At 42.5% G+C, this 72,089-nt stretch overlaps 2 protein-coding genes across 2 annotated transcripts; both read right to left on the bottom strand.

Moving 5' to 3' along the window:
- Positions 1-30,070: 30,070 nt before the first annotated feature.
- Crhbp (corticotropin releasing hormone binding protein) lies at positions 30,071-43,941 on the bottom strand. Its single transcript, XM_090331138.1, has 7 exons — positions 43,719-43,941; positions 43,251-43,344; positions 42,796-42,953; positions 40,729-40,939; positions 38,096-38,244; positions 34,190-34,307; positions 30,071-30,766 (listed from the first exon to the last, which is right to left on the bottom strand). Exons 1-7 carry the CDS (start codon positions 43,797-43,799, stop codon positions 30,609-30,611), a joined length of 969 nt encoding a protein of 322 aa, XP_090187264.1. The 5' UTR covers positions 43,800-43,941; the 3' UTR covers positions 30,071-30,608.
- A 23,563-nt stretch (positions 43,942-67,504) lies between these two features.
- Positions 67,505-69,251, bottom strand: S100z (S100 calcium binding protein Z). Its single transcript, XM_090331137.1, has 2 exons — positions 69,105-69,251; positions 67,505-67,739 (listed from the first exon to the last, which is right to left on the bottom strand). The coding sequence occupies exons 1-2, from the start codon at positions 69,243-69,245 to the stop codon at positions 67,581-67,583; spliced, it is 300 nt and encodes a 99-aa protein (XP_090187263.1). The 5' UTR covers positions 69,246-69,251; the 3' UTR covers positions 67,505-67,580.
- Between the last annotated feature and the right edge of the window lie 2,838 nt (positions 69,252-72,089).

Raw genomic sequence — 72,089 nt, 5'->3', positions numbered from 1 at the left:
AAAAAACCCTCTTGTTTCCATTTCCCAGAGTTCATTTTAATAAATATATATGATCACATGCACAAAGGCATGTTAAGAATGTCGTCCTTTGGTCCCACTGTGTGTGAATGCCCAGAGCCCTATATAATTTATCATGTCCCAGTCTATCTCGCTTCCACACATGAAAGAAAACGTGCACCATTTGTCTCTGAACTTGGCTTACCTCAACATGATTTTTTCTCGGTCCATCCATTTCCTTGCCCTTAAGGCACTAACATTTGTTGCATAGATAATGAAAATCCATAAAAGCCTCCTAAATATTTAAGAGAAAATAGTCAGACTCTGAAGAAAATCATGTCAGGAAGTCTTTTTTCATTTTTGAGTATTTTTTAATCTGTGGTTGTTGAATCTGTAGTTATAGAAGCCTTACATTCACAGGGCTGATTGTATAATATTAATAATATTTTTCCCAGGCTCTCACATGCCAAGCTCTTTCTCAGCTCTGCAGGTACATTATTTTACTCCTATAATTCGTAATACCATCACATGGTTAGATTTGCACATATGAATTTAGGGAGATGTTAACAGTATCCCCTTAGCAGGAGCCAATGATTTCATTTGAGAGCCAGCCCTTCCTTTCTTTCTTCCTTCCTCCCTCCCTCCCTCTTTCTTTCTCTTTCTTCCTTCCTTCCTTCCTTCCTTCCTTCCTTCCTTCCTTCCTTCCTTCCTTCCTTCCTCTTTCCTTTCCTTTCCTTTCCTTTCCTTTCCCTTCTTTTCCTTTCCTTCCTTCCTTCCTTCCTTCCTTCCTTCCTTCCTTCCTTCCTTCCTTCCTTCCTTCCTCTTTCCTTTCTTTTATGTCAGGAAGTCTTACTTATGGACTTACTTTACCCCCCAGTCTTTGAAACAGCAGATTAGACCTTTTCACTCATTCGATGAGGGAAATTTTGGAGAGGTTTGAAATACTGCCTGTCATACTCCATTTTTCCAGCAGGGGACAGGCTGCCCAAACATAAATACTGGGCTACTGAGACTGTGAGGACGGTGAGATCTGACTACACTGAAGGGAATCATGGTTTCAGGGTCTCATATTCCTCCAAGAAGTATAAGAAAAATACCTGTGCCAGGTATGGATTCTGTGGCCTCCCATGCTAGGCAAGTGTTTTACCACTAACCTCTCCCGCCCCCAAACTCTATTTATTTGTTTGTTTGTTTGCCAGTCCTGGGCTTGAGCTCAGGGCCTGAGCACTGTCCTTGGACTTTCTCAAGGCTAGAGCTCTACCACTTGAGCCTCAGCACCACTTCCTGCTTTTTCTATGTAAGTGGTACAAGGAATCGAACCTGGGTCTTCATGCATGATAGGCAAGCACTCTATCACTAAGCCAAACTCCCAGCCCTCTAATTATTTTTAGAGCCTTAAAAATTCCTCACTGAATGATCACAATGACTCCTTATCATAGACCAGTCCTAGTCTCCCCTTATCTTGTATTCCCAAACACTCTGCTCTTTGCATTGGTTCAGGACCTCTTACCTTGTCCTTTTACTTCTTGGCCTTACTCTCCTAAGGAAATCTGTTTTCTGAGATAGATAGATAGATAGATAGATAGATAGATAGATAGATAGATAGATAGATAGATATTAATTCAGTACAGGTACAATTAAGATTATGATTATTGCTGAGTGTGGTGATACACGTCTGCAATCTGAGTAATTGGGAGGCAATGCAGGATTGCAGAGGAAACTTGGGTCTCCATTGCCAGTGGTTTGTTGGTGACAGAAAGGGAAAGCCTATAAAGAAATTATTTGTTAAGATTACTCTGATTTGTTTGCCAGTTGCCAATGGTTCACAAATCCAACCCAGGTGAAAAATTAGCCAAAAGCGAGGAAGTATGACTCAAGTAGTAGAGTAATCAAGTCAAGCCAATACAAGGTTCTGAGTTCAAGACCTACTTTAAAGAAAAAGGAAAAATTATGGAATGGGCTTATCAGATATTTTTCACTAATTATGAAATGGGATTACCAGTTATTTCTCATTCAGGCAAGGAAGGAACATAGTTCGAACAACTCCTTGTAATACCAGGGAGACAACTTTTAGTAACTAGATTTCCTTTAAATGAGGCTAGGATTTTCTTGAAAGGCATAGAAGACTTGCACCTGTAACCATTTTCCACAAGTGCAATTTCCACTCTTGCACATTTATTACTACTCTTTCCCATACCTCTAATTTATCCTGTCTCACTTTCCAAAAATGACTCTGGTCCCTTTATCTTAAGAGGGTTGATGGGCGAAGATCCATCTTCTGTAACTTCTTCAAGCTGACTCAGGGGTGTTGCCTCTATACTTAGCTAGGGACTCTAAAAGCTTAACCTATTTTACCAAGGGGTTGCCAGGATTACATTTCAGGAGCAATATTTTACTCCAAACTAGAGATCATATAAAACATTTAACAACTGCACAAACCTTTTCTTTGGCTACAACAGTGTAGCTTACTTAGCACCCATTTGCAAAGGCATTTTCTTGATTGTCTGGGGATTTTAATCTCTGTGACCCTAACAATGCTTCAGTTGTCAGTGTAAGCCTAAACTGATCAATAGGGACACAAGCCTAGGGTCCACAAACTTTCCTGAATTTGTGGCTGGTGTCAAATTGAAATTCGCTCAGTTAAGGCTTTGAGCAAATATGGGGTCAGGATTGTAAACTACCCACTATCACAGATGATTGACAAGTTCCTGCCCAGTTATGAAAGGCATGATTAATTTTGAATGGCCAAGTACGAGTGACTCTAGGATCTGACACCATCTGTCATCCAAGCAGAGGCTTTCTGCATCTGGATGCTTCATTTCTTTTGTCCCAGGAATGTCTCACACAGGGATTGGCTTTTCACTTCATTGTTTGCTGGACTTGAACTCAGAGCCGGGGTGCTGTCCCTCAGCTCTCCAGCTCAAGGCTAGCACTCTGCCACTTTGAGCTCCAAAGCAACTCTGCCTCCCTAGCACTCTGCTGCTAGATTGGACACCACAGTCTCACAGGGACTATGCTGTGTCTGGACTGGCTCAGAACTGCAGTTTTCAGATCAATGAGTCCTTTATAAGGCCACTTTACTCCAATTAAAGCAACAAGGTGGTCAACACAGAAGTAGTCTCTAAGCATGATCTTACCTGGAACTTGATAAGGGCCAAAATTACATCTGAATAAGGATCTGCTGTCCTCCTTCATGGGTCTGCTGGAAATTGTTATAAACTTACAGGAACAAACTGAAATAGCAATTAAGCAATCATTTTGGTAGTCCTACTTTCCCTCCTTTCTCTCTCTCTTATTTTTTATTTATTTTATTTATTTATTTATTTATTTATTTATTTATTTATTTATTATATTGGTTAGGTTACTGCTTAGAACTCCAATAATAGTTTAAACTCAAATAACAGTTTTTTTTTCCTAATGCAAGAATTACAAACATCAGTCCAGACTTAGTTTCCTTCTTTTTCTAAAATACATTTTATTGTAAAGTGGCATGAAATCCAGTCATAAGGAGATAAACCTTTAAACATTCCTTTTAAAACCCTTTTTCCAGTTTAATATATTTTAGGGGGCAGTTTAAGAAATACTAATCACATCACCCACATTTTACCATCAGATTTCCAGTGTCAGTCTGCAAGGAAAAGGAGACAGGATGAAGATGGTCCACTCTGTCCATCTGACTAGGTTTAGATGAACAGCCTTTGTACCAGCTTGTCTTCTTTCACCATTCATGGACCCTCCCTAGGGCCTGTCTCACCATGGGAACCCAGAGCCGTACCTTTGTCAGTTCACCTCTCACCCTCAAAGATGGCCACACAGGACTATGCTAAGTTTTCCCTGTCCTTTCTCTTGGCATTTGATTACCTAAACAGTTTTAAAAGACAGGCAGGCAAAGCTTCTGACACTGATAAACAAATTCACATTAAAATTTCTGATACTTGTCTTCGAACTTTAACTCAAGGTAATAAATTCCAAATTCCCTAATACCTCTGTGCTAAACAGGATACAATGTTTACAATGTAAACAGCTCTATGCATTATAATACCAGATTTTTTAATGCAGATTTCAGGATCTTTAGAAAAATCCTTTTTACCCAGTTCCTCTTTAAAACAATGCAATAATCCTTTGAGACATTGGAAATATTCAAACCCAATCATTTTCTTGAAGTTTAGACTTAGATTTACCCAATTGCCTTTGTGTTTCAAGTATAAATTCATTATTTTATACAGCATGTTGACAATATAACCTTGAACATGTTCACTCACACCCATTCAACAAACACATTCATACTCAAAGATCTTAAAAGCATGCAAAATTAATATCAGGCGTACATTTCCCGGAAGTTTGTGTCAAGATAGTTTTGCCAATCTTGCTCTTGTAGGTGACAATCAAGTTTTAAAACAAAGCTTTCTAACAAGGCAACTTAGCTGAAATTTATTTCTCCAAAGCTTGTTCCTGATGTCAGACATATTACCATATACTTTTTGCAGATGAAAGTTGGGTGGGAGTCTTAAACCTAGGGTAACTAAGACTGAAGTCTGTGTCCTGCCACCAACTGTCTCCAGACTGTCACTTCAGCAGGTTGTCAGGAAAAAAGAAAACTAGACTAAGCCTGCAGCTGCTTTGTCTGCCCTCGGCTCGCTTCAACTGCAGCCGAGTGGGAGGAGCCATACCAAGCCCAAGACCTACCCCAGGTGAGGCCAAAACTTTTACTTCCCAGAAATATTCAAATAGATAACAAAGATGCGTGTGTGAGTGCACACATACACACACACACACATACACACACACACACACACACACACACACACAAAACCACAAGGATCTATATTTAGGACTGGTACCAAGTTCAAAGACAAAACTGGATAAGAAAAAATAGCCAAGGAAAAACATGTAACAACAAGACAGAGAAGCAAAGACTTTTAAGTAACTCCTAAACTTCTGATGGCATGCCTGGCCTTAACCTATCAGAGTGACGGGAAGACCATGGGGCCCTGAACTCAGGGAGCGCCTCCCCTATGAAGATTTTCATTCCCTGGTAGGCAGAGCCCATCCTAACCTGCGGCACCCGGCACCCCTGACCAGCAGGGAAGAACGGACACCACCTGAGGATCCTTCTCGTATCACGCTTTTAATGAAGAGCCACTTGGTTAAAGGGAGAGCTGAAGCAGAGGGGCCCTGGGCCGGGAAATGCAACTGCTTATATAGGCCCAAGGAACAAGGGGCTCTCTACCATTGGCTGCTCTGTTGCTAAGGCCGTTTTGAGACTCGGGATTGGTCACGCCCTTTTTCGTCATGCACAGACTGAAGAGCAACTTGATACTTAGTAACGAGTAAAGGCCTCGCACTCATATACCAAATAAGTTACAAGGAGCGAGGCAGGAAACAGGTGCCATCCGGCTCCCCACATCTCCCCCCTTTTGTTTTATAGCAGCAAGCCAAAATGCCTGTTGTGAAGAGAGTAGAGGTGCTGTCCTCCAAAGTAAAATTCGAGGTCCTATTCTAGAGGAGTGACCCAGGAGGCCAACCCTGGATCCCTCCCCTCCAGGTTCTCTATCCCCTTTGTGGAGATGGGCTAGGGGCGCAAACCCATATGCTGACGCACATGCTCTCCCTGACCTGTTAGGGTCAGGAGTGGTACTTTGTCCAGCATTTCACAACTCTTGGCTGTCCATACTCCTATTCCTCGTGCAATAGACCGAGGTCTCGAGGGTGCAAAGGCAGTACAGGGTAGTTTCAATTGGCCTTTAAAGCTGCAAGCTATACCTGGGGAGAACATCCTTGCTCTAAAGCAGTGAGTGCATGAGCAACCAGTACTCTATCCCTTCTATTGCGAGATCTCATGCGACAGAGCAACCAGAGGCTAGAGGCACAGAATCCACAACAGGCTGCAACAAACACTCCCAGCCCAGCCCACTCCTTAACAAATGACAAGGAACTTTCAATCCAATCCAAAACTTGTCCTGCAGTTATTGTGACCCTGGTCTGATTGATCACCATAATTTCTGATCTTAGACGTTCTGTTAGGTCCTCAAACTGTTCCGTCCACTGTTCTTTTAATAACCACCTAACTTTCTAGGCAAATTTGCACATAGGAAAAATTATTATAAGGTAGGGTTGTTACACACATTCCAGAATAACTGGCTGCACATACAAGCTGAGAATACCTATACATTAAATCCATTTGTTCCTGCAATAAGTCCACCCGTTGATTGAGAATCATAAAACCATGATACAAGTGCTGATTAGTCTCCGTCCGCGTCTCCATGGCTGTTGACCCTGCGGCTGACAATTCACTAACTGTCGTTGCAGTCTGTACTGATGTGGCAAGGGCCGCCGCTGAAGTCACTGCAGTCATCGAGGCATTAGTCACGGGCATCGGTAATGGGAAGGTCTTCATTATTGCCCACATCATTTTTTCCTTGTTGCTCTTTCCCCTCTGTCTCTTCGTCCAAAGTCATGGCAGCAGAAGAATTATTAACAGGATTATTCCCAGGACTTTGTTTCGCATCATCCTCTTTGGGCGTTTGATTTTCTTCCAATATTCTTACGAGGCTCTGTGGTACCCAATGGGGGGAATCTTGTCCCTGTGGAAAAACACAAACAGCTCCCCTGGATCTCTGAATTACAGGATCCGGTCCATACCATTTATTATCAATGACATTTCTCCACATTGCTTTTTGTATAGATGGCATCGCCATTTTATTAGCATGCCGATCAGCGGCTGTTTGTCCTCTATCATCCACTGTTACATAATTTAGGGTAAACAGTGCAATGGCCAGCCTTTCTCTGGGGGAGGCATCTCGGCCTATTCCCTCCTTTTGTTTAAGAGTCCTATTGGCACGTTCCACAATTCCCTGACCCTGGGGATTATAGGGAAGGCCAGTAGAATGAACCACCTGCATTTGAGTGCAAAAGGAGCGAAATCCAGCAGAGGCATAAGCAGGGCCATTATCTGTTTTCAATTTTAATGGTTTTCCCCATGCTGCCCAGGCTTCCAAGCAATGAACTTTGACATGGGACACCCTTTCCCCAGTAAGGGCAGTGGCATGCATTATGCCAGAGAAAGTATCCACAGAAATATGAACATATTTTGTCCGGCCAAACTCAGGCACATGAGTAACATCCATTTGCCATAAGGCGCTAGAGCAAAGTCCTCTAGGATTAACCCCGATTATAAAAGAGGGGTGATATACTACACAGGATTGACAAGATTTAACAATTTCTCTAGCCTGTTGGCGTGAAATGGAAAACTTATAACGAAGGGTTTTTGCAGAAACATGATAAAGTTGATGAAAATCTCGCGCTAATTGAACAGAATTATGGGAAAGGCCCACCAGGGCTCTGGCAGTCAAATCCACTAAGGCATAGGCCTCTGACATGGGACCAGGCAAGCCAGTATGTGCCCGAATATGACCAATGAAAAAAGGATTTTTCCTTTGTAAAATTAAACTCTGAAGTTGGGATAATATATTTGAAACTGTACTGCTACCTTTTATGGAGGCTCCGACTTCCAGGGATGCCACTGCATTAACTACATATTGTGAATCAGAATATAGGTTAAAAGGCTCAGGAAATTTCCTGAATACTTCTAAAACTGTTAGACATTCAACTACTTGTGGAGTTTCTGGTTGAAAATTTAAAGTTACTGGCTCTTTTCCTTGAACTACATAGGCACCTCGGCCTGTTTTTGACCCATCTGTAAATATAATTAGGGCATTACTCAGAGGCAGTTTTTTCGTAACTTTGGGGAAATACACCCAATCTTCACGCACAAAATTCAGCAGTGGATGTTTGGGATAATGATTGTCAATTATATTTGGAAAGGAACACACCAAAACTGCCCACCAGTCAACAGAGGCAGCCAATATTTGTACTTGTTGCCGGGTATAAGGAATAATTAATTTGTCAGGAAATTTTGCAAAGTGAGTCAAACACGCCTTGCAACCTGTAAGAGCTAGCAAAGCAACTAATTCTGGAAAATACTGAATAGTTTTTAAGCCATAAGAATTTCCGTGTAACCATAACAATGGGCCTTCTTGCCATAATACTCCTGTAGGATAATTCTTTGTTTTAAATATGCACAGTAAGATTGGCGCTGATGGATTTACACGCAAGAGTTGTGCATTTTCTATGGCCTGTTCAAGACGCTGAATGGAACTCTTAGCCTGAACAGTCAATTTTCTAGGTGAGGTAACATCCGGGTCTCCCTCCAATAAGGAAAAGAGGGGCAACAATTCAGAGCGAGGGACATTAAGAAAATTTCGCACCCAATTTACGTCCCCCATTAATTTTTGAAAATCATGAAGGGTATGCAAATGCTTTGTTTTCAAGACAACCTTTTGGGGTGTCACAGCTATGGGAGAAATTATGGAACCTAAAAACTGAACCTTTTCTGAAAATTGCACCTTTTCTGGTGCCAAGTTTAAGCCTGCCTTTGCAAGGAGTTTAGATAATTTACTAAATACTTGAAAAAGGATATTCTGCTCAGGGGCAGCTATTAGAATATCATCCATATAGTGAAGAATTCTAACAATGGGAAATTGCTGTCTCACAGGGAAAAGAACTGTGTCAACATATAGTTGGCATATTGTAGGGCTATTAGCCATTCCTTGTGGAAGAACCCTCCACTGAAATCGTGCATCAGGTTGTTCATGATTAACAGAAGGCAAGGTAAAGGCAAAACGTTCTCTATCCCTGGGATGCAAAGGAATAGAAAAGAAACAGTCCTTAATATCAAGATATAATGGGCCACTTTTGAGGCAAAGCAGAAAGCAGTGGGAGGCCGCGTTGGACTGACCCTAATATTTGCATTTGAGCATTAATGGCTCTGAGATCATGTAATAGTCTCCACTTGCCTGAGGTCTTTTTAATAACAAAGATAGGAGTGTTCCACGGGGAAACAGAAGGTTCTACATGCTCCAATCGTAGTTGTTCCTGTACCAATTGAGTTATAGCCTCCAGTTTCTCTTGGGACAGGGGCCACTGAGGCACCCACACCGCTTTATTTGTTAACCAGGGTATGGGTGTTGGACCAGCGGAGGCTAAACTTTCAGTGACCCCCAAGAAAAACCCAAACCTCGTTTATCTTTGTTGGCAACTGGCTCTACAAGGGTATGTCGGCCCTGTAAATGTTTTCCTAATCCACCAGTAGGGACAAAACCCTGATTTCTCATTATAGTTTGTACCGTTGAAGAGCAATCAGTGGTTAGAATTAAACCCATTTGCTGTTGGATATCCCGGCCCCACAAATTAACTGGGACCTGGAGGACAAACGGCTGAATTTTTCCCTTTTGACCTTCCTCCGTGGACCAGGTCAGCTGTTTTGCGCCGACCCGAGGAGTATCTGCATAACCTAAGCTTTGCAGGGTTTGTGAAGAAAATTGTAGGGGCCATGTCTTTGGCCACTGAGTTATTTGGATGATACTCCGGTCAGCCCCCGTGTCCACCAGACCACTAAAGGTCCTACCTTCAATTGTTAATGTTAACATGGGACGGTTATTTAAGGCCATGGACAAGCAGAAAAGGTCTGCTCCTGAGGTACTTAAACTTCTTTCCTTTTCTTGTCTAGGGAAAATTTGATGATGGGAAGGCACCAAAATTAATTGGGCAATTCGATCTCCAGGGGCCACCGAAATGGCTCCTCGAGAGACTGAACAGAGGACTTGGATGACTCCCATGTAATTAGGGTCGACAACCCCGGGGAACACCATAAGGCCTTTCATAGTGTTAGAGGCACGTCCCAACACTATCCCCACCATTTTTTCAGGTAGGGGGCCTATTAGGTCAGTTGCTATGAGCTGAGCCCCCATGTCGCCAGTTAAGACCACTCCGGCGGTGGCACGGAGGTCCAACCCTGCAGATCCTGCGGTTGCTCTGCGGGAACAAATGGCTGTTGGAGATGAGGTGAAAGCCTCTGATAAGTTTCCTGGCACCGAATCCCCTGATTTTGCGGGCCCTGGGGCAATGGGCCCCTCTGCCCGTTTTTTGGCTCCAAGGCCTGAGGTTGCCGGATAAGCTGTCCATTCACATCTTTAACGGATCTGCACTCATTTGCCCAATGTTTTCCCTTTTTACATCGTGGACAAAGTCCCGGTTCGCGAGGGGGCCTCTGCTTTAAATATTTTAAATTGGGACACTGTCTCCTGAAATGTCCTGGCTGTTGGCAATTGAAGCATAATCCTGAATTAATTCTAGTAGTCTCAGCTACCGCAGCAATAATTTTATCCAAGCTCACAGGGGCTCCCACCTCCCGACAGGTCCTAATCCAATCTTGTAAGGGCTTATCTTTTACAGGAATTATAGCCTTTTGGCATTCAGGGAGGCTTTGTTCAAAAATAATTTGTTGAATTAAGAGCATGTGATCCTCTGGGTCCCCAAACAATTTCTCTGCAGTTTCTAGGACTCGCCCAACAAAATCTGTAAAGGGCTCGGTAGGTTTTTGAACAACTTTGGTAAGGTTACCACGGCGTTCCCCTCGACTGGCAAGAGATTTCCAAGCCGTGTAAAAAATATTATTAATCTGTTGATAAACCTCATTGGGATATCCAGTCTGGTCTGCTGCATAGGGGCCTTTTCCTAATAACATTTCGGTTGACCAATTGGGGTGGCCTGCCAGTGTATTTTCCCTATGTCGGGTAGCGGCCAAATCTGCTGCGGAAGCACAATAATCAAGGTACTGGCCATGCGTCAGGCAAGAACGTCCAATTTCGTACCAGTCTGTGGGAGTCATGCTGGTAGTCTGCAATCGACGAACCAAAGCAATGGTGTAATTTGCAGAATGACCATAATTTTGTACAGCGGCCATGAGATCCTTTAAAGCTTTATAAGAAACTGGCTCAAAAACTCTCTGTCCCGTAATGGGATTTTCAAAAACAGGAAAAGCAGAGGCCAACCGAGACCAGGTGCGGGCCTTGATAAAGGAACTTCCCTTTGGGACGTAGGGGGGTGGGGCAGAGGGGGCAGGTCGGGCCTGGCCATTGTCTGCACCAAATCCTCCCCTGGGGCTGTATCTGTCAGCCTCATACGGGGCAGCCTGTTCCTCTAGCTCCTCCTCTTCATTTGAACTTAGCTCCTCTGGGAGCCCATCCCCCTCATTTTCTGTGCTTTGATCTGACTCTCCTGCATCCTGATAGAGGGAGCTCCTTGGTCCCTCCTGTTTTTTCTTTTCTCTTCTCTCCTCCTGTTTTTTCTTTTCTCTTCTCTCCTCCTCCTGCACTGTACTTTTGTGAGAAATATAAAATCTTCCCATAATGTAATGGTAACTAATAGCAACCACTCGAAAGTACTTTCACAAAACAAACATAATCCAAAGTCTTAAAAGAATGGCCTTTAGAATAGTGCAAGTAGCTGCAGTTTATACAATGGGCTGGAAAAACAGCCAACAGGATGTGCAGTTTGAGTTGGTTCGAGTCAGTGAAACTGTATACCTTATGAACCTGAATAAGAGGGGGAAATTCCAGGAATAAAACAATAAAATATGGCCAGAAACAAGACATGCAGTCAACTGCCTGTTTAACCAAGTGGAAATTCAATAAACCCCTAGCTGAGTCTTACCTAATGTGATTATAATCAATCATTACTCTGTAACTATGCTTCTGCTTCTGTAACCTGCTTCAGCCACCCATAAATATCCCCCTCTCCCCAGCCTAGGTGCGCAAGTCTCCTAGGAGACCTTGTTGCCCCGAGTACTCGTGTTCCTGAATAAACCTCTTGCTGATTGCATCCGACTGCGTGGTCTCGCTGTTCCTTGGGAAGGGGGCTCCGTCTGGAAGACATCCCGCTGAATCGGGAGTCTAACACTTTGTGAGGGCTGCAGTCCCTCAATTCCATTCTTTTGTTTTCTCTTACATTTTACCCCACTCTTGGTGGTCCCTCCTTCCTTGTACGATGACTCCGAGAGACTATCCTGGTGCTTAATTAATACCTTCCTCCCTTCTTTAATAATCTCAGTATTTCTGTCCTCCTCCAAACAAGCGCGCACCATTCTCCATATGGGCAACGTGGCGCGGGAGACCCCTCCCTTTTCTAGAGCTCTATCCAGGTCCTCGCCTAATATATCCCAACAGGCCAGTGAGAGATCTCCAGACTCCGCAAACCATGGGGCGTGTATCTCAATATCTGTTAACACTCTATGTATTGTGCCGCGGGAAATTCTCAGCCCACGCTGTTTAAGAAGGGCCTGTAAGGGGGCACAGAAGTCCCTTATACGGCACACACTTCCTGAAGAGTTACCCATACTGATGTTTAAAGACCGAGTTAACACAAACCACAGAGGAAGAACGATAACAAGCACCCAGACAGGAACTTCTCAGAACAACATACCTAGAAGGAGTCCTCTTCACGTGTCAAGTTCTGGATCCTCTTCGGCCCCTCCGCAGGTCCCGGGTTCTCGGCACCAGTTGCGGCGCCCGGCACCCCTGACCAGCAGGGAAGAACGGACACCACCTGAGGATCCTTCTCGTATCACGCTTTTAATGAAGAGCCACTTGGTTAAAGGGAGAGCTGAAGCAGAGGGGCCCTGGGCTGGGAAATGCAACTGCTTATATAGGCCCAAGGATCAAGGGGCTCTCTACCATTGGCTGCTCTGTTGCTAAGGCCGTTTTGAGACTCGGGATTGGTCACGCCCTTTTTCGTCATGCGCAGACTGAAGAGCAACTTGATACTTAGTAACGAGTAAAGGCCTCGCACTCACATACCAAATAAGTTACAAGGAGCGAGGCAGGAAACAGGTGCCATCCGGCTCCCCACACTAACCTACCTACAAAAGGCTCTCAAACAAAACCAGACATTGACTCCTAACAAGAAAATTGGACTCAATCAGTTACATTCAACACAAAAATATGAACTCAGATGAATGTTCTCACCAAACAGCTTATTTAGATTAGACATGTCTTGCTGGTGGGACTCTCAGGCATGCCCTGTTATCGACAAGAAACCCAGAAGGGGGTCAAGGTGTCCTTTGACCACCCAGGCCTTAGAGAGCTTGCTGTATCCAGCTTTTCCTCTCTGTTTTAGGCCCACAGTGCACTTTCTAGAAACAAGAAAAAAAAACACAGACACAGGAGGTTGGCTGACTTCTACTTACCTCCGGAAGCCTTTGCTTTTCACCTGGGCATCTTTCCCAAAAAAAGTTGTTAATAGGAGGGATGGTAAAGGCAAACTACTGCTTATCCAATGGGTGAAGGAGAATAGAAAAAAAGCTTTAGGAATTGATAAAAGACTTGGGAGCTCTGGTTGGGTGGCCCCCATGGGCTGCATAAACCTATATTTGTCTGACCCTTTTTGATAACAAAAATGGGGAATTCTGAAGCTGTTTCTGTACTAATTTTAATAGCTCCAATTGTTGTTTCTGCCAATAGACCACTGCTCCACCCATACAGGGTCGTGTGATTTCCAAGTTAACTGTGGCCCCTAAAATTGAAGGGCAGTTTTATGCCAATTTTCTTATAAATAATGCAGTCATCACAGAATGCCACAACATCCATATCTTGTCTCTCCCTAGAGATTATTGGGCAGGTCCTCTTTAAGAACAGAGGCTGAACAGCTCTGGCCAGAGCAGGGGGTATGCCATTTGCCAAGAAGCTGCCTAAACCCTTGAGCTGGCACCTGCTGCTGCGTTTCTAGGAGGGGGGAACTTAAGGCCTGGGTGGAGATTTGAATTCCAGATGAGACACTGTTGTTACCCCTGACCTCAGCTTCATCATAATAGGCCGCTTTCCACTGTAAAAACTGTCTCCCCGCAAGTATTACCCATATGATTGTCTTCCAATGTTGGGGAGTATTCAAGGTAGTAGGCATCATTTCAAACATTTCTTCTACAAAAAGGGGGGGATTACTGAGGGATGGGCTCTCCATCCCAGGAGATTCCTGAGGGGGCGAGAGGCATAAGGGAAACTTCATAGAAAGCCCACCAGGATGAGGGGGAGGTCTGCTTTCATTTTGGAATTTGAGATCAATCAGTGGTGGATAAATTTGCTGGCCTGTGCCTTTATTTACAGGAGCAGCAGAGCACTCTCCCAGGGGGCCCCACATATGCTCCCCTTTCTGACACTGCCAGCCTACCCTCTCCCAGGTGGACCCATCCCATGCTGCAAAAATCCATGGGCAGAGGGACAGAACAGTTTCATAAAATTGCTCAAGCTTTTTCCCTACCGTTAGTCAGGTTTCTAAATTTAGGGTTCCCTCCTCTGGAAACCACGGGCACACTTCCTCAATAAACTGTAGGAAGCCTTCAAGCTGCCCTTGCCCTTCCGCGCTCTGCGGGCTTGGAGTGTTCCTCTCAGGGCCTGCACAGAGAGCCTGCAGCTCTTACCTCGTCCCATTATTTTTTACTCTCGACTATACTTTCTCCGCTCTCTCACTCTCTTAAGACTCATGATGGGTCACTCACCACAGCGGGGTCCTCTACCATCATCCCAGGTTTTTAGGTCCCTGTTCGGGGTGCCACTCGCTGGGGCTAGCAGTCAAGAACCGGGATTCCTGATTTAGGGGATAAAGACTTGGAAAAGAAATAGACAAGAGACAAACAGATGGGGTCGGAGGACTACAGCCCAAGTCAGCAGCCCAAGGAGGCTGTGAGCTTAAGACTGTAGCACTGTTTATTTCTAAATCCAGTCTTATGCACTTTCTTGAAACCAAGGAATGGCCAGGGGTTACATTCATACAAAGCGGTAAATCTCAGATCAGTTAAGCAGGACGAGGCCATAAAACAAGCAATACATCGATAAGGTCAGGGAGCTCACAATACAGACAATGTAACTCAAAAGTTGCTAGGCACAGTGCCATACATGACAGTTCATATCTTTGCGTGGTTATCTTACTGAGTTATGCAGATTCGTGGGTCAGTCTGACTCCACACTCCAGCTCCCAACACAACCCCATCTTCTTTAATAACAAAGAACTGGCAACATAGCCCCAGAATTCTAATTCTTTTCTGAGTAAATGAATCATGGAATTTTTTATGAAGCCTTTTCACTTCATTTAGCCATAATAACTAAATGGGTGGACCCGAGGGCTGGATTGATTGTGTACTCACATCTGATCTCAAAGTCTATAAATGTCAGAAATCCATGGCAACCAGAAACCTAGTACCTTTTCTTCTGTATATTATATACCTATAGGTTCAATACAAGTTTATGGGTCCGTGAACACTGCTCTTTTTATTTTAAGATTTTAGTAACATTGATTTTTATATCATATTTCAAATGTCATGTTTAACAAACAAGTATTCAAAAAGGTAATCTCTATATACAATCACTGGCACATAGATTTTAGAACATAATTAAAATTAAGCTAAGGGCTTTTGTGTCATCTATTCATATGAATCTATGTAATAAAACATTATGTCTATACAGTAACCCATTGTAGATTTTTATGTCTACATAGTTATATTAACACTGCTCTTCCTTAAAACCACTTTTGCTTTATTTCGCAATTCATTTCACCCTTGAGGGTTTCTTTTATTTAGTTTAGTGGGACGCACTTCCTCGGGGCTCCTGGTCACTGATGATCCCGGACTTGAGACTATGTTCTGTCTGCACGAGTGGACAGGAAGAAGCCTGGGGTGTCCTACTGGGTTCAACTTGGGCTCCCCAGGGTCCTCATTTCCTCTTGTCTACAGGCTAGACTTTTCTGTAACAGAAGGGTGAACATGAAAGTCTTTTGCTTTTGTAAGTGTGTGGGAGGGAAAGGGGGATGTGTATATTACCAGAGAAGGAGCCAGCTACACAAGCACTCCATCCTGAGATGCATTCCACATCCATGGGTGATCTATGTAAAATGCTAAACAGACCAAGTGATATTATTTTTAGAGAGAAAAATGAATGGAGAGAAAGGCTAGTACGTACACAGTGACTGTTCTGAGCAACCTAATGACCTCTGTGTAAAAAGTGTACCTTCTTTTCTCTGCCTCACAGTGACTGATTGAGATCTCATCAGTATTCCTTTCCAATGGATCTGGAATTGGAAGCTACAGCAGATTTCTTTAGACAATGAATCGTACTCAAATACCAGGTGTCTTGAAATTTATTTGGTCATTAAAAACTGTTTCAAATGTTCTCATATCTTCTTGACATTACATATCAAAAGCCTGAGATTGGCTGGGAATGCAGCTCAGGGTAGACACTTGCTTAGCATGTATAAGAACCCCAGTACCCTCCCATTGCTGTCCATTAAATGGTACTAGGTAGATTAGATGACTAACCAAAAAGCTTGATTCTAAAACACAAATAGGCAAATGTCACTTTAAGCCTGTACAGAGAAAGCTTGGCTTACTCAACAAATTTTTTAAAAAATTATTAGCTGATCATATCAAGGAAAGTTAAGTTATAGCTCATTCCTTGTAGCAAAGTAAATTTCAAAGGAACACAAAATTTTAAATATAAAATAAAGCCATGTAAGTACATGAGTGAAATTTTTGAAAATAAAATATTGTATTAGAGAAAAACATAATTTTAATATAAATTCAAAATCATTAAGAAAAATGCATAGTAAATTTTCCTACTTAAAAATATAAAACGTTGCTGGGAGTTTGGCCTAGTGGTAAGAGTGCTTGCCTAGCATGCACAAAAACCCAGGTTCAATTCCTTGGTACCACATAATAGAAAAAAGCCAGAAGTGGTGCTGAGGCTCAGTGGTAGAGCTCTATCCTTGAGAAATCCCAAGAACAGTGCTCAGGCCCTGAGCTCATTCCCAGGACTGGCAAAAATATATATATATATTATATATATAATATATATAATATATATATATATAAACATTAAGCTGGAAGTGGGTGCTGTGGCTCAAAGTGGTAGAACACTAGCCTTGAGCAAAAGAGCTTAGGGTCAGTGCCCAAGCTGTGAGTTAGAGCACCATGACCGACCAAATTTAATTAATTAAATTAAAAATAAATAAACAAGCCAGGCGAGATGGCTCACACCTGTAATCCTAGCTACTCAGGAGGCTGAGATCTGAGGATTATGGTTCAAAGACAGCCTGGACACTAAAGTCTGTGAGACTCTTATCTTTAATTAACCACTAGAAAACCAGAAATGGTGCTGTGATTCCACAGGTAGGGCGGTAGCCTTGAACTGAAGAGCTCAGGGACAGCACGCAGAATTCAAGCCCCTTGATCGACAAAAAATTAATAAAATACACATGCGCACATACAAAACATTGGCCAGTGTTGGTGACTTGCTCCTGTAATCCTAGCCACTCACACATGTTGAGATCTGAGGATCCTGGTTCAAAGCCAGTCAGGGAAGGAAAATTCAAGAGACTCTTATCTCTAATTAATCACCAAAAATCCAGAAATGAAGCTATGGCTCAAGCGGTAGAATACTAGCCTTAGATAAAAGATATAAAAGCTCAGAGATGGCACCCAGATCTGAGTTGAAGCCCCAGGACTGGCACCAAAATATTTTAAATTTAATTTAGAATAAATATACATCTGTAGGGAGGAATATTATGTTGAATATGGTAGAATTAGAGATCATCTTTTGTTGTTTTGGGGGGACCACTCCAAGAGGTTTAGTCTCAGAGCCTTGGGCTTAAGCACTCTACAGCCTGTGCCACACACCCACAACCAAAAGATAGAATCTTTTGATTTTTTTTTCTTTTTTGGCCTGGGACAGATGACAATTTTCCGACCTATGTGTCCTGTGCAGCTGACATTACAAACGTGAACTACACAGTCTGATTGGGCTATGGTTTCATACCAGCCAGTGCTGCAGTGCAAAGATAGCAGGAGAGTTTTGCTTTTATTTTTCTGTTCTTTGAGCTCACCTTACTTAGGGGAGAGTTCACGCAGACAGTTCAAAAGATAAGGTCAGCAAAATGAAGTTGGTGAGAAATTCCTTCCCACCCTAGCTACTGAGCTCCTCTTCTCTTAGGACCAGCATTCTAAGATTCCTGAATGCAAGAGACTCATATAGGCACTTGTTGCTATGATTTCAACGTGAGGATGCCACATTATTTTGGGCTCTCATTAAAAGTAATCCTTATTAAAACAGGGCATCCTAGACTATAAAAATGGACAGATCTGAACAACACAACTATGATGGTAGTGGCAGAAGGTGGATCAAAGTGACTGCCATACAGATCATTAGCTTAGAGGAAATGCCTCTGCTTCTGCCTGGGCTCCAGACAGTGATGTATAGTCAAAAACCCTTTGCCTTTCATTTTTTCAGGGAAGGAAGGATAATGAAGTATTCCTCCTGTGGACGCTGGGGTTGTTTAAATCAGTGCTTCTCTGGACCAGCTGCATCAATGCCACCATCTGAGAACTTGCTGGAATTGTAAATTCTCAGGTCCCAGCAAGATCCACTGCATTGGTGGGTGGGTGTTGAAGAAGCTTTTTATGTGTGTCCCAAGCTGAGAGAATGTCTGGCTCCAGTGAGCCATCCTGTGCCCTGCTCCGAGGATGAGCATCGCTTACAAGACATAGAAGGGTTTGGAAACTTAGGAACAAATCCATATATTCAGAATTCTGGGGCAAGGCTGAGAATCTGGCCCAAACCAGGCAAATATGTATCTTGAGACATCTGAAAAACTGGCTTAAAATGATTCTTTCTTACTACCAGTGCCTGGTGTTAGAAAAACAAATTTGTCTCACTCCCTAAACACATGAGTGTTCCCTTTCCATGATCAACTTTATAGAACTATGAGTTTGGTGGTGACATTTTCCTACTTGTATATTCTTTCAGTCATGCCACCCCATCACCCCACCACTTCTATTGCTTCCCCTCCCTGCATTTAACCCCCTTCCACATTTCACTTGCATGCCTTTTTTTTTTTCAAGTCTTCCCACTTATGAGAGAGACCACAGTATTTGTTTGTCTGACTTTGGCTCATTTTATTTAACAAGATGATCTCCAATTCAATCCATTTGCCTGCAAATGACCACATAACAAACTCACAAAATTAAATAGCCCAAAGAATAACGCAATCAATAAATGAGCAATGGAACAGACAATTCTCAAAACAAGAAGTACAAATGACAGATAAATGCATTCTAAACATTGTTCATTCTTAGTCATAAAACAAATGCAAATCAAAACACTGAGATTCCATCTCTTGGTCCCTGCCAAGAACACAGACAACAGTGAATGTCAGTGAGGATGTATTGGGGAAGCTGACACACTGTGGGTAGGAATGTTAATTAGTCCAGGGCTGCTTTTTCTTAGAAATGAACATCCATGCTGGCCGTACAGCTTAATCAAGATTCTTTCAATCTGTTTCTAAACAGCAGCCTTTCCAGGAACACATTTAGCATCTCTGATCCCAAACCCCATTATGTAGTGATCCCACTTCAGGAATCTTAATGTCAACAGTAATCAGTGTAAGAAATTACAGATCATTCGGCTAGTTTGTTGACATCTATTTGCATCCTAAATCGATAAGTAACTACGACTAGCATCCAGTGTTGTCACTATAAAGGAGGGGTTCCCTCAAGAATAGACCTGGAGACAAGGAATTTTACATGTATATAAAGGACAGGTGAAATCATACATGATGAACCAAGAGGTAAAGCACCTGCCTAGCAAGAACGAGACCCAGAGCTCAAATCCCAATACTGCTAAAAAGAAAAGGAATGTGTGAATTCCAGTCTTTCACAGCGGTTTGAGAACTTCTACTCCTGGAAAAGCCCAAAGGCTCTGAGCCCATCTAGGAATGTAGCCATGAGTCCCTGGAGACTGAAAATGGATTGCAAAACCAATTTGATGAATAATTTTAGGGTTTCGGGTATAACTTGTTGGCAGAGTGTTTGTCTAACATGAGCCACAAAATCAACAACCAAAAACTCTTACCCTTGTATTCCTCCTGTTCATTATACTTACTATTTTTGTTTGTTTGTTTTGATACAGCCTTGCTACCTAGCCCACACTGGCATGGAGTGTTACCCACCTGCCTCTTCCTCCTGAGTGCTGGGATTACAGGCATGAGCCATGGTTCCCAATTCATTAGCCATGCTATAAATAGCAAGTTTTGTCAAAATCCAGCTTTGCCTTGAAATTGAGCCTACTGGCCTGAAGCATGTAACCAGAGGTGACAAGTTTCAAAGCCATCTGAACTGTTAAGAGCATGGCAGTAGGAGAACAGGGTGTAAATGTAAACATTGGCCAGGGTTTGTGAGGAGCAATCCCATAGGGTGTTTTCTTTTCAGTGCCCTACATACCTCATTCTTCACTAACTCAAGATCCAGAGGCCAATTTACTCTTCTGCAGTTTTTCTTCATGTGACCTTACCTTAGGAAAATAAATCAAAAAACAAAAGAACTGAAAATAATAGCTCAAGTAGTACAGTGCAGGTATGAGTCCCTGACTTCAATTTCCAGATTAATATAGGCTCTTTCATAGTATATGACCTACTGACTTTACCCACGCTTACTGTTCTTCTCTGACCAAGAGTAGAGGGTAGAAAGGCTTCAGGGAGCAAAGGATCCTGGATTTGTTGTTCACTCTAAAGGTAGATTTGATCAAAGTTAACTTGGAATAATACCCTCATTTTAATCTGTCTTGTGATAGCTTGAGAATATAGGTTCAGTTTAATTAGCATTTATACTTATTACTTTTGGATGTAGATTTCATCCTGAGAATATAATGTGGGGTCTGAGCAATGAGTAATTCAATCAAACTGATATTTGGTGAACTCATCTTGAATTTGAGGCAGTTAACATGCAAGAGGTCTGAAGGAGGATGAGATGACTAAGAAGCACCATTGAGTTTAAACAAGCAAATTTGTCTTACAGATTGCTGAGTGCATCTGATGACATTCCTACGTAAAACAGGTGGGGAAGAAATCATTTATAAAGGATTTATTGTTGCCAATTCCTTCCCAGCATCTTTTATCTACTTCGCTTCTAACGTTATAACATTATCCTAAACTCTCATCTCAGAAGCTTACTTTGCTACAAATATCCCTGGGTGAACTGAGAAATCAATTACATGACCAGAGATTATTCTGAGTGTCATCTACAGAAATGCAGACTTATTTTCTGATGTCAAAATGAAGTGATATTTCCAAAAAAAATGGAATGTTTTCTTTTTCCGAGATCAGAAGTATATAAGGATATGAAAGAAGAGAAATTCCATGCTAGTCTTCTGAAGACCCCATAAGATATGTTAGATTGATTTGTTAAAAATCTTTGTACTTCAGTCTTTTTTGCCAGTCCTGAGCCTTGAACTCAGGGCCTGAGCACTGTCCTTGGGTTTTCTCAAGGCTAGAGCTCTACCACTTGAGCCACAGCACCACTTCTGGTTTTTTTCTATCTGTGTGGTACCAAGGAATCAAACCCAGGTCTTCGTGTATGCAAGGCAAGCACTCTACCACCAGGCTAAACTCCAAGCCCTGCACTTCTCGGGCCGGGAGTTTGGCCTAGTGGTAGAGTGCTTGCCTAACATGCACAAAGACCCAGGTTCAATTTCTTGGTACCACATACACAGAAAAAAAAGCTGGAAGTGGTGCTGAGGCTCAAATGGTAGAGCTCTAGTCTTAGGAAGTCCAAGGACAGTGCTCAGACCCTTAGCTCAAGCCCAGGACCAGCAAAAAAAAAAAAAAAAAACAAAAAAAACAAGGATTCTCTTCATTTCTGGAGATACACTTAGGGCCTCATAAATGCCAGGCTAGTAATCTAGAGATAGGACCAGGCTCGCCTTGAACTCGAAATGCTTCTGTCTTGGCCTCCCTAGGTGCTGAGCACACATGCATATTCTGGGAGGAAATGTCCTTGAATGAGCTTTTCAATACCTAACATTATAACTTTGCATGTGTATCCCCAGCAGACTGAACATTATATACAATGTTGAGTTTTCATATGAGCCTTCAGTTGGAAAGTAGTTGGCTGTCAGACTGGTCTTGGACTCTGAGCCTCAGCTGTCGGCCTACTAAGTAGATAGGGTTAGATAGGGTTATAGGATTAACAGGCCTGAGCCACTAGTACCCAGCTATATAGCTATTTATATATATATATATATATATATATATATATATATATATATTTTTTTTTTTTTTTTTTTTGGCCCCCTTCTCTTTCTGGCCCCGCTCTCGCTCCGGCCCCGCTCTCGCTCCGGCCCCGCTCTCGCTCCGGCCCCGCTCGCTCCGGCCCCCCTCGCTCCGGCCTCGCTGGCTCTGGCTCGGCTCGCTCCCGCTCGCTCTCCGGCCACCACTCGGTTGGGCTCCGCTTGCTTGCTTTCGCTCTCTGTCGCTTGTTGCAGTCTCGTCTCTGGCACTTCCGGCTTGGTTGTGTATGTGGGATACCGAGGAATCGAACCCGGGTCCTTGTGCATGCTAGGCAAGCACTTTAACCGCTAGGCCAAACTCCCGGGCCCCTATTTATATATTTTTTAATTCCTTTAATTTCTCTTCCATGCTGTATTAAGTGCCAGAAGTGTCATAACCATGCACCACAAATAGAAACTTCAACTGACAAAAATTTTATTCTCTCATAGATCTGCATTTCAGAAATTCAAAGTCAAGATGTCATCTTGACCTCATCTTTTGAAATATTTTTTAAATATTTTAAATTTTATTTTCTTTGGGTAGTTGTACACTGACCTCATCTTAATTAATCGATCTATAAAACACTTTTCAAATAAGATCACATTTTGAGGTACGTTTGGGGAGAATATTATTCAATCCTCTGCACTAATCAATGACATATTTAGCTGGCAAGGTGTTGTCATAGAAGGAAAAAAGAGACATAGAAGGAAAAAAGAGATGAGAGACTGTCCAGCCAGTCTCTCATCACCTGTGCAAAGGGACAGTCATCCACTAAGCCTCTAGAGGGAAAACAGAGAATAAGTCAAGATGCCTTCAAAAGGGCTTTTCACACTCTTTCTCCCTTCCCCCAAGTTGTGACCTCCTGTGGACAGAAAGCAAGGTGCTAGAATGGAAGTTATATACTCTTCTTATTCACAGCCCAAGCCCCAAGATGCATACAAAAAAGAAAATGAAGAATCTCAAACCACTCAGGGCAGCAGAAGAAGAAGCATTGTGTGGAGTGTGGGCCAAGGGCTGGTAAATTTGTGGCTGTGAGGGTGATTCTGTCTCTCTCCCAGGACAAGTATGTCAAAGGTGGGGTTATAAATGGCCAGAAAGTATACTTAGCAAGACAGAGGGTATTGATCAGGAAAGAACTGTTTGCTGGAAGCAGGCACTCTTTTCAATGGGTAATTAAGATCTTGTCACTTGATAACTAGCACAGGGAGAATCACTCTTCCAGCTCCATGTCATTAATCTGGCGTCATGGCAACAGGCTAGCCTTAGGTTCTCCCTCTGGAGCTTTCTCTTGTTAACATGCCTCCTGTTCACAAGTCACAGCTTGCTCCTTCCATTGTGTTGTTCCCAACACAAGTGACACCGTGGAAAGAAAGTGAGATCAATTTTATTATTTAACACAAGCCTTCAAGAAAAGTGAAAACAAATAATCCAAGCAGCAGTGAGCTGTAGGGAAACACCATCACCACCCTGCTCTGCCTGTCCACTGGTTTTTATGGCCTACAAATGGCACATTTGGAAACTGGGGAGAAATGCAGAATCTCAGCCCAAGGTGGTGGCTCATCCGTGTAATCCCAGCACTGAAAAGGCTGTGGTGAGAGATTGTGAATTCCAGGCCAGCGTGGACTACATAGAGAAACCTTGTCTCAAAAAACTATTGAACAAACAAACAAAAAAAAAGCCCAAAGAAAAGAGATGCAGAGTGGGCTCTCCTAGAAGAGGTTTACAATAGAACAAAACCTAGATTCATAAGGCTATATAGAATGATGCTAAATGAAAGGACCTCCAGGATATAGAAACAAAAGCCATATAATGAGTGATTGTTGTCCTTAATGTACTATGTTATCTCTTTTGCTGTCCCTTGGTTATCTCATATTGTTACAGTATTTTACCTGGTTATCTCATATATTGTATATATGTATATTTGGTTATTTGAAGTTGGACAGGGAAGGGAAGAGCAGGGATGGGGGGGAGGGAAATGGAAACCAAGACATGAGAAAGGGTATCAATGTTTGTGAAGTAATGCACCTTCTATCTGGTGAATATAATGTAACCCTTCTATTAACTACAATAAAAAAATATATGGAAAAAAAAGAAAAGAGATACAGAATGTCAGACCCCACCCTTGTATCAGAATTTGATCATTAACAGGGTCCTGCAATGAAGGAGATTCATTGCCACATAAAACTTCAAAATGTAAGCTGGGTGCTGGTGGCTCACGCCTGAAATCTTAGCTACTCAGGAGGCTGAGGGCTTAGTATTCAGTTTGGAGCCAGTTCAGGCAAGAAAGTCCATGAGACTTTTATCCCCATTAGCTACCAAAAAGCCAGAAATAGAGCTGTGGATCAAGGAGGCAGAGGGCTAGCCCTGAGACCAAAAACTCAGGGACAGTGCCCAGGCCCGGAGTTCAAGTCCCAGGACTAACAAATGAGAGAGGGGGGGAAGGAGGAAAAAAATCACCTTAGTGTTCAAAAAGCATTGCTAAATATAGTCTTCTTTTGAGTGACTCCACCAGCAGCAGCTGCCTGCAGTGGCTTCTGATCCATCCCTTTTTCCACTCCTTCTGATGCCTGTGAAGATTTCAACAGAAAGCATAGGAGAGATGCTGTTTATCCAAAAAGGAGCAGGCCTCACCAGTCACGCCAGAGACTCATCTGTGACTCATTGGCATAGTCCATGGTCACAAACAGAGAGGCTTGTCTAGATAAATCATCTATAAACTGTGCGAAACAAAGGCACAGAGCATCTTTGAGTTAAAAAAAAAAAAGGTGGGGGAGGAAGAAGAAGAAAAACAAAGAGGATAAATTGAGGTACTATATGACCTCCTCCTAGCACATTCTCTCTCGTAGCTGGGACTACAGGTATATGCCACCATTCCCAACATATATTTTAATGAGCCTTTTATTTGTCTTTATCACATTAAAAAAAAAACTTTCATTTCCTTTCCCACATAATGTTCTGCCACTGTCTTTTCAGAGCTATGTTCCAGATGTTTTTCCAGTTCTAAATAAAGCCCTACCATGGAGTTTCTGTTCATCCTAAGTGCATTTTATCAATGACTTTAGGAGACTTGCAAGTTCATTCATGCATGAGAGAGCCTTTCCAATTACAGGTAAACACTGAAAGAGACTCCCAAATTGGTTTCATTGAAGAGAATCCGGAAACTACAAGTTTTTCACTGGCGGTCTGACGATAGAAGAGCTTTGTTAAGAGAAAATGTTAACTGATAACATTTAATTAGCACAGATTCAAAATAGAATGTTGCGTAGAATTTACGCAGGCACACTCCAGTTTGTGTCACTGGTAATGGTTCTTTCTATAGTCTTCCTAAATACAGAGACAAGGGTACATCAGCCATTTTTCATGTGGATTCTCATTTCACTGATATTTTTTGTTGGTGGAGAAATAGGGTTCATTTTTGGTCCTTCCAATATGGAGAGCTGATTCTCAGGTAGGTGATGGAGGGAGGAAGGGGCCTGCTTTTCAAGTTGCCCCATGTGTTTCTGTAGGTGAGCTCAAAGGAAAGGTGGTACTGAGGAATTGTACCCAGGTCTTCATGCATGCTAGGCAAGCACTCTACCACTAGGCCATACTCCCAGCCCAGCATTTCTTAACTCTTATTGTCACTATCCTTTTCTTTTTTGTACGTCATGGGGCTTGCACTCTGGACCTGGGCACTCTCCCTGAGCTCTTCAGCTCAAGGCTAGCACTCTACCACTAGAGCCACAGTACCACTTCCAGTTTTCTGATGGTTAATTGGAGATGAGTCAGTCTCTTGGACTTTTCGTGCCTGGCTGGCTTTGAACCACGATTCTCAGATCTCAGACTCCTGAGTAGCTAGGATTACAGGTATGAGCCACTAGTGCCTAGTTTTGCATTGGTTATTTTTTTTCTTTTTCTTTTCTTTTTTTTTCTTCAGTCCTGGGCTCAAACTCAGGGCCTGGGCACTGTCCCTAACTAAAGGCTCCTTTACCACTTGAGCCACAGCACCACTTCTTGTGTTGGTTTTTTTTTGTTTTTTGCCAGTCCTCGGCTTGAGCTCAGGGCCTGAACACTGTCCTTGGACTTTCTCAAGGCTAGAGCTCTAACCACTTGAGCCTCAGCACCACTTCTGGCTTTTTTCTATGTATGTGGTACCGAGGAATCGAACCGGGTCTTCATGCATGCTAGGCAAGCACTCAACCACTAGGCCAAACTCCCGCCCCCCCCTTTTAATTCAACACTCATCCATTGCTTCTACAGCACATCATTATGATAATCCCAAGTTGCATAGCTAATCATTGACTAATGATCTCTAGGTGTTTGAATCTTTGAAACAATCAGGTGCTATCGAGTTGTGAGTATGAAAATGTCTCCCACAGGCTCACAGCTTGAGCACTTGGTCCTCTTCTGGTGTTGTTATTTGGGGAGGCTGTAGGAGATGGAGTCTAGTTGGAAGAAGCAGGTCTCTGGGACAAACCTTGGAAAGTTCTCCCTGGCCCCAGGTCTCTGTTTTCTCTCTGCTCCCTGTCCACCATGACTGGAATGGCCTCTTCCTCCACATACTCCTGCCACCATGATGTCCTGTTTCACCCCAGGCCCAGAAACAACAGGACGATGGACTGAAATCTCCCAAAGTATGAGCCAAAGTAAATTCTTTCTCGCCTAAGTTGTTTACATCAGTATTTTGTCCCAGCCATAAGAAAAGCAACTAATTATAGGTTCAAATAAAGTACTTGCTTTGTTAAATACACATTTTTAAAGAATGTAAGGAACAAAAGTCAAGGGGGGAAAAGTGCAGCAGTAGAACTCACTTAACACTGATGAAAATGAACTTTACAACTCGTCAGTGAGACAGGGAACAACAGACACTGTATAAAATGAAATGTACTCATTACCTGACTCATGTCATTATGATCCTTCTGAGCATCATCTTTATAACACTGAAGTGAAAAGGGAGGCAATTTCAGTGGAGGACAATATTTTCAGTCATGTGCGACTTTTACACACACATAGGTAGCTACATACTTTGCCTATGCACATGGCTGCCTAGACTGTACTGAACCACCAACCATCAAGGCAGGAAACTTCCTTAGAAATCTGAGGAGAAATAGCCGGTGACGCCTCCTTAGTGGGACTATCCAATATCGGATATCTCTTTTGGTGATGAGGGTTATAGTTCCATCCTGCTCAGCTGACTTTCTGTCTTAGCATCAACACTCTTTCCTCTAAAGCACAAGACACTTCCTGTTTTCTGTTGCTCAGCTGAGCAACTGGCAACACTGCTGTCACTAAGAGAAGAGCCTAGAGTCCAATTTAGAGACTGATTTTCATTATGTGTTCAAACCCTGTAATCAAGCCTTCTTTATCTCATCCAGATTTCCTGTCTCCTAGCTCTGGATCTTCTCTCTTTGTATGGTTTGTTTACACACACACACACACACACACACACACACACTACTTAGATGCAAAAAGGGAAATGGATCCCAGTCACTAAAATGACCCATTAGTACAGTGGCCCTCTATCTGTTCATTAGAAGATACAATAGTGAGTCACATCCTGCAATAGTGGCACCAAGAAGAGTATATTCAGATATAATTTCTGATGGTTACCTATAATAAAAGCTCTTTTCCACAACTTTCTTATTGGGTGGTTTCAAGCACATCAACACCCTCCTTGCAAGTAAATCCTGTCCATTTTACCTTTATCTTTAATGGACATTCTACTTTGAGGGAAAATATTGTTTTCCTATTCAAATGGCAAGAAAGGAAAAGATCTAGAAAAATCCTTTATCACTAAAGTTCATATTGAACCAAGTGAATTTCAGTCCTGAGAAAAACTACATGGCAGATAAAGATTTGTCTACAAAAAGGCAAAATTAAGTAACATGGAAGCAGAGAGGTTTCATTCACTAAAATGGACCCACTTACAAGCAAATTAATGAGTGCTTTCAACTAATGCTGACAGGAGGGCTGACAGAATTGAGCCCTCGGATAGGTTTTACATATATTTAAACATTTCATTTTGAAAAATAATCTTAAGATGGTATCTTTATTACTGTAGTTCTACATATTTAAATAAAACTCAGTGATGGAAGATGAAAAAGTGACTTACTCCAGTAAGTGGCAGTCATGCAACAGAGTGAATGATCTCCATGACTTTGTTCTATGACATTTCTCAGCAAGGCAAGTTTGAGCCAGTAGCATACACCTGTAATCCTAGATACTCAGAAGGTGGAGAGCTGAGTATCACAATTCGGAAGCCAACCCAGGCAAAAACATCATGTGATGCTTATCATCAATAAACTACTACAAAATAAAAAGTTTAGGTGGGACTATGGATCAAGTGCTACAGCACAAACCATGAGCAAAAGAAGCACAGGGAAGAGCCAGGAGTTTGGCCTCATGGTAGAGTGCTTGCCTAGCATGAACGAAGACCGAGGTTCAATTCCTCGGTACCACATACATAGAAAAAAGCCAGCAATCATGTTGAGGCTCAAGTGGTAGAGCTCTAGAATTGAGAAAGTCCAAGGACAGTGCTCAGACCCTGAGTTCAAGCCCAAGACTGGCAAAAAAAAAAAAAAGAAGCTCAGGGAAAACACCTAAGCCCACAGCTAAAGCCCCAGGACCAGCACCAAAAAAGAAAAAAGAAAGAAGAAAAGAAAAGAAAGAAAGGCAAGATTGCCCAACATTTGATTTTACTTATGCAGTGGCTGTGACAAAGCCCCAAGACTCCCCAGGATCCCACCCCCAAACATCTCACCTTTCATCTTGTTTTCAGAAACCTGCTCCATCATTTTGGAATGAAAACTCTTAAGAGTGGCTGACCTCTTGAAGCATGTAAGCTGCAGCTGGTTGCAGTGGTGCATATTCCTGGAGTCCCAGAAAGCCAGTAAGCAGATATAGGAGTGTTGTATGCTGTGTACACTTATACAAGGCCATCTTACAAACAAGGGGTATGGCTTAAATGATATTAGTGCTTGCTGAGAATATAGGTATGAGCTACTGGAACCCAGTTAATTTTTTTTTCTGTAAATTGAGGAACTCAGTATTGCAAATAGCTGGTGAAGTGTTATATAGCCACCCATCCATCCAGGAATTTATTCAGTCATTTACTAAATTATTCACACATTCTAGAATAGCTCTTGAGTTAAAACTTGTGCTAGATCCTAGATATTTTACAAAACTCTCAGTCAGTATTGGTGGGGGGGGGGGAGAGTGGTTCATACTCACGCACATGCACACTGACTGGCACACCAGCCGGGACCTGGACTCTGTCCTTGAGCTATTGTGCTTAAGGCTAGTTCTCTACAACTTGAGCCCCAGCTCTGCTTCTTCTTAGTCATTCTGTATCCTTCTGCTTGTTTGCTGGATTCTAGGATACTCTAATAAGGCTTATACTAAATAGGTTTCACCAATCACTGCATAGTTTGAAACTTCCTCTATTAACATAAAGTGAAGAATTCACTTCAGGCTATTTTTCAGAAGATGTCTCAGTTTCACATATCAAACAGACAAGGCTCAGGCAATCAAAGAAGTACTCAGATTTCTGCAAATTGTCTATAAGAGCCATGAGGTTCTTGCTGTCCTTGTTGAGAAGTATGATCACTGTGATGAAGACATGTCCTGAGTTTGTCCAGAGGTTAGCAGAAAGGAGATGCCTGCTCCCGACTGGCTTCCCCTCCACAACCAACCAAAAACTATCGTTCTTCCTGTGCTCCGCATAATTATCTCAGCAACCCAGAGTTCTACCAACTATAAGAAATCCCTAAAAATTCATTTCAGCATTTAGTTCTGAACCACATGGGAACATTGTTTTCTGAGGGTTAAAAGGGAGATGACTACTGGAGAAAACAAAGGTAGATTTAGCTCATATCTATAATCCTAGATACTCAGGAAGCTGAGATCTGAGGATCTTGGTTCAAAGCCAGCCTGGGTAGTCAAGTCCATGTGACTCTAATCTCCAATTAACCAGCAAAATAGAGCTGGAAGTAGAACTATGGTTTAAATGATAAGAGTTTCAGCTTTGAATGAAAAGGCTCAGGGAGAATGACAAGGCCCTGAGTTCAACCCCTAGTGCCAGCACCAAATAATAATAGTAATAATAATAATTACAGAGTACAATGGCAAGATGCCAACTTTCTGAACATATTTATTCATGTTTGTATTTGTGGATGGAAAGTGTTTTCCATACTACAAAGTTTGATTAAAAATCAACCAAAAATGGCTACCACTTCTATCTATTGTTAACTGAATTATAAACAGAAACAGATGCAGCTCCTTTGGTATACTCAAGCCTTTGAAGTTTTCTGTCACAAAGCTATGAATGCCATCTTTTTCCTTTCGTTGTAGTCCTTTCCAAAGACATTACTTTACATTTGTCTTGGGAGTTCCATCTTGCAACACACCTGTGAACTACAAACATTTCTACCTGAAACTTGCTTCCTATCATGCAGATAGAAAATTTGCCAAATGCCATGATTCAATGATATATTTACAAGCAGAAAGGAAGCACGGTACATAAATTTAGCATATCTGTATGTTCAAGGCCTAAGTACTGACTGGTGTGAAAGGCTTTTCACTAGCTGGTGGTCAAAATGATAGACAATAGCCATTCAGAACACACTCAGCCAGCAGGACATCAGTCATGTGGCTATTCAAAGGCTGGATGAACAGAATTCTGGGATGCTGTTTCCATTTTCATTTTCCAGTTCAGATGGTTCCAGCTGACGATAATCAAATGTCACACGATTTATGTGTTTTCCACTAGAGACCATGCGTATCACAGTGTTATCACAGCCAATCTTCATCTGGGCTGTAATTGATGGGGAAAAAAAAAACAGGAGTTTCCCAATAGGTTAGAAACCACACAAATGATTGCTGTCCATCAGATAATTTAAACACAGTGAAAAGATGGTAGACATACCCTTCCACACGTTCTCTTACGTATGTTATTGAGTGAAGCATTTTGGAGTTTAAAAAAAAAATTATAGCCGTAATTATAGAATCCATAAAATTGGGTGAAAAAGTGGGCGAGGCTACCCATGAATTCACTGTAGGTGGGGGCAACGCTGCCCCCTAGGGACAGATTGGAAATGTTCAGAGACAGTTTTGAGGGGGATCACAAAACCTGGGGTTACAAGTGGTATTTAGTGGTCAAGGGCTAAGGGAAAAAATGTACCACTGGATGTTTACATAGAACAGAAAATTTAAAATAGCCTGCTTATTATTTTCTGATCTTCATCGTAAGTGTTATGTATGTAAATCAAAGGTCATTTGCACAGTACTGATACACACGTAGTGTACTATCTCCTGTTCTAGTGCCAGGTTGTATTTTTTCTGTCTCAGGGATCTGCATGACTGTAAAATAACTTCTAATATCCGCATTTGTCTTTTCTCCAATATTTTTGTTATCCATGTGAATATCTGGCAACTTTCTCTTCTCAGGAAGGTGTGCTTGAGTAGTTGTATATTGAAAGTCACATTATTTTTTTTATTAAAAAGTCATTTTCCTTTTATCTCTCCAGCCTCAAGCTGATTCCCAGGAAAGATTTAGCTGGCCCACAATAATTCTTCCTGCTGCTTTAATTTCCTTAACCTCCCTCCATACTTTTTTTTTTTTAGTCCATTATGGGGCTTCAACTCTGGGCCTGGGTGTTGTCCTTATACTCTTCAGCTCATGGCTACTGCTCTACTACTTGAGCCTCAGCGCTACTTCCGGTTTTCTGTCGGTTAATTGAAGGTAAGAGTCTCACAGACTTTTGTTGCCAGGATGGCTTTGAACCACAATCCTCAGATCTCAGCCTCCTGAGTAGCTAGGATTACAGTCATGAGCCACTGGCATCTGGCTTTTCCTCCACACTTTTTCTCTCTATGAGGTGTTTCTAAATTCTAAGAAGATAAATTCTATTATCATTGTGTAACAAGAACTTCACAAACACACACCTGGGCTTAATTAAAATAAAATCATTCAGTAATATTTTTAAGATAAAAGTAAATTTTAAAACTTTATAAACATTAATTGTATAATTATTTAAGTTATTATAGCTAATATGAGAGAGCTTCACACTTGGTTTATAATTAGAGGGCCACATTTATCTTTCTTTAAACAATCTGAAAGGTTAGTCTTCTTCTGATTTTACTCCAAATTTCATATAATACATCTAATTTCCTTTAGCTAATAAGCCTATTGTCTATTTTAACATAGATTCTAATAAAATTCCATTTAAAACACAAAACTCAATTTATATTTTTAACAACTTGGAAAAGACTCAAGGAATTAGAATGGGTGGAAAAAATAATTAAAACTATTAAAAAGGAGCCCCAAACTGATATTGCTCACAACTTAAAATCATCTGAAAACTGACTTTAATTATATACATAACTTGGGCAAAAGAGGATTTTGGCTCTCCCCTAGCCCTTTAGCCTACTTCAAAGTCATAAAATTTAATCAGAAACTTTACCCTGGCTTTAATGGTCTGGATTTAAAGAACAAATGTTCTTCAACCTAAACTTTCCTTTTAAGCTGGCCACTAGTGGCTCACACCTGTCATTCTTGGTACTCAGGGGGCTGAGATTTTAGGATTAGGTTGGAAGGCAGCCTAGATGGGAAATTCCATGAGACTGATCTCCAATGAATCACCAAAGGCCAGAAGTGATGCTGTGGCTCAAATGGTACAGTGCTAGCTTTGAGCAAAAAAAATTCAGGGACTGTACTTAGGCCCTATATTGAAGCTTCATGACTAGTATACACACACACACACACACACACACACACACACACACACACACACTTCCCTTTTTATTCCCATCAAGTCCATGTGTCCAAAGGCCCCTCTCATTAGCATTGTGAAACATTTACCTTAGAGAATGCCTAAAAAAAAGCCTAGCAAGGCTGAGTATGGCAGCACACCATATAATTGCAGCTGAGGTAGGAAGGCCCTGAATTTGAGGCCAACCTGCACCACACAGTGAGACAGAAGGTAGGAAGGAAGGAAGGAAGGAAGGAAGGAAGGAAGGAAGGAAGGAAGGAAGGAAGGAAGGAAGGAAGGAAGGAAAACATCGGGAATGTGGCTTAGTGGTAGAGTGCTTGTCTAGCATGCATAAAGTCCTGACTTTGATTCCTCAGAACCACATAATCAGAAAAAACCAGATATGGTGCTGTGGCAGAGTGCTAGCTGTAAGCAAAAGAAGCTCCATGACAGTGCCTAGCATATCCCCCGCCCAAAAGCATATCCCCCTCCCCAAAAAGGTTGAAGTCTTCTGTGTTTAGGGAGGGTAGAGGCCACATTAGGCGATAGTGTCTATATGTAATAATTCTGTTTCAGACCTGCTTTTTCTATCAAGGCCTAAGCACCAGCTTAGAAAAAGGAAACACTGGTGAGCTGACCCGGTTTTAAAGAACTGATCAAAGTGACTGCCTGCATGGAGCTTTCTTACCTACATAGGGAGGGGTCTGTGGTGATCGGAGAGAAAGGGGCTATGATCATCTTCTCTTTTTGTTGTATTTCTCTAAAGGTACCCATAGTCTCCTGTATATGAAGCACAAATATGGAAATGCGCTCTAATCTAATTCCCCTTCTACTCCTGCCACACACATACATACACACAGACACACACACACACACAAACACTTGGTTGATTTGGTCATGAGGTCAGTAATTTCCACCCCATCCAGCCTCACTGGTCTCTGATAAAGAAGACCTGCTTCTTCTTGGCAGCTGTAATGAACACATATACCCACAATGGAAAATCTATTATATTTATTTGTTGTCATTGTTATAATATTATTACCCATCCTTGTTACATCTACCATTTGAACCATTAGTTTTTCAGTAAACATACCATTTAACCTACAGAGGACTAAGGGAGGGATTCCCTTAGTCTTCAATAAATATTAGTCTTTCAGTCAACCACTATTCTTTCAATAAATATACCCCTTAACATCCAGAAGATGAAGGGAGGGATTCCCAAGAACATGGGGGAAAAAAAGAAAGAAAGACTTTATTTTTTCACTTTTGCTTGAGGCCAGTGTTAAACATACAGCTTACTTGCTTCACAGATATACGATCTTTTAGTGGACTGTACTCCTGTGTATAAGCTCACATGTATAATTCTCGTATTGGCTCAGTAAGTGTTTTGGGTTTTTTTTGAAGCACTTGATTTCCAATGTATAAAAACAGGGGAGGGTATGTAAAGTGACCTCAATGAGCACATAATAATTAAAGAATTAGCTCACCAGGACCTTGAAAAGGGTAGCAGAGATCAGCTAAAGGCATCATCTTGGAAGGGTCTAATCCTGTTCCTCCTAGTAGCTCCACAAAGTCTCCAATCTCCCCACAGGCTGTTGGGGGTCTCTGAGAAAATAAACAACAGAGCAAGGTGTGTTTAAATCAATAATGGAAGTCAAACCAGTGTTGGATGGGTATTTAATGAGCCCTATACACCCTGAAAGGACCATTGGTATTTAATATGTGAGACTCTGGAAATTAATTATGAGAATCACCTTCCTAAAGCACTTGAGTAATCAATTTTTTAATGCAAGAACATATTTTCTCAAAAATGTTTACAAGAATCTCTAAACTCAATGAAGTGATTTGCTTTTATTTGCTTTTCTTAATACCTGGAGAGACACACGAAATTATTTGAATACTTAATGTAGGCAGGCAAAGTTAAACGAAGGCCATTATCTGTACTTTATAAACAGCATTTCTATACTTAGATCCTTTCACTCCTTTCCTTCTGTTGCAGGAGCTTTTTTTTTTTGCATGTGTGCTGGTTCTGGGGCTTGAATTTAGGGTCTGGGCATTGTCCTTGAACTTTTTTTTATAATTATTTTTATAGTCGTGGGGCTTGAAATCTACACCTTAATTGTCTTTGAGCTCTTCAGCTAGTGCCCAAGGCTAATGCTCTACCACTTGAGCCACAATGCCACTTCCAATTTTCTGGTGGTTATTTGGAAATAAGAGTCTCATGATCTTCTGTGACATGGCTCGCTTTGAATTGCAATCCTCAGATTTCAATTCCTGAATAGTTAGGATTACAGGCATAAGCCACCAGAGCCAGGCTTGTCCCTGAACTTTTGTGCTCAAGGCTGACACTCTACACCATGAGCCACAGTTCTACTTCTGGCTTTTTGGTAGTTAATTGGAGATACAAGTTTCATGGACTTTCCTGCCCAGGCTGGCTTTAAATCATGATCCTCACATCTCTTCCTGAGTAGCTAAGAGTACAGGCATGAACCACAGGCTCTTCTTCTTTATTAAGGATTTCTCTTCTGTTGGAACATATCATTTCTATTAAGGAGGAGTTAGATTCATTATGATCAGATTAAAGAGAATAAAACTGGCTTGGGGGCCCAAGTTCAGTGAACATACCATTATCTTTCTCCTTTCAATGAAAACAGATTTCGGGGAAGCTACTCAACATAAGACTTATGAGAATTGATCTGTAGCCACCTTCCCCTGCTTCCCTTCATCAATCTCATAGCCTCACCCACAGCACTTCACCAACACAAAGAAAGCAGCTACTCTTGGCCACATAGATGTGCTTTGGGTACCCTCTACCCCTGTGAGCAAGCTGCCTCCTCAGCGCCACCTGTGCAAAACACAGGGCCTGGCCTGTGTATTTGCTTTAATGCTCTGCTATCTCTGTATTGAATTAATTTAATGGTGCTGGAGATTCAACTGTAGGCTTCGTGTTTGCTAGCTGCTCCTGCCCCCAGTCTTTTTGCTGTTTGTTTTTCAGATAATATTTCACACTACTTTTCTCCGGGCTGGTCTCCAGCTGGGATTACTGTATACCTGCCTGTCAAGTGGCTAGGATTACAGGTACATGTTACCTAGCTGCCTGAAATTCTCCGTTTCATTAGGTAATGTCTGCTACAATTTGTGTAGCTCATTTTGCCCATAATCCTGTTCATTAAACTGTCCTCACTAAGAAATGTAGTAGAGTCTGATAGGTATCTGTAAGTTAAACTACACAAACCCCTAACACAAAGGAAATGTAATTGAAAGTAAAAACGTTAAACATTTAGAAGGACATTGGCCTTCTGGCAGCTCACCTCTGTAATCCTAGCTACTCAGAAGGCTGAGATCTGAGAATCATGAGTCCAAGCCAGCCTAGGCAGAAAAGTCTGATCTAGAATAAGCTGTCAAAAAGAAAAGGTAGACACAATGCTGTGGCTCAAGTAGTAGAGCACTAGCCTTGAGTAAAAGAAGCTCAGGATCAGTTCCTAGCTCCAGCCCCTGAGTTCAAGTCCCATGACTAGCACCAAAAAAAAAAAAAGACAACTGAAATTACACCATAAATTACAACATAATAAAATGAAAACTGTTAGCTGAGGAGCTACAGGGGACATCTATTTTTTTGGGGGGATGGGATGTCATGGGACTTGAACTCTGGGCTTAGGAGATGTCCCTGAGCTCTTCAGCTCAAGGCTACCACTCTACCCTTGGGCCACAGCCCCATACCTGTTGGCTGGAGATTAACTGGAGATAAAAGTGTCACCACTTTGTAGTGCTGGGCTGGCCTTTCGCCTCCATTCTCAAATCTCAGCCTCCTAAGTAGCTAGGATCACCGAGCCTGGCTTGGGACATCTATTTTTAAACAGCCTACTATGTATGGGGTTCTATGTTGAGGTACTTTACATATAATTCTGTCAAGGAATGAAATAAAGATTTAATTAACCTCTCTGTGCACAAGGCTTCATGTTTGTGAATTGAGTCAAATAAGTTATTGGGGGGGGGCGCTTAATTGTCTTTTCCGTGGGTAGAAGGTGTCCAAGGAGAATATCTCCAGACAGAAATTTCCACTGGATTCTTTAGGTTCCAAATTTCAGCAGGTGGCATTGAAGAGAAAAGGCCGGGCTGAGAGAATGAAATGGGATATAAAGACATTGGGAAGAAGTAGAAAGTAAAATGAGGGGACAAAACCAAGAAGTGCCAATGCTGCTGTCCCTTGGCGTTCAATAACCTCTCCCTCTGTGATCCTCCCCCAGTGCTCCAGGCTCAGCCTCCCAGAGCTGGAATTATGGGTGGGCGGCACCATCCTCAGCCCTCAAGACTTAGGTGTTTTTTGGGGGTTTTTTGTTTTTTTTTTTTTTAAAGGAATAGTTAACTAGAACACAGCAGGCTCTAAATTGCTAAGGCAAAAACATCACGATTATTTCTTAGCGTCTCAGTATCTGAAGAGTAGATCTCCTTCATCTCTGCTTCCAAATCTCTCATCTTCTCAATTTTACATTAAGAATGCCATACAAACAAGATCAATGAAGCTGGACTACATAACAATCACATACACCCTCGTTACAGGATCATTCTTTTTATCAAGGCCTAGCAACAACAAAAATAGGCAGTGGTCCAGTAGAGGAGATTGGATATGCAGTTCTGGTCCAATTTATTTGACTGCCACTCAAATCTGTGTGATTAGGAGCTCTGGCTACCTTTGATACCAGTATATGCATTGTTATCTTCACCTCAGCATGTGAGCACTCACGGACAAGGAAATGGGATGACTCACAGGAAAGATGCTATCAGCGCAAATAAATGTGGTCAAGTTTCGCATTCATTTGGAGGTCCGCGTGAAAGTTCATATGAAAGTAATTGAATAGGGATGCTCAGCTAATATTTTCAAAGCAAATGGACCAAATTAAATGTAATGCAAACACTTCAGTGCCTTTTGCAATCTAAAAAATCCAATTTTGTACTTTATGCTACAGTTAGCATTCCTCCGTAGCCCAAATTCTACCAATGAGATACTTCCTCCGTATCAAAAGAAAATTCCAATAGTCAGAAAAGCAGCTGTGCAGCTGACTCACATACTAGGTTCTGCTAGGAGAGAATTTTTGTAAAAGAAGACGAATACAAGCGAGTTCAATTGTAATTACATACCACAAGTTTACCAATTGAGAGCATTCCTTACGTCACAAGCAAAATATTGAAGTAGTTCGAATGGGCACCTGAGCATGAGGCTTACAGCATGATGGAAATAGAAGAGAGCTTAAGCTAAAGCAGCCAGAGCAGAGCATGAGAGCGTGAATAGCCAGAGGGATAGGCTGTTCCAACTCATTTGGATGTCACATCTGCTCATGCTCTGATAAAATTCAGGCCTCGCCAAGTGATTAAGAAGTAAGCAAACCACTCACCTTTAACTGAAGAGCAGGAAAGTGTCCCAGGGTAAGATCAGATATTTTGATCGCCACTGGATAAATGATGGAAAAGCTACAGTTTCGATGCTGGTATGGAACCACCAGGGTAAATCTGCCATTTGGGGTCTGAGAGATGACATTGCAAGCTTTGTAAGAGAAGAGATAGGGAGGGAGAGAGACAGAGACAGAGTTGTGTTTGCATTAGTTGGTGTGCTAGGCATTTACAGACATTGATCATATCCCTATTCTAGGTACATGATAGAGAGTCTTGTACTCAGGGACAGAATATATATCACAATGACATCTGCAAAAAGGAAGGAGTTGGGGGATAAAAGCCATCAATGACACAGAGTCTCGGTAGTCCTGAGCTAACTTTCCCCTCAGGCCATTTTTGGTTTATTACAATCAGAGGACATTATCAACCAGCACTGCCTGGCTGAAGTTCTGTTTACTAAAATTGAGGTTAAAGGCAGGTATCTGAGAGAATAGAGGCTTAAAAGTAAGGCCACATCTCAAACCCTGTCTGTTTGACATCTTTCCTCACATGGTTGGGAGTCCTATTTCCCTTTTTTTTTTTTGCCAGTCCTGGGGCTTGAACTCAGGGCCTGAGCACTGTCCTTGGACTTTCTCAGAGCTAAAGCTCTACCACCTGAGCCACATCACCACTTCTAGCTTTTCTCTATGTATGTGGTACTGAGGAATTGAACCCAGATCTTCGAGAATGCTGGGGAAGCACTCTACCACTAGGCCAAAGTCCCAACCCTCTTATTGCTTTTTTAATTTTTTAAATTTATTTATTTTTGCCAGTCCTGGGTTTGGGCTTAGGGCCTGAACACTGTCCTTGGGTTTTCTCAAGGCTAGAGCTCCACCACTTGAACCACAGCACCATTTCTGGCTTTTTTTCTATGTATGTGGTACCAAGGAATTGAACGTGGGTCTTTGTGCATGCTAGGCAAGCACTCTACCAGATCCACAGATCTGAAACAGAAGCACTGAAATTTTCATTTTTGCTTACTATGAAACAAAAGTTTCTGACTGACCAGATCAGACCTAATTCTTGCCTCCTCTTTCTTTTGTTAATCACACTTACTTTCAAAAAGAACTGAAGTGCCTTGGTTCTAGATGGTATCTTGTGACTTCTTACCAAATAAAATATAGAAGTATTGCATTTCATCCTCTAGAACTATTCTGCTCTAGTCTTAGAAACACCCTAGGGAAGGAAACACTTTTAAAAAATAGAATTAGTGGGGCCGGGAGTTTGGCCTAATGGTAGAGTGCTTGCCTAGCATGCACAAATACCGGGGTTTGATTCGTCGGTACCACATACATAGAAAAAAGCTGGAAGTGGTGCTGAGGCTCAAGTGGTAGAGTGCTAGCCTTGAGAAAGTCCAAGGACCAGTGCTCAGGCCCTGAGCCCAAGCCCAGGACTGACCAAAAAAAAATAGAATTAGAAGGCCAGTAGCACATTATCCTTGAAGTTAGGGTTTACCCTTCAATTACTCAAAATATTCACATCAATACCACTATATGCATCCTGCAATAAGTGCTATGCTTGGTGGCTTGCTTTTCTCTTGTGCTTTCATTAAGCTTTTTCCCTTAATGGGGAAAAATAAACAGATGAGTGGATTCATTTTGATTAGCATAATCTGCTATACAAATACACAGCTTTCCAGTATAATCTATCTTGAACTGAGTGAGGGTGGTAGATTCAGCATGGAAAGGCAACACAAAGACAACCTCACCCAATCCTGTGCTCAGGGCATGACATCTGTCTGCCATATCTCAGAGGTGCAGCCTTTCAGCTTTTGCCTATTAGCTCTAGGACCACAGCTGCATAGCTGATCCTTTAAGCTTACCCTGAATTCATAGAATGTCCACAGAGATTACTGTTTGTCACAGAATGTGTTACAGTACCTTAGGAGATCAAAACAAGACTATGAAGAAAAATAGGCTTGTACCCATCATAAGTTAGGATAGACTGTGAAGTAAATTTAAAATTATTAATTTCATTTTCACAGTAATGAATAGAAATATCCTTAAGTAGATATTTAAATATAAAGAAATATCCATTCAAACCATTTCTCATCAAATTTCCTACATGTAGGAGAATATTACCTTTAAAAAGCAGGTTTGGGAGAACAATTAAAGGGCGACATTGATCAAGATGAATTATACTCATAATCTGACTTACGGAAATAAAAAGGAAATGAATAGAGGGCCAGGAGTTTGGCCTAGTAGTAGAGTGCTTGCCTAGCATGCACAAAGACCCGGTTTCAATTCCTGGTACCACATACATAGTAAAAAGCCAGAAGTTATGCTGTGGCTCAAGTGGTATAGCTCTAGCTTTGAGAAAGCCCAAAGATAGTGCTCTAGCTTTAAGAAAGCCCAAAGATAGTGCTCAGGTCCTGATTTCAGGGTCCAGGACTGGCAAAGAAAGAAAGAAAGAAAGAAAGAAAGAGAGAGAGAGAGAGAGAGAGAGAGAGAGAGAGAGAGAGAGAGAGAGAGAGAGAGAGAGAGAGAGAGAAAGAAAGAAAGAAAGAAAGAAAGAAAGAAAAGAAAAGAAAAACCAGATTTGATACCCTCTCCCCCGAGTCTTATCTTTTGAGTGAGAAGACAGGAAGCTCACTTACGAAAGAGGTTAGGGTCCATTTTTATGGTTAGTGTGAATCCCTTTCCTGATTCATGGACCCGGAAGAAGATCATGGCCACATTCTGGGAAGATCTGATGCTCCTTCTGGTAAGACCACTCTCACAGAAATCTATGTAGCGCTCCACGGTGGGGAGGGGGTGGTCCTGGGAGCTGGGGAATTTCTCTCCCTTGAGGATCCATCCATCAAACACCTTTTCCCCAAAACAGAATACATAGATGGTCACTTTTATCACCTCTTAAATAATGAACATTGAAAAGGAGAGAAAAATTCTACAGCTAGTTTAAGTGGGAAGTTGGCAGCCTATTTGCTTCCCATTTATATGTATTTTGACTATGAGGGTTGCAGAGTAATTATACATAATTAACGCGTTTTCTGCATAAATCTTTTTTTGCTGGTAATTGATAATGCATTAAGTCTTAAAGCTATCTTATGTTTTATCTTGGCTCTTTGATTATTTGGCTAAACGGAAATTATAAACAACGATGTATATTTTCATCTAGGTCGTTGCTTTCCAAAAGGGGTCTAAAAACTGTATCTTTCCTCTAGTCATTAATATGTGAATAAAACATCTCAAAATTGAGGAGCAAAAGAAAGAACTGGAGAGTTGGGGCAGGTGGCTCACACCTGTAATCCTAGCTACTCAGGAAGCTGAGATCTGAGGATCATGGTTCAAAGCCAGCCCAGGCACTAAAGTCTGTGACTCTCATCTCCAATTAAACACCAGAAAACTGGAAGTGGTGCTGTGGCTCAAGGGGTAGCATGGTAGCCTTGAGCTGAAGAGCTCAGGGACAGGGCTCAGGCCCAGAGTTCGAGTCACCCAACTGCCTTTCTGCCCCTCCCTTCCCCCCAAAAAAGAAAGAAAGAAAGAACTAGGGAAGCAATTTTTTCATCCAGTGGCTAAAACATCCATTCTTGTTGTTGTTGTTCCTGCTCTGGAGCTTGAACTCAGGGCCTGAGTACTGTCCCTGAGATTTTATGCTCAAGGCTGGCACTCTACCACTTGAGCCACAACTCCACTTGCAGCTTTTGTTGTGGTTAATTGGGGACAAAAGTCCCATGAGTTTTCCTTCCCCCAGCTGGCTTTGAACTGTGATCTTCAGATCTCAGCCTCCTGAGTAACTAGGATTACAGGTATGAGCTATCAATGGGCTCACCCATTCTTTTTATTTATTTTTTGCTACCATCCCATATTATTTAAAAACACCACCAGTGCTTCCACTAGGCGATGCTGTCAGAAAAGCCATATAGAACTTCCTGCATCCACCTTTGCTACCTGGACAAAAGGTCAGTTGACTTTGTCCCCAGAATGCCACAGACTCTAGTTCAATGAGTTCAACACAGCCTACGGCCGAAACGCCAGCTACAAATGATTTCTGACATGTTTGACAGGCTCCAGAATAATTCTGCTCTGAAGGTCTTAATCGTGATGGTTCTCACGGGACGGTCTCCATCGGCTATCCTAAACCAACCTAGACAATTATGGCAACTAGGCGTGGCTAGCGACAACTCGGACTTGCTGGACTGCGGCTCCCCGCTCCTTATTCAAAGTGGATTCCCCTCCACCGCCCGGAGACAGAGGAGCGGAGGGCGATGAGCTCAGATCCGGGATGTGCAGGGCTCTCCTTCTCACCCAGAGCCGGGCTCTCCAACTCATCACCCATCCGATTTGGCCTGGCCCGGCTGGCAGGCAGCACAGTTTTCGCGCTGCCAGTGCCAGCGCCCGCAAGTCCCCAGGACTTCCAAAGCACCCTGGAAGAATTTAAACCACCCCGGGGTGGTGTTCGGCGCTCCTTCCCCTCGGGGGCACGGGTGAAGTCTTTCCTGGAGTTGGGGCGAGATTTCTGCTTCCCCCGCCTCACCCCAGCGTGCCTCTCCAATTCGAGCACCCTAATGATGTTTACAACCACGTTTGATCGTGAGTTGTCCCCGGCTCCCTGTGCTGGGGACGGGACCCCGCCCTCTCCACCACCACCTTCCTCCCCTAGACCCCTTCCACGTCGGGCCAGGATTCCCCCCGACGGGTCGGGGCGGGGCGGGGCGCCTCACCTTCAGGAAGTCCCCGCCCTGACAGTCGATGGAGACTAGGTCGAAGTGGATGGTGATGAACTCCTGGGGCTCCCCGATGAAGAAGGCGGCGCAGTGCAGCTGCGGCTGGTCAGCCGTGAAGGTGAACTGACCAGGGAGGCTCAGCATGTCCAGGCACCCTGGGGGAGGGCAGCCAGCGGGTGGCGGGGGATGAGATCTTGCGCTGCAGCTTCACAGCAGCCACCTCGGGCAACCCCTCTCCGCGCGCCCCATTCCTGACTCCCCGGAACGCATCGCCCCGACCCAGAACAGGCTCCTGTACTCTGGGGCGGGATCTCGCCGATCCCTACCTAGGGGAGTCTCACCCCAGAGGCCCCGACCCCGGGCCGCGGATCCCGGGCACCCTTGGGGCAGAGCCCCAACCTGCCCGCACCCCTGGAGCCTGCGATCTTGGCGAGCCGGGAGCCCCGACTCACGCAGCGCGCGGCGGTACGGCTGCTCCCCAGCCAGGTCCCGCTTCAAGTTGGCGTTGAAAAGCAGGAAAGGGTCGTAGTCCACAGCTTCTTGCATCTGTCAAGTAAAAGAAGTCAGAGGGGCAAGTTCAAGTCAGAGGGAACGCAGGTAGACCGGGAGGTGAGCGGGTGGGAGGGGAAGCCTTCCCAGAGGCTCAGGGAAGAGAGGCGAGGGGGACTGGCGTCCCGAGAGGGCCTTACACCCCTTGCATTAAACCAGGGCACCTGCCAGAGGAAAGCAGGCAGACAGGCAAGACGCTTAGAGGAAGGGAAGAACAATTGTCCAGGAGAAATCAAATGGGGAGTGGGGGATAGGAGTCAACAGAGAGGGGGAAAAGGAACGAACCCTATAAAAATACGGGGTGGGGGGCTGCCGTTCCCCGATGGATACTGACGAGAGAGGTGGGGTAGGTCCATTCAGAAATGGCTTACCTCTAGGTACCGGCTCTCCCCTCTCAGGGCGGCCAGGAAGATGAGGACCAAGTGGCCCTGAAGTTTGAAGTTAGGAGGCATGCTGGCCTTGCCTCTGCGGCTGCGGGCGGCTCCGCTCCCGAGCTCCTTACTGCACTCCCTGAGCAGAGCCAGGAGCTGCTGGGGTCCCTGGACTGGGTGTCTTTTATACAGCAGGAGGCAGGGGAGGTTCTGTGCCCCGTAACTGATTCAAGCCTAGTTACCATGGGTTACCCTGTGACAAAATGCGTGGCAGTGACGAGGGTCCAGCTCTCAGCCACAAATTTTCAGCATGGCCCAGCATTCTTCACCAAGAATGATGACTTTAGTCAGTACAACTGCCTGATCTAGAGACAGAGGCGAAGGATAAGGGAGAACAGTTGACAAATTTGCAGTGACAAAGAGACCCACATACAGAAAATAGCCAAATATACATGACCTTCTCATGCAGCTTTGTCACATAACCTTAGATGAAGTCATGCTGGAAAAATGGTCCATGTACAGCTCTCATGTAATTGTCATGTTTCTACATAAGAAACATAGGGGGTTTCTGGTTCCAAAGCTTTCACAGTATGGTATAACAAAAGACTGTAGTAATGTTATTGCATATTTTCTTCCTGTCCCTTCGTCTTTACTTTATTCTAGTCCCGTTTCTCTTCTTTTCCCCCTCCAGTACTGGGACTTGAACTCAGGGCGTAGGCACTGTCCCTTAGCTTTTTTGCTCAAGGTTGGCACTCTACCTCTAGAGCCACAGTTCTACTTTCTTTCTTTCTTTTTTTGCTGGTTAATTGGAGATGAGATTCTCATGGACTTTCTTGCTCAGGCTTGGCTTTATACTATGATCTTCAGATCTAAGCTTCTTGAGCAACTAGCATCACAGGTGTTGAACCACCAGCATCCAGCTCCTGGTCCAGTTCTCATCAGTGTTTCCTTGGTGGAAAATAAACTCTAGTGTCTACAAACTTTTGGGTGTTAGAGAGCACACTTCACTGAGCTGTACTGGCCATCTACTCACTACTGGACAGGTAGCTATCACCAGGATTTTGGTTCCATCTAAACAACTGAGAAAGTGCCATTCTGTTCCACCCACCAGCAGGAATTTTAGGCTAGTTCTACCCTTTGTTACAAAGAGCCACTGAGAAGGTGCTCTGTGACAGCAAATAAACAGGATGAATCAAGGGCTTTGAGATGCAGACACAAATTAGGCACAAGTTTATTGCTCTTAACAGAGAAAAGTACTTTCTGCTGTGGCCAAGATTATGGGATATGGGAGGTCTGTACCTCTTATGAAATTTCCCTTTTCAATATAGACAGTAGCACTGTTATTCAAATTGTCTCACAATAAGAACATACTACAGATTTCTCATCTTTTTGTGTGTTTGTTGTTTGTTTTCTTCTTAGGGCTTGGACTCAGGGCCTAAGCACTGCTCCTGAGCCACAGCTTCACTTCTGGCTTTTTTGGTGGTTAATTTGAGATTAAGACTCTCACACTCTCTTGCCTGTACTGACTTCGAACTGCAATCCTCAGATCTCAACCTCCTGAGTTTCTAGGATTTCAGGCATGAGCCACTAGTGTCCAGCATACTATGGTTTTAAGGGAAGGAAATGGCATGTTTGGGTTTTACAAGACCCAAAATTAATTGCAACTTGCCTAGTGGCAATAGACTAGACTTTTAAAAAATATATATCAAAGACAATTCTGAGCTCTGAAGGTTCATCTTAGTTATTCATTGGAAGGTCTTCTTTCACCAGAGCCTTCTTTCTTCCCCTAGATGTCTGAATTTCAGAAAGAGTATATAAAGAAACCCCAAGAAGAATAAAAGAGGAGAAAAGGAAATAGTTTCACATCTACTCACTTGACCTCAAATGTGTCAAGTCATCTTCAGTTCCTTTTTGGTTGTTTGTCTTATTTGTTTATTTGTTGAGACAAGGCCTCAAAAAAACAAAAGAAAGAAACATGATGCCAGGTTAAGGGATAGTTCAAGCCCAATGCCAGCACAAAAATTAAAAAGGAGACTCTATTGTCAAGACAGAGAAATGCCTTTCAGAATGTATGGTGGGAAAACTGAAGGCAGGATCTCAAATGTTCCTCCCCATGCTCTTTTTTTCTTCTTTGCCAATCCTGGGGGTTGAACTCAGAGCCTGAGCACTGTCCTTGAGCCTTCTCAAGGCGAGGGCTCTGACACTTGAGCCATAGCACCATTTCTGGCTTTGTCTATATATGTGGTACCAGCATGCTAGGCAAGCACTGTACCACTAAGCCAAACTCCCAGCCCATCCCCAGGCTCTTTATCCACAGGCTGCCACATTGCACCTGTGGCACAGTCCCTGTGATGCTCAAAAGACCAATTTCAGCCGGGCACCTGCATATGCCTGTAATTCTAGCTATTCAGAAGGGTAAAGTCTGAGGAACTTCGTTCAAATCCAGCCAAGACAGGAAAGTCGTGGGACTCTTAGCTCCAATTAATCATCCAAAAAGTTGGAAGTGGAGTTGTGGCTCAACTGTTAGAGTGCTTGCCTTAAGTTACTGAGTTCAAGTCCTAGGACTAGGGGGAAAAAATGGACCACCAATTCCTGTTATCACTAGACAAGTATAAAATATCCTAATGTTCTTATCATCTCCAGAACATATAACTGTGTGACGAAGCTTAGCACCCAGGAAACAGTGTTCTGTCAGAGTATCTCCTGTTATTCTTATCTCCCAGGAGAGACTGATGGGTGAAGAATAAGAGAGAAATAGTTTCCGTAAACAGTGATGCTAAGCTTGCAAGTTAAAGGTATCTACACAAGAGATACCTTTAAACACAAAACAAAACTCTCTTGGTTCCAATGACTTCTCAATTTTCCTAATCAGTTTTCTTACCTATAAAATGGTGATAGATACTGGAAATTATTGTAGATATTAAATATTACTATATAGACAATAGATTGAAACAGCTATAATCAAATAACACCAATCATCTTATATGCCTTTATTATTAGAGTTGCACTTCTGTAATTATAACTGTTTCGCAGGAATGCATGGGATATGTTTTTTATAATAATTATTAAATTAGAACAAATGGCTTCATGTTAGAACATTAGCAGACTTTAAAAGCCAAAGTTAGGGAAAAAAAGAAACTAGGCTGGAATATAATAACAGTACTGCATTTCAAAAGATGAGCTAGGAATGAGTTCCATTAAAAATTACATTCTATAAGAGAAAAGATGAAATGAAGAGTACAACAAAGTTGGGAAGATTAAGGAACCAGGGAAGTTAGCAATAAAGCAGAAAGGAAAAAGATAATTGGAAAGTGCTAGGAGTAAACAGTTTGATCCCATACCAAGGAATGCTGGGTAACATCATTTGTTAAAGCCTGGGACTGATGACTAATGACGAAAATGGATTTAAATAATCACAGTGAGTAAGATTATCACAATGAATGAGAAGCCAAGTCAAATTTTAAAAGAGCTCTCTCTAGTCAGCCATGTCATTAATTCTTCTCCAAAAACCATGGCAAGAGGAGTGAGCCTAAATAATAATACATGAGGGTTTAAAGGTAAGCAGCAGGGCTAGGTGCTGGTGGCTCCTACTTGCAATCCTAGTTACTCAGGAAACTGAGATCTGGAGCTCCATGTCCAATGTGAACTCAGGAAACAAATCAAAGAAACTCATCTCCAATTAACCAGCAAAAAGCTAGAAGTGGAGGTCTGACCCAAGTGATAGGCCAGTCTTAGCTAACAGCCAAGTGAGAGAGATAGGTCCTGAGTTCAAGCCTCAATAAAATTAATTTACTTATTAATTTAAATAAATAAAAATGACTAGAAGGGCTAAGAATATGGCTCAAGACATAGAGTGCCTGCTTAGTATATAGAAGGTCTTGAGTCTAAACACTAGTGCTGACAAAAAATAAAATAAAATAAATTATTAGATATGGAGCAAAAAGTGACATTCAATGGACCAAAGCAAGATGCCTATAATCCTAGCTAATTCAAGAGGCTGAGATCTAAGGATCATGGTTCAAAGACAGCCTATTCACTAAAGTCCCTGAGACTCTTATCTCCAATTAATCACTAGGAAACCGGAAGTGGTGTTGTGGCTCAAGGGGTAGGGCAGTATCCTTGAGCTGAAGAGCTCAGGGACAGCACCCAGGTCCAGCATTCAAGCCCCACAACTGACAAAATAAAATAAAATAAAATGGCTTCCTTAACTTTGGAGTGACATTGTGATCTCAGCTCCTTCCAGACTCACTCTAAAATATGCCATGACTAACATTTAGCCAGCGGATTATAATGAAAATGTCACTCAGGCTCCCTCCCTGGCTACATCAAAGGGAAAAGTACTGCTAGGTACAGTGTTGGTGTGTTGTGTCATCCGGCCATGCTGACGTGCATTGGAATGCCACATCAGCCAGGAACATCTGCTCCTTCCTGACAGAAGAAAATTAAGAGTCATAGTCCTCAGTGATTTAAAATAAATCTAAAGAAGTCTGTCAGCTGTGTAGAATCACACTGAGGTTCTAAAAAGGGCAGCCACAGAGGAAACTGCACACTAGGCAATATTCAGTCATCTGTGGTACCGTTTTACCTGTGTACGTGTGTGCGTGTGTCTGCACGCGCGCTCGTCCCTGTGCATGCATGCACATGTCAGTACTGCCACTTAAACTCGGGGACTGTCCCTTAGCTTTTTTTGCTGAAAGATAGTACTCTACCACTTGAGATACACCTCCACTTTTGGCTTTTTGCTAGGTAATTGGACTCAAAGTCTCTTGGATTTGTCTGCCTTGGCTAACTCGAAACTGAAATTCTAAGCCTCCTGAGTGGATAGAATTACAGACATGAGCCACTAACACCCACCTTTTACCTTGCTTTTGTGGGACCTTTGGAAATGTCAGGGTTCCCTTTCCGTTACTCTCTCCCTTCTTCCTCTGCCCCTCTTGAACAAACTCTGATCCATCCCACACAGTTGATCCTCTCTATGGCTTGAATGGCCTTCAGTGTAACTTTATCCTTATATGTCTGTTCTGAACCGTAACTGTGTAATTTGGTCATGCATATTCTCCCATCCTCCTACTCTGCCACACCCACCTGGCACTCTAGGAGGGTACCTAAAAGCAGAATAAATACAAGGGCTTCTGCTACCTTCTAGGGAGACGTATACGAGCAATCACATTGAGATGTGGCTGAACTCTCACAGAAATTTAGTCCTTGCCACACAGGGAAAAGGCAATGAAACGACCTCAGAGGAGAATGGGGAGATGAAGGATAGGTGAGGAGATACTGAACCACTTCCTGCCATCACCTCTAAAAGCCCTCGGCCAGACCCACTGTGGTCTGGTGACACAAGAACAGAAAAGGACTGTGGAGTCAGGGCCAGGCAAGGTAAGGGAAAGGTAAACAGGGTGTCACTTGGGACACTTTAAAGGGGTATTAGAAGCTCAGACACTAAGATAATATTCTAGTACAGCACATTATGAAATGAAAATGAATACAAAAATCCATAGGGAAGGGGGGAAAACAAGATGGGGGTTGGGGGAGGGTAATGGGGACCAAGACATGTGAAAGGGTATCAATGTATGTGAATTAATGCACCTTCTATCTGGCAAATATCATGTAATCCTTTCATTAATTACAATAAAAAAATCCAAAAACTCCATAAGGAATGAAATATCATTTGAAATGAAAACACCATGAATATGCATTGTTTCAGGCTGCACTGTGGCTCTGTCTAGCATTCTGGAGTTACTCTGGTGACAACCCTTCGTGGGAGGAATCAGGAATTGCAGACCCCAGAAGTGACTCCAGGTGCATTTACCTCACTGTGAAAAACAACACCAAAACCATCTACTGAGTGCTTTCTGAACCCAACCAAAGAAACCAGGGGAAATAAAGGATTGTCATTGTTTTAAGACATTGTTTTAGAGAAAAGTTATTTAGCAATAAGATGGTAATAAGTCCCTTTCCATTTTCCATTTTCTATAATTCCCTGGGCTTTGTCTTTGGGGGAGTCCCAAGTACCCAAACTCATGTGATAGTCTTTGTCTGAGAACCCCTAGAGCTGAATTACCATCTGTGGGCCTTGGCCTTGTACCCACACAGCTACTTCTAGATTGAGCCAGCATCTGTAAAAGCAAGCTGCCTGGGGGACCTTGGGCTTGTAGAGGGGGAGTGGGGCCAGGAAGTGTGTAGAGAACAGATAGGAACCAGTCCCCCAGTCTGCTCTGAACCAACCATCCCTCACCATATGGTGCTGGAATTGATGTCCTAAAGATTAATAAACACAGTTCCCTTTCCCAGGGTAACATTTTCAGTCATCATTTCTGTGCAATTACTTCAGAAAGGCCTTCTAAAATTGACTGAGGAAATTAGAATTTTGCCAGTGTCATAGCCATGGGTCTCATTCACAGTTTTAAACCCTACACTGGAAAAACAGACCAGAATTACTAAAGATATTTAAGATTAAAAAGTAAACATGCAAATGGCCAAAACTAAAACAATTTTAACAAAAACAACATAGTATTGGATTATAACTCAATAAGTCAAAGCAAATTCTATAAAGTCCACATTGATATAAATAAATGGCTGAATAAATCAGAAAGTAGAGAGAAGAGACACGTTTCCAATGCAGAAGCCCCAAATCATTTATGTTGAAACTCTCGATCTAGAACAGAGAGCATCACCTAGTGCTTACGAGCTGCTTCTGCTGACATATAGACTCTCCCTTGGGCCTGAAAATGTCCAGAGTGTATGTGTGTGTGTGTGTGTGTGTGTGTGTGTGTGTGTGTGTGTGTGTGTGTGTATACCAGTCCTAGAGATTGAATTAGAGGCATAGGCATTATTCCTGAGGGTTTTTTGTTTTTTTTGCTCAAGACTAGTACCCTACCACTTGGACCACAGCTTTACGCTAACTCTAATGGAGATAAGTATCTCATAGACTTTCCTGCCCATGCTGGCTTTCAACTGTGATCCTCAAATCTCAGCCTCCTGGGTAGCTAGGGTTATACATGTAAGCCATTTGCACTGGGTAGAGTTTTGTTTTGTTTTAATGATACATTCACAAGAGAAGGGGGAGAAAAAAGCTAAATTCATATACATAAGGAGCATATAGTGCCTTATTCAATTTCATGAAAGTGCAAAAGAGAAAACAACTAGTTAGTGGAGACAGAATTAGAACAAAGTCAGTCTCCCAAGGGTGGAGGATTGCTTGGCATAGAAAAGCTTCTTGGGAGGGGATATAAACGTCCTTTATCTTCACTTTAATAGAAGCTACATGGTATGCCCATTCATCAACACTCACAGATTGCACAGTTAAAATTATGTCTTTTTTTTGCCAGTAGTGTAGCTTAAACTCAGGGCCTGAGCACTTTTCTCAAGGCCAGAGCTCTACCACTTGAGCCACAACATCACTTCCAGCTTTTTTTTTCTATGTATGTGGTACTGAGGAATCGAACCCAGGCCTTTGTGCATGCTAGAGAAGCACTCTATCTCTAGGCCAAACTCCCAGCCCCATTATGTCTTTTATTATTCATAAATTAGGCCCAGTTAAAAGTTGAGAGATAATAATTAATAGGGAAATATATGATATTTTTTAAACCTCCAAGAGACAGCCAGGCACTCGGGAGGATGAGACCTGACAATTGAGATTCAGAACAACTGTGGGCAGAAAAATATAGCAGACTCATAGCTTCAGTTACCAACAAAAAACCAGAGATAGAGGCATGTCTCAAGTGGTAGTGTGCCAGATGTGCACAAGAAATCAGAGAGAGCTTTGGGAGTGTAAGAGGAGGACCAGAAATGGAGAGACAAAGGTTAAACAAACGGCACTCACTGGATACTATGGTGAAAATGAACTGTACAACTTGTGAGTTGGATGGGAAAGAAAAGCTTAGAAAGAGCAAGGGAAGGGGTGACATTGTGTAAAAAGAAGTATACTTATTACCTGACTGTAACCCCTCTGTGCATCAGCTTCATCATAACAATTTTAAATTTTAATGAATAAATTGCATAATATTTTATTTTTTTGCCAGTCTTGGGCCTTGAACTCAGGACCTGGGCACTGTCCTTGGGTTTTCTCAAGGCTAGAGCTCTTCTGGCTTTTTTCTATGTATGGGGTACTGAGGAATCAAACCCAGGTCTTTGTGCATGCTAGGCAAGCACTCTACCACTACGTCAAACTCCCAGCCCAAATCGCACAATATTTTTTTCATATATTTTTATTGTAATTAATAGAAGGGTTACATTATATTCACCAGATACATTGATACCCTTTCTCATGTCTTGATCCCCATTTCCCTCCCCCCACCCCTCATCTTGTTTTCCTCCCTACCCTATCCAACTTCAAGTAACCAAATATGCATATATACAATATATCAGATAACAAGGTGAAATACTGTAACAATATGAGATAACCAAGAGACACCAAAAGAGATGAGAGAAAACATAGTACATTAAGGACAACAATCACTCCTTATATGGCTTTTGTTTCTATATCCTGGAGGTCCTTTCATTTAGCATCATTCTATATGGCATTACTTATTTAGGTTTTATTCTACTGTAAATCTCTGTTAGGAGAGCCCAAGGTTTCTATTGATTATGACAAATGAGGGAAACTATTGCGCCTAGATTCCTTTGAGTCTGGCTTACTTCACTTAATATGATTTTTTTCTAAGTCTTTCCATTTCCTTACAAATGGGGCGATTTCATTCTTTCTGACAGCAGCATAGAATTCCATTGTGTATAAATACCACATCTTGTTGATCCACTCAACAACTGAGGGACATCTGGGTTGGTTCCATATCTTTGCTATGGTAAATAGTGTTGCAATGAACATCGTTGTGCTAGTGGATTTAGTCTGTCGTTGTTTCTGGACAATTGGGTAAATGCCAAGGAGTGAAATTACTGGGTCATAGGGGAGCTCTATGTTTAGTCTTTTGAGGAACTGCCATACTGCTTTCCATAACCAAATTGCACAATATTTTTAAAGTAGGCAAAGAGAGTGAGTGAAGCTCTGGGTTCAAGCTCTGGTTTTTGTTCCCTGAAAAACACTAGTTAGGAGTGAGTGAGACTCTTAGATATGGAGAAAAAGGAAAGGGGAAAAAGAAAACAGGAGAGTAACAGAGGAATGAAAAGAAAGTAGAGAAAATAAAACAGAAGGAAGAAATCTTGAGTTGCCTATTCCTAGTTTTCATCCTGGTAATACCTTCTTGGGGTAACAACCAATTTTTTGCATACATAGAGAAAAATATATGAAATAAACATCTACTATTGTGTAATAACAAAGTTGATTACCAACTACAATCTTTTCAGTCTTAAGAAATCAAGTATTATTAAAGATCTACTCCCATTACATTCACTGTCCTCTCTTTATAGAACATGACTAGCTCTTCCATTCTTTTTATTTTGGTTTTATCATCACTTGTATATGTGTCCCTAAGTAATTTGTTGCCTAACTTCAAAATCTCAAGGAGGAAATACAAATGCCGGCTATGAAGAAACTCTTTCTAATCTATCCTTGGAAGAGAGGAAAGTTCATATCTGCTTCCTGCCCTCCCAGACCTTCCTTCTGTGATCCCCCTCAGGAAAGAGATAAGCTAATAGGAATTTTTCATGGAATTTTGGGAGAGAAGAAAATTGGATACTGTTAGATGTCTCGATCAGATAAAACACACCACACAGGTCTGAGAGGAAGGGAGAAGGGAAAGTTGAATGCCAGAAAGACTGGCAGGCTTACTCTGTCAGGACAGAGAGCATCAGCTGCCTTTAAGCTAGGGAGGGAGCATGCAGAGTGGGAGGCAGGGTTAACCTTACTGGCCAGGCCAGGTGGCCCAGCAGGCCAGAGCGACCTAGAGACACAGACAGCTGGGCAGTAGCTTGGCTGCTGAATGTCAGCCCTCACAGAGTGATTTTGCCCCAGCTAACATACTCAGTTCAATTTCTATCACAAGGATTTCAAATAGTTTTTCTCTATCATACAAAACAAATATGTTCATGGTTTAAAAAATAGAACTGAAACTTAATTATGCCATGTAGACATAACGATGCTTAGCTTATTTGTACTTATCCTGCCTGAATTAATGTATGTTAATATTTATATATGTGTGTAATTTTGTTTACAAAAATGAGATTATAGTCCATGCATTTTTTTTTTGCCCCCTTCTCTCTCTCTTTCTGGCCCCGCTCGCTCCGGCCCCGCTCGCTCCGGTCAGGCTCGCTCCCTCACGCTCCTGGCCCGGCTCGCTCCGGCCCCGCTTGCTCCGGCCTCGCTGGCTCTGGCTCTGGCTCGCTCCGGCCCTGCTCGCTCCGGCCCCGCTCGCTCCGGCCACCACTCGGTTGGGCTCTGTTCACTTCAGCTCAGCTCGCTTCTTTCGCTCTCTGTCGCCGTGGCTGTCTTGTCTCTGCCACTTTTCCGGTTTGGTTGTGTATGTGGGATACCGAGGAATCGAACCCGGGTCTTTGTGCATGCTAGGCAAGCACTTTAACCGCTAGGCCAAACTCCCGGGCCCAGTCCATGCATTTTTGTCATATGATTTTTCATGTCATAAGAACTTTCTTAGTAATATACCTCCCTGTCATCGTCTAAATGACACTGCATAGCATTTTGTTGGCATGAAGTATGGTTTAATTTAACTAATCTCTTCTAGATGAGTAACATTTCTGTTGTTCCTAGTAATTTACTTTTGTAATCGAGGCAATGTATAATTTTAAATCCCTTGTACAATTAGTATACAGTAAAAGAAAAAACTGACAAGAAAATAATAATGCTTTTTTGTGAAAACGGAGGGAGAGGACTAACAACAAGGATGACTGAGGATGAATATGATCAAAGTGATTAATTTGCATGTATGAGGATAGCACAAAGTTGGAGTTGTTTAAACCAGAGCTAAGGGAGTGACAGAGGGGCTGGGGTAATAAGGATTATTTAAGACGTGTGGAAATGTTATGATGAAACCTTATGCAACTTATGTATGCTAATAAAAACTGAAATAAAGTCCCTAGCCAGTGGATCTCCGAACGTGATACTTCTTGAGTTTGGGCTCAAGGATAAATCAACAGACTATGGAGAAGACAATGTAGCATGAAAAGAGAAACAGACCAATTACTTTTTGTAGAACCATGAGCACTCTGAATCAGCTATGTCTGCCAATGACCACTTATTGCCAACATTCTAATTTAGAGGACACTTTGAAAGCCAAGGATCAGGAGCATGAGGCCAGTGCTGGCTTCATTTATGAGGCTGAGATGGAGGGTTTGAGATCACTACATATGGCATCTCATAGCATGCCATTCCTGTCTTCAGAGACTTTGGGTATTAGGAGATCAAGAATGTCAAACTAACCTCAACTGTGTGTCAAATTAGCCATCATATGAATGCCATATTGTCATCTGCTCTCTGGCAGGTTGGATAAAGCATATGTAAAATTGATTATGCACATTACTTTAGGTAAATTAAAACACCTGTTCCACACATCACCAGATTTGAAGGTGAAAGTCCTCTTGAAGGGGAGTTTTCAGATCCTCACTAAATGGGCCACGTCAGTAGCAACACTGGGCAGTGGCTGTAGCACCATTGAACGTGGTGTGGATCTTTCTTTTCTCATGTCATAAGCTTGTTTGTTTTTCATAAGACATATTGACAGAAACTAGGAAAATGGGAATGAAAAATACAGGGTAAGGACAAAGGATGTATCTATTTGCTTCATAAAGGATAGGTCATAAGGTCACAAAGGACACACGAGGTGAAAACACTAGAAATCATCCCATGAGACTTGGGAGAAGACTTTAGCTATGACAACACTTAACAGTTCAGTTGAGTTGTCTTTGTGCTGGAATTAATTAGACACTACAGACTGGGTAACTTATAAACTATATTCATTTTTCTCAGTGCTTAAAGCTTTTTAAATCTAAGTATAGAATGCCAGCAGATTCAGGTCTGGTAAGGGTTATTTTCTACTTCCAAGATGGCTCCTTGTTGCATCTTTTAGAAGAGACAGATGCTGTGATATCACACAACAGAAAGGAGAGGTGGGCACTGTCCCTTGTCTAGACCACTGTTAGGTCAGTAATCCTTCTGAAGGATAAAGCCTTTGAGGGCATATCTCTTGATATCTTTCACTGTAGAGCTAGGCGAAGTGGCTTGTGCTTGTAATCCTAGCTACTCAGGAGGCTAAGGTCTGAGGATCATGGTTTGAAACTGGAAAGAAAAGTCTACAATATTTTTATCTCCAACTAACTACTAAAAAGCTGGAATTAGGGTTGTAACTCAAGTAGTAGAGCACTAGCCTTCAGCAGAAAAGCTCAAGGACAATGCCCAGGCCCTGAGTGCAAGCCCCAGGACCATCTCACACACACACACACACACACACACACACACACACACACACACACACAGCCCCCAGGTCCCCTGGGTGTGCCTTCAGCACATTCTTTTCTTTTCTCCTTTCTTCTTTCCTTCTTTCTTTTTTCTTCTTTGTGCTGGTACTAGGATTGAATTCAAGGACTGGACACTGTCCCTGAGCCTTATTATTCAAGATCACTGCTCTGCCACTTGATCTACAGCTCCACTTCTGGCTTTTTTGGGTGGTTAATTGGAAGTAAGAGTCTCACAGACTTTCTTGCTTTGAACCTGAATCCTTAGATCTCAAGCCCCGAGTAGCTATGATTACACACATGAGCCACCAGCAACTGACTCAACACCACCCTTTCTTAGTTGTAGTTTTAGTATAGGAAAGCGAAGCAATTCTTCAACTTTAGTTTCATATAAGAATCTATTGGGCGAGTTTGTTGAAAATTATTTTTTAAAACTAAGAAATAGGGCCGGGAGTTTGGCCTAGTGGTAGAGTGCTTGCCTAGCATGCACGAAGACCTGGGTTCGATTCCTTGGTACCACATACTTAGAAAAAGCCAGAAGTGGTGCTGAGGCTCAAGTGGTAGAGCTCTAGCCTTGAGAAAAATTCAAGGACAGTGCTCAGGCCCTGAGCTTAAGCCCAGGACTGGCAAAAAAAAACCCTAAGAAATAAAAAGTTGGTATGACAATCATATTTGAGAGAAACACCAAGACAAATGTGTGTTAGGGCATGGATCTTGGTGCCATATCCCCGGTTTTAATTTTTCCTGGGCCTCTTATCCTCTGTATAACCCTGAGCAAATTATTTAACATAAGTCATTTCCTAGTCTATGGAATAGGACTATTACAACATCAATGAACCCTGAAAACACTCTGCCTAGTAAAATAACACGAAAAGGATGAACATGATGTAATTAAGTGTTACCTAGAATAAATGAGGGTGGGGGAGGAAAATATTAGTTAACTGGTAAAGAAGTTTTTAGAATTGGCTAGTGGTAACATTTACCTAACAATGTGTGTATACTTAATAATACACCATATTACTGAAATGTACGTGTAAGGTAGGGAATTTTATATTTTATCATGGTTCAAAAGAATCCTATGGCCATGAAGGAATAAGACTCCATCTACAAGTTGTAATTTTTTTAGGATGGGAATAGTCATTTCTGTTGCCTACATTGATAATGAATATTGAGCAAGACAACATAGCAAACGTGTTTAAGGCAGGGCCTGGCCTGCAGCCAATACTCAGTGGCTGAGAGACACCACCTGAGGAGCTAGGCCACAGCTCTTCCCTTACTCTCAGTGTTCCCCAGGTCTTGGGGACCATGAGTGGTTATGTACCAAGGCTGGTAAGGGGAGGCCCATACCTAGCCAAACCAGAGATTTCTCAGTTCTCTCAGGTGCATTCTGCCTATCCCTGATTCTAGAACTTTTAGATGCTGACATCTACTCTCTAGGCTTCTCCCTTACTTCAGTGCTCCTGATGGCAGAGACACCCGTGGGACATTGTCTTTTCCATTCTATCCCTTGAGTGAGGCTGAACTTCACCCAGCAACACCGAAGAGGGGCAGTCTCTTGGGGCAGGAGGGGGGGCGAGCAGTTGGGGAACACCAGTCTGACATCAGGAGCCTTGCCTGCCTTTTCTGAAACTTCTGCCACCCCATCACCTGCTCCCTAATTTACCTCTCTCTTACACAAAACATAGCACTATCTTGATTCTTAATAGCACATCCTTAAATAATCCTTTGAAACAAACTAGATAACTCCTGCAGATGCAAATAACAAGAACTAACATTATTGCACTAAATTAAATTTAATTATGAAAGTACTTCTTTGTTTTCCCTTAGATTTATTTCAACATTGATAAAGCAAACATAATTTTGATTTCTAATTAGTTTTGGCTCCCACCTGGCACCAAGCTGCTTTGTGTAGGTTTTAAATGGTACAAGGAATCATTAAAAGCTTTTCCTCCTTTTCTGGATTTTTCTGGTTTTAATCTTTCTTTCAAAATCCAAGCAGAAAAAAAAATACATATATAAGTCTAGCTTCAGGGCCAGGAGTTTGGCCAAGTGATTAAAGTGCTTGCCTAGCATGCATGAAGACCCGGGTTCAATTCCTCGGTACCACATACATAGAAAAAAGCCGGAAGTGGTGCTGCAGCTCAAGTGGTAGAGCTCTAGCCTTGAGAAAGTCCAAGGACAGTGCTCAGGCCCTGAGCTCAAGCCCAGGACTGGCAAAAAAAAAAAAAAAGTCTAGCTTCATTTCATTTTTGTTTTTAGAATGTGGTTGAATAAATAAATGATTTTTCTGCGGAGAGGATAAAGATGGAGTCATTTATGCAGCTCAGAGCTTCATTTTCCCAACCAGAGTTTCAAAGTGGGCTTCAGCCTCAGTCTTGTTACTTTTAAGAACAAAAGTACCTCATATTGCCAGGTACAGATGGCTCATGCCAGGAAGCTAAGATCTGAGGATTATAGTTTGAAGCTAGCCTGGGCAGGAAAGTCTCTGAGACTCATCTCTGGCAAAACTCTGGTGTGGATTTGTAATTCAGTAGGTAGAGCACTGACTTTGAATGTTATCTCTAGTTAACCAGCAAAATACTGACGTGGATCTGTGACTCAATAGGTAGAGGAGCACTGGCTTTGTAGGAAAAAACCTAAGGGATAGCACCCAGGCCCAAAGCTCAAGTCCAGGGACAAGCAAAAAAAGAAAAAGATCTAAAACAAATAAACAAACAAGACAAATCTCATGTTCAAAGTCTACAGGAAGCTCAGCAAAAATACTTACTTTCCAACTTTACCAAATGCTACTACTTAGGTTGTGTCTGTGGCTTATCAAAACACCTAGTCATTTCCGCTCACAACCCAAGGGAACAACAATGACAAATTTCATATCCTCTGGGTGAGAGAAAAATAAGAGCAAACAAATTCTTGAATTTACAGCTCATTGTTTTGCAGATACCGACACAACACAAGTGACCTTTGAAAAAAACTGACATCTTGAGGAAAGATCTATTGGGAAGATTTGGCCTTATGTCACATATGTAAAGAAAACAATTCACTTGGAGAAATAAAAAGCATGACAGATGAATTAAAAAGCTAAAATAAACCATAAGCTCATTATTTAGAGATAATTACCATCATAGACTCCAAGTCTATTTTGTTGTCTTTCTTCATATATGACGGTGTAAAGATGTGAGTGTGAACATAATGGTATCAGTTCTTTACACTATGATTTAAAATGGGCAAGAAAATTCTTTTTAAAATATTCTTAGCATGCTAGAGGCAAAAAAATGGGAGGATAGTAAGTTTAAGATCAGCTTAGAGCTACACAACAAAACTCTATCTCAAACTATCTTAATAAGTTCAACATGCTTAAGTGAACAGAATGAAGCCCTGCATGTGAGCAGAAGGAATCAGCATGGTTTGGAGGGTCCCCCAGTCCCCTCAAATCACTCCTCATAAAGTCCTGCATTGCTATAAGAAGCAATATTACCCTGCAAATTAGCAGCTTGATTATCTTTCTTGTTGCCTTTCTTTCTTTGCCACTAGTCAGTCCACAGCTAGTTTAAACCTCTCTTTGGGGAGGAGAGTATAGCGACATCACTAGTGCCTCATGTTTGGTAGAAAGGCTCCTACTGTTTGCACCCGTGAAAGAAATTTAAAAAAAAAAAGAAAGACAAGGAAATTCTCTCTCTACCTTAATACCCTAGGCAGAAAACCCAGTAGGACTGAATCTCCAGCGACTTCTCCATCACAGATGCCAAAGGGTCACTCGAAAGGCCCAAATGTCTCTTAAAGTCAACAGCAGACTGGCAACTTTTAAGTCTGCAGGTGTTGGATCAATCAAACCTACTGCTTCTACTTTGGGGGCAAGGAAGCCTCTCACTTGATAGTCCACTCTATCGCTTCCTGACTATTCCCCCAATTGATCTAGGTGCTGATTTCTATAAGAAGTCACTGGATCGTTCTCTTTCAAGTATCTCCTTCCATGGATTCCCAAGCTGACTCCCCAGTCCAGAAATCACAGGACTAACCAACACCCTCTTCTCCCTAGATCCCCTTTGCCCAATATTTCACACATCAAGGTGGATTACTCCAGAAAAACACCAGTGACTCACACCTAACAGACAATAGAATGGGGCTCAGAGGTGTTAAGTGGAGCTGTGAACTGAAGGTGAAGAAAGTTAATCAGGATTTCAGAGCTAGCCAGCAGTGTCTTACAGGGCATGAGGCTCATCAAGAATTTCCTGCTGCAGATTGGAAAGGAGAGCGTGTCCCAACCCTTTCTGTCCTAATGACCAAACCACTGGCTTACGGTTCTGAAATTCACATCATGAGATTTGTGTCTCCTTACATGGAACTTGACTTGCATTAAGTTACAATGTACTTGAGGTAAGTTAAAGATATGACCCTTGCTATATAGTAAGGAAGACATTATTCAAAATAGACTTCTGCAATGAAAACAAGGAAAAGAGAATTCTATAGCTGAGGAGAAGAAAGGGTATTAATGGATGGAACTAACCAGGAGAACAGGGGGAGTTCTTGTGAAACTGACCCACCAGGAGTTTTGCTGAAGGCAAGCCAGAGTGCCCAGATAACCTCTGAGGGATAATGGAAGTGGGGGATAATCAGACAGGATGGGTTCAATTCAGGCTCTTTCCTCTCAGTCTTACTGATTGGAGCTATGCCAGGTGCCAGTGTTAGAAATTATTAACAATTCAGAGAGTAGAGACAAAGCATGATTGAAGAAGTGATCTCAGATAAAAAGACCTTTGGGTTTGTCAGAACAGAGTAAGGTTGGAAGAGAAATATTTGAAAGTGGGAGGAATTATCAAAGCACATGCTCAGCAATTTTTCTGAGTATGGCTATTGAAACGTCAGAAATGAGATAAAGTAGGAAGATAAAATAAAGATTGGAAGGTTTCCTTTCCATTTTTGTTCTCCTAGGCATAGGTAGCCAGATGTTAGAATTTGGGGCAGAGGCCTCCAAACAATAGATGCTACATTCCAAAGGACACAATGCAGGGTTAGCCAGAGGAAGTTGTACAGCCCCCCCACACCCTGTGCACCCTAACTAGCTCACACTCCTTGAGGAAGGATGAGGCGGAGAAATGGTTTGCTATTGAAAGAAGACTTCCAGACAGAGTATAAATGTTTCTTTCTTATCTCGAGTCCCTCCAGAGCTCAGGTAAATCTCTTCAATCTCAATGGAAAGCTTTCCCTTGACTTTTTCCTTAGAGACACCTAACTGAGTAGTCTCCAGGGCTCAAGACTCTAGACAATAAAAGCTAGAGACAGAAATAACCTACAGGAAACTCGTTTCCCATTCCACCACCTACTTTCCTTCTCCAGGAAGTGTTTTCCCAAATTGAGATAAAGAAAGTAGCAAATATAAGAATAAAGCATATTCCTTTTAAGATTCTTAAATGAAATTGAGATCTCTACCAAAACTCTTGTTTAAAGCAGGTATTATACTGTAGATCCTTTGCATAAATAGCAAATGTTCTTTGAAATGGTCCAGCTGTTAGAAGGGATTCTTTGAGCAAGCAGGCAAAGCCATGGGAAAGGAATGATGCAGCACAGTACACTTTGTAGCTATCTTGCAACCATCTCTGTTAGGACAGGCTTGAAGCCGAGGGAGGGAAGAGACCATGAGCCCTGTGTTGGAGATTTGATAGGATATTGGGGTGACCCGGAGGCAGAAAGACACCAACTTGAAAGGAACCTGGAAAGATTTTACTTCTACAAAAAGGCATGCTACTGACAGAAAGCCAAGTAAGCAATGTGCTGAATGGGCAGTCTGCCCAGGTTTTATCCTAATGCGTTTCTGCCCTGTGTGTTGATTGGTCAGAACTTAGGTTCACAATCTTGCACAATTGGCTAGTTTGAAAGGTGTTGAAGGTTTAGTCTAAACAATCAACCTAAACCAAAACACCTCTCCTGAGGAGTTTATCAGAAAAACAATTCGTACTCAGATGGTGCTCTACCTCTTGAGCCACACTTTCAGCCTCTAAAGAAAAAACAATTCTAACCGGATGTGACTTAACTGAAATAGCTTCTTATAAGATGGCAACTACCCTTAAAACGGCAATGTCAAGCGGTCACTCTGACAGAAAATATTCTCAACTCCTGTACATGGAATCTAGGCTGGAACAAGATATGCAAGCCAACTCACCATCACCCCATCTTATCACCATGGTTACTACTTACTGAGTATTATTACAGTCCAGCATTATCTTTTTTCTTTTCTTTTTCTTTCTTTATTTTTGCTGGTCTTGGGGCCAGCTCTTTTGCTGGCCCCAAGAGCTTCTTTGGCTCAAGGCTACCAATCTACCACTCTGAGCTAAAATGCTACTTCCAGCTTTTTCTGAGTAGTTTATTGGAGATAGGAATCTCATGGACTTTCCTGCTCAGGCTGGCTTCAGATCTCAGTCTCCTGAACAGCAAGGAGTACGGGCATGAGCGACAGGCACTGTGCTACCTCAGAAATATAAAGAATTTTGGGGAAAATGCTAATGCCTAAGCCCCGTACTCAGACTCCTAAATCAGAAAGTTTGTCAGAGTAGAGCTTATTCGGTTATTTTTTTAATGTCATGGTGAATGCAATGTGAAATATAGGTTTGAAACCATTGCTTTAAAAATTGAACTATTTTAGGATATTTAGAAAAAAATAAGTAAAGGGAAAAGATGTGTAAACTTCTACACTGATTTTTTTTCTTACTATTCAAGATAAATAGTGAATTTCTCACTTCAGTTCCAATGGCCTTTCTAATTTGGAAACCTCATACATTTCCTAGTACCCCCTCCCACCAATCCATACCCATATTTAATCACTGTATGGTCCACAGACAGAACTTGAATTTTCCCCAGCAGATCCTGCTAGTCCATATTTGCACATTTTTGCCCAGTTCTTCATTTTATTTCTTTTCTTTTCGTAATCTCTTTCCTTCATTCTTCATGTGTGTGAATGGGCCAGTATTGACACAAAACTCAGAACCTTGTGTTATCATTCAGCTTTTTTACTCACAGTTGGCACTCTACTATTAAAACAGTGCCTCTAACCCAGTTTTTTCTGGTTAATTGGAGATAAAGTTTCACACTCCAAGCTGACTTCCAACCAAGGTGTTCTAGGTCTAGGCTTCCTGGATAGTGGGATTACAGGTATGACTCACTGACACCCAACTCCAGACCTCTCTGCCTTTGATAACCTCCTCTCCTCCCACCCCAACCTACCCCCAGTCTTTCACCTTAGCAAAGATTTGACTGGAGGCCATGCAGCTGGAGAGCTTTCTTTGATCTCAGTCCCTTCAGGGAACAGAAAGAAAAAAAAAACTGTATTCAAAATTAAATGCTAGAATGTTATTTTGGTTTTGGTGTTCTAATCTCAAACCCAGAGTCCAGGAAGAGTTAAGATATTGTCTCCTATAAGCTGTTCTGTCTAATAACCATACTCAGGCAATGATAAACATTAAGCTGGGTGCTAATGGCTCATAGCTATAGTCCTACCTACTTAAGAGGCTGAGACCTAAAGATCAAGGTTCAAAGCCAGAATAGGCAGAAAAGTCCAAGAGAGTTTTATCTCCAACTGACCAGCAAAAAATAGAGGGGAAGGCATGGCTGAAGTGGTAGAGTGCCAGCTGGGAGGACAAAAGCTAATAAGCATAGAGCTTGAGGCCCTGAGTTCAAGCTCTAGTACCAGCATCCAAAAACAACCTAAAATGTGCTCCTTCCAAGATGGGCCTGGAATGTTGTACAAACTTCCATTTATTTAAACTCCAGAAAATAATCAGTGCTCCTGGGCATAGAAAATGTTTTTCCTCTAAAGAATTATGGCTTATACTTAACCAAAAGAAAAAAAGAAACAAAGAAGCCTTTACTCAAGAAGGACATTTGATACATCATATAATTCTTACTCATTTGAATTCTAATTTCAAACTTTAAATTGTTTTCCTCTCTTCTGATCAATTCTTAGAAACAACACAAAACGAGCATTATTTTTCCATTTGTTTCTCTATGTTGAGAATGTCTTTGCTAGAATAGAATGTTGGGGAAATTTTGAGGAAGCTTTTCATGTTTTAGTGCGTGGCTAACTTTAGAATACACAAACAGGATCAAATTCAAGTGAAAAGTCAACAGGCTCCTTCTCTTACTTGAGTCAGGAATCAACTTCTATGAATGTAAATACTCAAAGCCTGTGTTCACTTTTTTTTTTTTGGTCAATTTGGGTCTTGAATTCAAAGTCTGGGCACTGTTCCCGAGCTCTTCTGCCCAAGGCCAGCAGTCTCTACCACTCTGAGCCACAGCATCCCTTCTTCAATTTTGGTTTGTTTGTTTGTTTTTTTATGTCTACTATCCTTTTCAAAGACAGGTGGCAATACCAAGACTATACATTTAGTCTCTTAAACATTCTGTATTCTAAAATCTTCCTAAACGGCTGGGCACACTCCAGTAATCCCAGCTACTCAGGAGGCTGGGATCTGAGGATCACGGTTCAAAGCCAGCTTGGTCACTAAAGTCTATGAGACTCTTATTTTCAATTAACCATCAGAAAACCGGAAGTGATGCTGTGGCTCTAGGGGTTGGGCAGTTGCCTTGAGCTGATGAGCTCAGGGACAACACACAGGCCCAGGATTCAAGTCCCACGACCAACAAAAAAAAAATCTTAGAGGCTAGGAGTTTGGTCTATGGCAGAGTGCTTGGCTAGCATGAACGAAGACCTGGGTTCGATTCCTCAGTTCCACATCCATAGGGGAAAAAAAGCCAGAAGTGGTGCTGAGGCTCAAGTGGTAGAGCTCTAGCCTCAAGAAAGTCCAAAGACAGTGCTCAGGCCCTGAGCTCAAGCCCAGGACTGGCCAAAAAAAAAAAAATATATCTAAACTATCTCTATTGAGAACTGTTTTCAGGGAGACAATAGAACACTAAAAATACTGTCCAATTTAAAGTAAAATAAAAAATGAGCATTAGCATTAGAAAGACCAACAATTGTTGTGTCCTTCCTTTGTTCATCATATAAATATTCATTGAGTACCTACTACCTCCCAGATAGGAATGGGCCCTTCAATAAGCAAAGTCAGTCTACTACAGCATTATAAGGATCATGTTATGGTATTCAGGGCCAATAGATTTTTGGTCTTGTTAGGAAAAAGTTCCAATGAGTAGAAGTTAGGAAACCTGATGGCTGAGAATGATGGCTTAAATGATGACTTTAAGAGAGAAAAATTATATCTTAGCTAGATGCCAGTGGCTCATATCTGTAATTACTGAGATCTGAGGATTATGGTTCCTGGCAGAATCAACCCCAGCAGGAAAGTCCTTGAGACTCTTATCTCCAATTAACTACCAAAAGCCAGAGGAATAGCTATAATTCAAGTGTTTGAGTAGTAGTCTTGTGCAAAAAAGCTAAGTGACACTGCTCAGGCCCTGAGTTCCCAGGACGCACACGACGCGCACGCGCGCACACACACACACACACACACACACACACACACACACACACACACACACCCCACATCCTATCCTGCTGATTGATGTTAACAGATCAACTCATGATGCATAGCCCCTGTATACACACACACACACACACACACACACACACACACACACACACAGCCCACATCCTATCCTGCTGATTGATGTTAACAGATCAACTCATGATGCATAGCCCCTGTAGCTGTGAGTGCAGGCACTAGGTCATCATGATGAGGAATGCTAAATATCGGGGCTACAGGATTCCATTCTAAAACTCCAGATGGCCCTCATACCAGGCCAACAATGAACAGAACAGTACTGTGTCTTCCTTATGACCTTCCAGCAGCAGGGCTCAACTGAGGCAGGTGATCAGTGATGTGGGTGATGAATCCAGGCAACCACTGCCCAATCCTCATACCACTTGGTTAGGGACTGAAAGAGGAGGACCTCAGTTGTATGCTATTTAGCAACTCTGCCCTATTGGAGAAAACCCAATCCCCAACCACTTCCAGGAAGTCAGTCCATCCTCTGTACTGCTCCTCCACCCTCACCATGAACTTTTCTTTTGCTAATAAGTCACTCTACTATCTTCCTGCTTTTTGTGATTCATTTGCTGAACTTGGGGTAGCATTCCTACCTCTGATGTTGTATCCAGAGCCAAGGAACAATGGAATGGAGCACCCTTCCATTCATAAGCAACCTATAGAAAATGACAGCTCTGCCACCACCATCTGACCACCCGAGGCCAAAAACCAGTCCCTCCAGAATGATGCAGACCCCAGTCTCTAGAGTTAATGGTGTGCCTCCCCATCTCTTAGAACTAACCCTCCCCATCTCTGTAGATCCCAATAACAATTTGAGGTCTTAAGACCCTCAAAACAGTGCTCCTTGGCCCTCCCCTTACTATCTGGAAGGTCCACTTTTGCTCTGCTTTGCTTTACATTAATAAGCCTGCTTCTACTTAAGTCTCCTCTGTGTCCACCATTGTTCTGCACTGTCCTCAGACACAGGACTCAATTCTGATCTCGCAACCACATTCCAGTGTGAAAGACAGGAAGGAATTAACAAGATGAAAGGCATAGGGCTTATCACCGAAATAGCAAAAGATGACCAAAAGTTCCTAGTGGACTTAAACTTAGCTCTGGTTGTCCACAGTTGTGTTCTAAGCCCAAGCCCAGATGAACAACAACCTGGAAAACAGAGCTTTTGAGCTGGGCACGTTGTTGTGCTATACAAAACTTGTCTCACGATTATCCAACCCAAAGGGCCAGGAATTACTGGCTTTAGCTCTCTTGGCTTGAGCACACAGCCCTGAGCTGACCCCTTCCCTGCCCCCAAGTGCTTACCGGTAACATAAACAGCATTTTTCTTCACAGCAAAGTTGTGTCTTCCGTGTGTGTGTGTGTGTGTGTGTGTGTGTGTGTGTGTGTGTGTGTGTGTGTGTGTGTGTGTGTTGATACTGGAGCTTGAACTCAGGGCCTGGGTGCTGTCTCTGAGCTCTTGTGGATGTCAAGACTGGCACTGTACTACGTGAGCCACAGCTTCACTTCCAGCTTTTTGCTGGTTAATTAAGAGTCTCACAGGCATTCCTGCCCAAGGCTAGCTTTGAACTGCAGTCCTCAGATCTCAGCCTCTGGAGTAACTAGGATTACAGGTATGAACCACCAGTACCTAGTAGCTTCTTCCATTTAAAACAGAATCATGGAAGTGTGTGGCAATCCAGGTAATCACTTTAATAGGGAAAGCACTGCAAAATACAATCAAAGGATGACAAAGAGGTTGGCTCCATTCTCATCTCATTCAACAGGGACAACATTTTTGGGATGCTCTTTATTTGACAAGTGAATATGATTGACATTTTTAAATTATACAAGTACATTTTACATAAAGCATAAGATTTAGAATGTTTTTTGCAAAGTCAATATTTTAAGGTACACCTAATTATATCTGTATATGACATTACCGTCATAGATCTGATGAGCACATATGGATGAAAAGTGAAGAAATAACTGGGTATATTTCTGTTCCTGCCTTTCATTTCACCTCTCTTCATTTGCCTTTCTTCTTCAGTTGCTCTACAAAGTAATCATTACAAGCAACTGTCAGAGCTGCCACCATGACCACAAATTCATTAAAATCCACTTCATTGTCCTTATTGGCATCCAGGTCCTGCATTATCTTATCAACCAACTGGGGGTCCTTTTGGCACTACATGAAAAATAAAACAAAAGAAAACTTCTAATTACATGAGATTCAGGAGGAAAATCGAAATTACATCTGTTGATTTACTTTAAAGTTTTCTCTTTCCAGTTTTAGCAGCTACAGAGCCTACTTAGAGGAAGATTTGAGCCAGGCACAAGTTCTCAGTAAGCTGGCCCTGATCCCCGGGCCCACGTTCGGTGGCTTAGACCTACACAGGCCTACAAGAGCAAACAGTGGCTGACCAAAGTGACTTCCTGATGCTAGAAAGGCATGGATGGGCTGGACTTCAAAGATGGGGGCAGGCCACAGAGGCAGTCAGGAGACATGCTCGCAAAGCCTTTGAAGTCAAGAGGGGTTGTAAGCAACTGCTAAATGGTTACATTTGGAGGGGAGGGTCCTAGAGCTTGAACTCAGGACCTGGGAGCTGTCCCAGACTCTGTTTGTGCTCAAGGCTAGCACGGTGAGCCACAGTGCCACTTCCAGCTTTTCCTGTGAAATTTATTGAGATAAGAGTCTCACAAAAACAATCCTCAGATCTCAGCTTCCTGAGTAGCTGGGATTATAGGTGTGAGCCACCAGCACCTGGCCAATCTGTCCTATTCATAAAATGGTGAGAACAATATCTACCCTCATGTTTCAAGGCCACCGTCGATGTGCTTTTGAAAATGCTTAGCACCGGGGCTGCCAGATTTAGTCAACAGAAATACTGGGTACCTCTATTTAAATCTGAATCTTAGATAATGGACAAATGATTTGGGGGAGGAGGGGTGGCAGGGGAGGAGGTTGGGGGTGGAGTCTGAATATAGGGCCTGGGTATTGAAATAATTCTTTTTATTCTAAGAATGCCTCAAATGTTATCTGGGACATCAATAATTTACCTGACAGATATACTAAACCCAATGCCTGACACATACAATGTATATGCTCCAGTGAAGGGTGGGAAAAAATGCAGGGAGCAATAGAGAGATCAAGGACTGAGACATACCACCTCCCTTCCTCTAGTAGATGAGGATGCTGGTTCCCGCAGCAGCCCATTTCCTACAGGGAAACTTCACTGCCCTTGGACTGGCTGACATGCATGAAATAGTGGGCAACTTACATGTAATCAACCAAACCCAACTCTCAGAGAAATGATAAATTCCTGACTGCTGCGCCCGAATATTGCATAATATTATCGTCAACACTTGGAAAGCCTAACCCGGGCACTAGGCAAGAATGCCTGCCAAGTGCACAGTAAACAAATGTTTGCTTCTCCTTTACCTGGAGTCTCAAGACCAGTGATGCTGTGTTCACGACAGTCAGAGAATAATAGTACGTGCCCACAGGCCAGCCCGGAAGAACCCATACACACCAGCAGAAACCTTCACTCACCGAGAGGAATTCCGTGAGCTCTCGCTGGAGGAGCAGCTTCAGCTCCCCCTTGTTGAGCTTGAACCTGTCCCCTTCCTTACAGGAATAGCGGTGGAAGATCCTAATCATGGTGTCCATAGCTACCTCCAGCTGGGTGGGCATGTCGGCAGCAGACAGCAGTCTACCAAATCAGGGAGCCAGAAGTCACTTGTTCAGAGCAAGCACAGGGAGAGGCAAGGACACTGTCAGGAAAATCCAGTACAAACATCCCATCATCCCACCACCCAGGTTGCTAGACCATAATGCTCTTCCAGGCAGGACCCCATGCAAGACTGAGCTGTAGGCCAGAGCTACGCGGGCACGCTCTCTCTCCTCTCTTACTAACCACTGCCCCAAGACGCTGAGAGGCAGCTTGGCACTAGTTACCGCAGCATTCGACACACACTCCTGTTACCATATAGACTGATTAATACAGTGAAATGTCTTACCTGTTCAGCCAGTCCACAGTCCCACCAACAGGTGTTTACAGTTCAGCCAGGGGCCTTTATATCCAAGCTTCCACCCTGGCACACCTGTTCCCCCGCAAATGAAAATTACCAGTGACAAGAGATTCAATTGGAGGTGCTTCGGTGTGTTTTTAATCAGCAGAATGAACAGGTGTGCACCAATCCCCCAGGGCCATGGAAGAAGGCAGGAGATGGTAGGGCGGGAAGAGGGGAGCCTTCCCTTCTCTGTCATCTGGGAGTAGGGATAGAAATGCAAGTGGTTGCTAGGAAGCTGATGGCTGGGAAGACCTCTAAAGTGAAGAAGCAAAGAAGAAACACTGGCTCAAATGTGGAGAGTCTTTAGCAAAGCCAAAAAGCAAGATCTGGGGAATGAACCTGGAGCAGACTAGCTCCATAAAGCCAGTAAGACAATACACCATTGTCCAATGTAAAAAAGAAAGCAGGGGAGGCTTTCTTGTGCTGACAGAGGGGCAAAACAATGATTTCCAGCTAGAGAGAAGTAAAATAAGACTGGATACTGGTGGCTCACCCCTGTAATCCCAGCTATTCAAGAGACTGAGGTCTGAGGATCATGGTTCAAAGCCTGCCTGGGCTAGAAAGCCTGTGAGACTCTCATCCTGGTGCTTAGGATGGGAAAAGGAGAACTATAGGGAAAAATGGGAGAATGTACAGAATTATCCATATCAGGCATGTAAAAAATCAGTACAGACAGAAGAATAAAATGTAAACCAAAACAGTGACAAAGCTGGGTGCCGTGGCTCACATCTGTAATCCTAGCAGGTCAGAAAGCTGAGATCTGAGGATTGTGGTTCGATGTCAACCTGGGCAAGAAAGTCTGTGAGACTCTTATCACAAAAAAGCTGGAAGGAGAACTACAGCTCAAGTGGTAGAATGCCAGCCTTCAATATAATAGCTCAGAGACAGTGTCTAGGCACTGAGTTCAAGCCTCAAGACTGGGAAGAAAATTAAAAAGTAACCAATGTTTGGAAAACTATTTGTTAGGCTCAGGGCCAGGCCCTGAAGGTTGAACGCTTAATAAGCTGTAGGCCCACAGCTTCACTGCTGCTCTGGTTTCAGATGATAGGTGACTCACTCCAGGAGAGTGGGGCTTGAACAACTGGTGCCAATGACATCCATGTCCCTGCTGCCTCCAGTGGTCCTTCCACTGGACATTTTCATCTACAGCTTCTTGACTCTGCGGGCAATCCATGCAGCCTCCACATGGGAGCCTCCACTGCATGCCTCCACAGCAGAATTCCAACTGCCATGGCAGATCATCTCTGGTGTCTAAGGCTGATATTGAGCTGTTTTCAGCTTTTTAGATACAGGCCTCCGGGCTATAGGGACTCAAGCTGAACCTTTGTGCTATTGGCAGCTCAGTCTAGCACAGTTTAAGCTTCTCTGTGAGACCCTGTCAGAAACAAGCCCTCTCTTCTATCCCCTCTGTGACTGTCTCACACCTGCCCTCCATGGCAGGGTAGCCCAACACTGTTTGAGCTATGGTTCATTCTTCCTACCCCCAACCCCACCCCAGGCTCCCTTAGTCTCCAACAAGAGTAACTTAGTCTCTAACAATAGGCACTGTTTTAAGATGGCATCTGACTAATCGCCGCCCCCCCAAGATGAGGGAAGTAACAGAATGCTTTCTTCACCCAGGGTCTGGTTCTGTCTATAAACATACTCTAGTGTTGAGCTCTCTCACTCAAATGCGAATCTGCCCACTCTGAGAGCTCAGTACCACCACAGACGCCTTTCGCAAGCTTTCCTGTGGTCTTTCCTGGCCACCCCCACACCCCTTCTCATAGGTCTCCACAGAAGCCTCATTCCCTGCTGCATCTTTGACTGCTTCGCATTGCCCTCCTCAGACATTCCTGTAATCACTCTTCATCTGCTCTCTACTACCCATTCTCCGAACGTTAATTTCTCTCGTGGTAATGTCTGACCCATTTTTACAGCCTTTAGCCCAGGAAGTGTTCAGAAATCCTGGCTGGTGTGGATGCAGGAGCAATAGAGGAGGAAACTGGAAGGACTCCCAGGAGCTGAGCTTTGTCCAACTTGACTTTCCAAAATCAAAGGAAGCTATGACTGTAGGCTCACACCTGAAATCCTACATACTTAAGGGACAGAGAGGGTCATAGTTCAAAGCCAGCCCCGTCAGGAAAGTCTCTGATAGGAGACTCATCTCCAATTAGCCACCTAAAGAACAGAAATGGATCTGTGGTTCAAAGTGGTGGTAGAACGCTAGCCTTGAGCAAAAAAGCTCAGGGGTGGTGCCCAGGCCAAGTTCAAGCCCCATAACTGACTAAACAAATAAGTATTTTTTTAAATTATAAATTGTTCTAAGAAGGAGAGAGAGGAATGATAACTTTATACATTCCTTTAAAAAGGAAGAAATGGAAGAAAAAAATCAAATGGAGAGAATCATTTCAAAAAGCCTTTAAAAATCTGGAATTGAGCTCACGCCTGTAATCCTAGCTACTAAGGAGACTGAGATCTGAGG

Source organism: Megascapheus bottae, chromosome 4 (genome assembly GCF_031878675.1).
Source record: "Megascapheus bottae isolate mThoBot1 chromosome 4, mThoBot2.hap1, whole genome shotgun sequence".
Classification (NCBI taxonomy): Eukaryota; Metazoa; Chordata; class Mammalia; order Rodentia; family Geomyidae; genus Megascapheus; species Megascapheus bottae.
Note: the sequence above shows the minus strand (reverse complement) of the source record. Positions and strands in the feature narration are given on the sequence as shown.

What these genes read in the sequence shown, in the direction of transcription:
- Crhbp (XM_090331138.1), bottom strand. Translation starts at nt 43,799, where the DNA reads ATGCCTCCTAACTTCAAACTTCAGGGCCACTTGGTCCTCATCTTCCTG. An exon ending in AGGGCGGGGACTTCCTGAAG is followed by an intron (nt 40,940 to 42,795) that starts GTGAGGCGCCCC and finishes TTTGGGGAAAAG; the next exon opens with GTGTTTGATGGATGGATCCT. An exon ending in CTACCCTTTTCAAGGTCCTG is followed by an intron (nt 30,767 to 34,189) that starts GTGAGCTAATTC and finishes CATCAATTACAG; the next exon opens with CCCAGATGAAGATTGGCTGT.
- S100z (XM_090331137.1), bottom strand. Translation starts at nt 69,245, where the DNA reads ATGCCCACCCAGCTGGAGGTAGCTATGGACACCATGATTAGGATCTTC. An exon ending in AGCTCACGGAATTCCTCTCG is followed by an intron (nt 67,740 to 69,104) that starts GTGAGTGAAGGT and finishes TTTTTCATGTAG; the next exon opens with TGCCAAAAGGACCCCCAGTT.